Below are 63,208 nucleotides of genomic sequence, written 5' to 3'. Positions count from 1 at the left end.
TATGTTTGTGTTCAGGAAATGGTGCCTATAATTGTTGATGAAATTGTTCTTCAAAAGAATACGTCTTTTTTGCTTATTTTAAATTCTTTAATCATTATGAAACCTTAAACTATATTGAATTTGAATGGGTGTTCCTGCATGTTTTATCCCATGACTCCGTGAAAAGGTAGATGCATGACTGGTCCTTTTATCATATGCCTAACAGATACGTCACGCATCGATTGCTATGAATAAAGACCAAATTAGCAGGCGAAACAAACTTATTTTTTATAATATGGAGCTTTATTTGAGTTATGAGCTTTGTTACTTTATTTGTAAAATGAGATTAATTAAGGTCTTCCGCTCAGGCGGAAGACCTTTTACTAATTCTGATGGTTAAGATTATTCCCTATTATTCTTTTTTTTTTCACTAGACGCCAACTTTGAGACCTCGTAACTCGTTCATTTCTCAACGGATTTCGCTCAAATTTTCAGAGGTTATAGACGTTTATAAATTCTATCAGAATGCTGACTAAAGTTTCAAAAAGTCACTTCCGGTTTCGAGTTATTTCCCTTATAACGAATTTTTATAGGCTTTCGTTTCTAGACAAAGGCTCAGAGACGGCTAATACTGGAGCAAAAATTCTACTGATTTTAGATAATAGAAGAATTGAAGTTGTGCACATCGGTTTTTGTTTTTCGATTTCTCTATTCAAAATGGCGCTATATAGGGGTTAAAAATTAGAACGCTTAAAAGAACCAAAAATTACTCATGTTTTGCTTATCTTCTAAACTAAAAATATTTTGTTAAAATATATAGAACATAATTTGTGCAGAACTAGAAAGTCTTTCAAACGATATGTCGGAAAAAGGGCTGACCCCTAAATAAAGGGATCTAGAAGGGCCAAAAGTTTTTTTTACCAGATATCTTAAAAAGTATTGAGAATTTGTTATACATCAAAGAAGCAAAGTTGTTGAAAATGTCAAGCTTAATCTAATGTAGTCGTCAAAATACGTCCAACGTTGTCACTTCCTGTCAAACCGGAAGTAGTCGGAAAACGCGTATTTTTGCTGTTTTTGACAAGTTTTTGGGCAACATATGTCTCTGGGAGCTTAAAAATTAATTTTTCGTGCGTCGTCGACACTTCCAGTCAAACTGGAAGTAGCAAAAATGGCTTATTTTTGCATTAATTAACATAGCATTAGAGGATTCAAATAATTTTTGTTAAAAATGAAAGCTACTTCCGGTCAAACAGGACGAAAGACCTACTCGTTGCTTTGCAACGAGCTTTGCTCTAGTACTTCAATTTATTTCTTAGTTATTCCAATAATGTGTACTGTAGCTTGTTAATACATGTATTCAGAATTATGTTCCCCAAACGAAGTTGGGGAACATATTGTTTTTACTCTGTTTCTTATTATTATTATTAGGGTCTTCCATCTTCAGCGGAAGACCCTTCTATTATTCTTATGTTTCTTTTTCAATTTTCTTATTATTATTATTATTCTTTTTTTCTGCACAAATTTTGTGCCGACGATTCCTCAGAGATCTTTGGAACGATTTCTTTCAAATTTTCAGGGTTGGTGCAGAATTATCTGAAGTTAATTCCGGCTGAAGGATTTTTTCAAAATCACTTCCGGTCTAGAGTTATCGCCCTTTTCTTAAAATTCAGACGACCTCCGTGTCTGTGATAGAACTCAATAACGGCTTAAGCTAGAGCGTTGAAATTTTCAGTGATAATAGAGGACATGTTGCCATGTTGCACCTGGGTCAGGATATTTTCCGGAAGTGTCTAGTATGGAAGCTCGGTAGGAGTCAAAATTTAGGACACGAATCATGACTGATTTTTTAAGACATTTTGCATCATATCTTTTGAAGTATAATGATTTGTTAAAACATACTGAACAAAATTTGTGCAGAATGACAAGATCTTTAAAATGATATCAAGAAAAAAGTGCTGACTCATCACATTAGGGGCCAAAAGGGGCTTAAAGTCTTTTTTCGATAACTCTTTAACAGTCAATATTTTGTTATACATTACTGAAGCAAAAATGTTTATTTCAACAATCTACAACTATATATTGTGATTTATATGTCGTATAATACAGGATTAGGGGCCACAAGGGGCCAGAATACTAAATCTTTAACGTGTTATATCTCGAAAGTGAGAAATATTTTGACAAGTAATATTGAACAAAAGATGTTCAAAATCATGTTCTGAACAATATGCAACCTTTCATTTTTCGCTAAACGTCCCCGTTAGGGAGTTGAAGGGTTGGCCCCTAAATATTTCTTTTGCGAATAACTCGAAAACAAAAAAGAATCTCTAAATAGTTGTTGAACAAAAAGTGTTCAAAATCTTAAGAGCTCCAAGATGAAATCTAGAAAAAGGGGCTGGGCACTCAAATTAAGGGCTAAAAGGGATTTAAAGTCTTTTTTCGATAACTCTTTTACAGTCAATATTTTGTTATACATTACTGAAGCAAAAATGTTTAACTCAACAATCTACAACTGTATATCATGATTTTAATGTCGTATATTACATAATTAGGGGCCACAAGGGGCCAGAAGGCTAAATCTTTCACGCTTTATATCTCGAAAGTAAGAAATATTTTGACAAGTAATATTGAATAAAAGATGTTCAAAATCATGTTCTGAACAAATTGCAACCTTTCATTTTTCGCTAAACGTCCCCATTAGGGAGTTGAAGGGTTGGCCCCTAAATATTTCTTTTGCAAATAACTCGAAAACAAAAAAGAATCTCTAAATAGTTGTTGAACAAAAAGTGTTCAAAATGCTAAGAGCTTCAAGATGAAATTGAGAAAAAGGGGCTGGGCACTCAAATTAGGGGCCAAAAGGGGCTAAAATTCTTTTTTGATAACTCTTTAACAGTCAATATTTTGTTATACAATACTGAAGCAAAAATGTTCATTTCAACAATCTACAACTGTACATTATGATTTTAAAGTCCTACATCACGTAATTAGGGGCCACAAGGGGCCAGAAGGGTAAATCTTTCACGCTTTATATCTCAAAAGTGAGAAATAATTTGTTAAGTAATATTGAATAAAAGATGTTCAAAATCATGTTCTGATCAATCTGCAACCTTTCATTTTTCGCTTAACGTCCCCATTAGGGAGTTGAAGGGCTGGTCCCTTAATATTTCTTTTGCGAATAGCTCGAAAACGAAAAAGAATCTATGAATAGTTGTTCAACAAAAAGTGTTCATAATCCTGGTAGCTTTAAAATGATATGAAGAAAAAAGGGCTGATCCCTAATTTTAGGGGCTGTGAAGGGCCAAAAGTCGATTTTAGAAGTCGTTATTGTTCAATGTCTTTTTACAGATTATGGAAAATTATTATTTTAGAATGAAAATCTCAATCAAAATCTGATCTCATCTCATCAAGAATCGAACGGAAGACCCACTCGTTGCTCGCAACGAGATCGTATCTAGTTCTTATTATTTTTCTTCCTGGGAAAATTTTGTCCGCGAGTGATCTTGTAAACTACACATCCGACTTAGGTGAAACCTTTTTAGGGTAAGTAGGCATGTTATGTAGATTTGCGGAATCAAGGTCATTTTGCGTGCACGTGCTTGCAAGAGCGCGCACGTGCAAAACTTAAAATGACCAATATATAATGGATATAACCGTAACTTCTCTATTTTGTGACGAAATGTTTTGAAACTTATAATGTAAGGATATATTAGTAGTATGCACAAGATGACATGATCAAAATAGCAAGATCGCACGCGCATGCACGTGTGCTTCGCTCTGATTGGCTGAAACTAAAGTCTCAATATTTTTTTTGTTTTTTGATAAAATCATTTGAAATTTTGAACATAGTCATACATTAGGGAGATCTACAGCCTGTAATATAAGATTTTTCATGAAAGCATGTGCATGCACATGTGCTTGCAAGAGCTCGCACGTGCAACACGAGAAATGTCCAATATAATTGATACAGACGTAACTATTAAAATTATTGATGAAATGCTTTGAAACTCATTTTATAAGTATATATTAGAAGCATAGACAAAATGACATGGTCAAAAAAGTAAGATCTCACGCGCATGCACGTGCGCTTCTCTCTGATTGGCTGAAACTAAAGTCTCAATATCTTTCTTGTTTCTTGTCATAATCCTTTGAAATTTTGAACATAGACCTACATTATGAAGATCTACAGCATGATATATAAGAATTTTCATGAAAGCATGCGCATGCCCGCGTGCTGCAATCTGATTGGCTGAAATTTTAAATGGCTATATCTACTTTGTTTTTTGACGAAATGCTTTGAAATTTAAAACATTGTCATGCATTAGGATATCCTACAATATGATATAGAAAAAAATCATGAAATCACGCGCATGCACGTGTGCTGCAATCTGATTGGCTTAAACTTGAAATGGCTATAACTCCCTTGTTTTTCAACCAAACAGGATGGGATTTAGAATATAGATAGATGTAAGGGACTCCTACAAGAAGGTATGGTCATCATGCACGTGCACGCACGTGCGTGCATTTGGAACGAGTGAAATGAAAAATACACTTGAAAGGGTGATTTTTCATACTTTTGGACCGAATGCTTTAATATATTGTATATTAAAATATGTAGATAGTGTAGACAAGATGATATGATCATAACGCACATGCATTCACATGCGCACGGATGCAATGCTAAAATTTGAATATAATTGGTATCCTTCTGAGAAAACGTTGTTAAAGTCAAAATGCACAGAGTTTGTCTTCTTTAATGAAGCTTACAGGGAATATGGCACCAAAAAGGAGTTGGGGAGCGTTTGGGGAACATCTGTAACGGTCCCCGTTACAATTAGCACTAGTTATTCTTGTATTGTGATTTGTTTCTGTTCAGAAGAATTTATTTGCCATATATGCAATGACATATAATGTATCAAACGTCTTTATTACATTCTTGATTTTGTTTTTTTGGTATTAGAAGGTACTTGAAGGTTTCATACCCTTCTTCAGTAAAAATAAAGATGATCTTAATGTTAATCAGGACAAAATTTTACTGTTAACTCATTAATTATTCGAACATTATTGTTCAGCAGATCAAGTTCATTTGTTGTCAATGTTTTATCATTGATTATTGGTCTTTTCTCTTTCGAAAGTAATATGTTTGCTACAGGCCTGCAGCAGATCTAAAGAAAGAAAATTTTCTTGATTGCACATGATTGCCGCTAGCTGCAACCTTGCAACAAACATTGCAGCACTTGCTGAAAGGCTTGCAGCAAATTCGCAGGAATCCAACATATTCGCAGGAACATTTCAAGAAACACACGCAAATGAAATTTTCGCTGCAAGTTATAGCAGAAAACATATAATATAAAATCTTGTAAAATTACAATACTTGATAGCAGTACAGTCAAGTAATAGAAAAACGTCTTTCGTCAAATTAGCTGCAGAACTGTAGCTCTCCGAAAAAAATATATATTGATAGACCGGAGAGCTACAGTGCCACACAAAAACTGTACATTTATAGCGCACAAAAAAGTGCGCTGTTTCTCGATTTATATCTCCGTGTTCTTAAAACTGTCATCCCAAATTTTACATCGCCCGCGTGGCGCAGTGGTTAGAGCGTCTGCTCTAGAGTCGTGAAGTAAAGAGTCAATCCTTACGTCGCGGGTTCGAATTCCACTGTGGGACGTGGAGACCGTTCCTTCGCATGAGACCGTATAAACCGAGGTCCCGTGTCGCAGAGGGTGCTGGCACGAAAAAGATCCCTCCCCGCTAAATGGCCCTGAGTGCGGAGTATAGGACAAAATTTGCAGCTCTCCACCGGCAAGTGGTTGCGTCTCCATATGAGTGAAAAATTCTCGAGAGGGACGTTAAACAATATACAATCAATCAATCAATCAATCAAAATTTTACCAACCATGTGTTCCTAACATATTCTTTCAACGTTTCCTCAACAAAACATTCCTTATAATTGTTTCTAATAGCCCTCCTGAAACTGGAATTGAGATCATCTAAAATTTCGCCTATTTATACTGCCATTTTGGTTTGCAAGATAATTCGGTCCAACGCGCTTCGTACAGATGTAAACCACGTCGTTAATTGATAAAGGAGTAAGGATTTCATTGAAATCTAGCTTTTTGCGACTGAGGTAAGAATTTAAAAGAATTAATCCAGAACCAAGCTCATTTTTTTTGTGCGCAAAAAATATACATTCTTTTCAATGGTGTGGCACTGTAGCTCTCCGGTCTTTCAATGTATATTTTTTCGGAGAGCTACAGTTCTGCAGCTATCGTCAAATATGAAGCCATCAGCCTTAGCACGATGCAGCACAGGTAACCTAGAGGACTAGATTCACTGGTTTAATAATTACAAGGATGCTTAAATAAATATGATATCATCGCTAATTTTTAAACATAATCATTAAATTTAAAAGAAAATAATTTATTAAATACAATTTGTAAAGAATATGAATTTATCTAGTGGCATTGGATCTGCACAGGGACAAGGAATGTAGAGAATATCGCTAAAGCGATAAGCAAATTCGTGATTAACATCAAAAGTGCAAGGGCATAGACTACTTTGTTTAAGCTGAAATTTGGAATATTTATTGCTTATATAGTGTATATTTTGAAAAGTCCTGGGAGCTGATCCTGGTCTGCATAACATTATTTTTATTTATAACAGAATTTAAGCGAAGTGGAAATTTTTAGCTGTGTATGCCCTTGCACTATCCTCATTACCTACATTCAGCTTAACAATTCTTTTTTTATACATGAAGTCACGTGACAAACAGCTGATACGTGCGATATAACTGGTAATAACTACGACCCAGTCCTATCCATTATTGATAGCTATATTACATTTTCTACAAGTATATTCAGTTGCTTTGTTACAATTTTTTAAAAGAAGTAATACGTACTAAAACGATGCAGAGGTCACATTTTCCATATCGGTCCTTAACATAGCTGAGGCAGCAAATAAGTCAAATCAGCCAATTGCAATGAAATGCAAATTGTACTTGGGTCAACACAGAATTTGTTATTTTGAAATGTTTGAATAAGAGTTGTACATGTTTCAGTACAGTCTGTATTTTATTAGAAGTTTATATACTGTTTTGAATGTTTACTACAAAATTAATACAGAACTATGGATGTAGATGTACACTGGCATCTGGAATATCTAATTTGCAAAATCTACTTTTCTTTTATTTTAATGCGAAAAAAATATCTTAACATCATCTTAAGAGTAACTGCAAGGTGTATCATCTAGGTCAAATCTAAATCTAATTATTATGGATATCAGTCCTCACTTTAATATCACATTTGTATGCTTCTTAAATGTATAAAACGTCCCAAATCAATCATTATAATTATTTGTATACTCGATATGTTTTCAAATAAATTAGTATCTGTTATATGTTTTATTCAATTTTTAAATTATGTCTAAAGTTCTTAATTTTCAATAAATAGTGTATGCATAATGCATTAAAAGCTATAATACACCTTAATAAGGAAAAGTATGGAAACATTGTCTTGGAACATTAAGAGAGTCAATCAACTCTTCAGAAACTTGCATCATTTCAGACATGTGGTGGATTTTCTCTAAAATTAACAGATTAAGGTCAAGACAAAGGCTTTCTTTGAACCTGCTGCTTGTATACAGGAATGTGCCAAAATCATAAGAAAATTGTTTGCTGCAAGTAAGCAGCAATATTGCCACAATCTTGCTGCAATGTTTGCCGCAAGTTTGCATCAAGGTTTCCATATTTGTTAAATCGGACATGCAGTAAACTACATATACATTTGCATGGTAAAATGTTCGTTTCACACTTGTCGCAAACTTGCTGCAAACACCAAGGCTTTGTATAGACTGTCATGATTTTCTTTAGCGACACTGCTGCAAGTTTGTAGCAAATATTTGCAGGAGAATAATATATTTTTGGTAAGGGAATTATTTATTTTACATATTTTATCAGTGTTCGTGTTTGGGATCTTTTAACTTACCTTATGCATGTACTGACATGAAATAAAACAATCTTTTGTATTGAGTGCTTTGAAAAGAAATATATTGATGTTTATGTTTTCGTTTTTAGCTCACCTCGACGAAGTCGAGATGAGCTTATGCTATACCCCCGGCGTTGGCGTCGGCGTCGGCGTCCCAGGTTAAAGTTTTAGGAGCAAGTCCATTCCCAAGTAACTATAAGCCCTACCTAAACCAAACTTGCATGGATGATGCATCTAGGGATGTACACTACCAGACTTGCTTCGGATGCTGGATCTGACCTACATTTTCCAGATGAGTGACCAGGTTAAAGTTTTTGGAGCAGGTTAAAGTTTTAGGAGCAGGTCCATTCCCAAGGAATTATAAGCCCTACCCAGACCAAACTTGCATGGATGATGCATCTAGGGATGTACACTACAAGACTTGCTTCGGATGCTGGATCTGACCTACATTTTCCAGATGAGTGACCAGGTTAAAGTTTTTTGGGCAGGTTAAAGTTTTAGGAGCAGGTCCATTCTCAAGGAATTATAAGCCCTACCCAGACCAAACTTGCATGGATGATGCATCTAAGGATGTACACTACCAGACTTGCTTCGGATGCTGGATCTGACCTACATTTTCCAGATGAGTGACCAGGTTAAAGTTTTTGGAGCAGGTCCATTCCCAAGGAACTATAAGCCCTACTCGAACCAAACTTGCATGGATGATGCATCTAGGGATGTACACTACCAAACTTGCTTCGGATGCTGGATCTGACCTACATTTTCCAGATGAGTGACCAGGTTAAAGTTTTTGGAGCAGGTCCATTCCACAGGAACTATAAGCCCTATTTGGACCAAACTTGCATGGATGATGCCTCTAGGGATGTACACTACCAGACTTGCTTCGGATGCTGGATCTGACCTACATTTTCATTCCCAAGTAACTATAAGCCCTATTTGGACCAAACTTGCATGGATGATGCATCTAGGGATGGACATTACCAGACTAGCTTCGGATGCTGGATCTGACCTATATTTACATTCCCAAGTATCTATAAGCCCTAGCTAAACTAAACTTGCATGGGTGATGTATCTAGGGATGGACACTACCAGACTTGCTTCGGATGCTGGATCTGACCTACATTTTCATTCCCAAGTAACTATAAGCCCTAGCTTAACCAAACTTGAATGGATGATGCATCTAAGGATGGACACTATCAGACTTGCTTCGGATGCTGGATCTGACCTATATTTTCCATACAAGAGACTTGGTTAAAGTTTTGGGAACAGATCAATCCGAATGAACTTGAAGACCTTGATATATGCAGTATTAACAGTTATGAATATTTGTTTACACTATACATATACATATTTTTCACGCTACAGGCTTAGAAATGTGTATATGCCATGTAAGGGGTTAAACACAACTTGCAAGAATATTGTTGTTGGGATGAATACTAAATATTAAGAAAATATGATGTGAGATTTGCATTACTTAAACTGATGACATTCGTCGAGGTGAGCTTCGTAATCTTTGATTACCTATGTTTCAAACAGATACAGATTTTAATAACATGTCGGGCTCGTCGGTCACAGTAAAAATTTCTAAAGAAAGATATGAGTCCAGTACCTATAAGACAACCCCTGGTGGGAAAGGTCACCTATGTAAACCTGTTATTGTGGACATCAGAAAGACCCACTTTGGTGTCTTCAGTCACAAGCGACCATCAGCCTCCAAGGACGTTGATCTTCTTAAGCAGACGTTCCAAAACTTACTGGGGTTTCACCCAGACCCCTACGTCATTAATGATGAGTATTCCAAAAAGGAAACTGATCCTTTATACTCGGTAGAAAATCTGAAAAAAGAACTGAAAAACATTTAGTAAGAGTTTGGAGGCTTATGTGTCAAATATCTGTGGATTATGCGAAACGGCAGAGTTTTATGATTTTTAAAAAAAATTCTGATTTTATCTTGTTTTAGCCAGTAATGAAGAGATAACTAAGGATTCGGAGATGTTTGTGTGTGTTGTGCTGGCGTTTGGGGAGTCGGGGTATTTCTATTTACCCAATGATCCAATAGATTGCTTTAATCCACGAAGTCAAGAACCTCCAAAATTCTCCGTTAATGATCTGCTGCTGAGCTTTAAAGGAAACCAATGTCCACATCTGATCCTCAAACCAAAAGTGTTTTTGATACAGGTAATTATAATGCTCACCAATTTTTAAGCTCACTTCAAATAATTATAAATTTGTGGTGCCTAACTTGGCAATTGATGATGCATAAAGTGATATAAACCAGCTGTCAGAAATGCTTTGTATGCCAAATCTTGCTTCGAGGCCATAAAACTAAATTAAGCTCACATTTGATCTCAATCTCACTTTTACATAAAAAGTATATACAATGTAGTTGAAAGGTGAGACTGAGACCAAAAGTGAGTTCATCTAAGTTTTATGGTCCCGGCAGCTAAGTCATCATTTTGAAGGCAACTGAAGGGCAAAAGTTTTTGAATTTTTCACCTATACTGTATACGGAAGCACTCAAAAAGATCACTTGCTTAGTTTATATTTACCAAGCAAACACTAAGTTTGATAAATAAAATTTCCAAAATCTTTGATTTTTTTGTTTTAAATCTGCAGACATGTAACCCTAACCTTGTCCAAATAAATAAAGCACAGTTATCTATGGGCAGTGGACCATTGCCCCAAATACAGAGAACCCCGATAGAAGCGGACATTCTTATCTATCAATCAATTATCTCAGGTAAGACTTCTTATCTATCAATCAATTATCTCAGGTAAGACATTCTTATCTATCAATCAATTATCTCAGGTAAGACATTCTTATCTATCAATCAATTATCTCAGGTAAGACATTCTTATCTATCAATCAATTATCTCAGGTAAGACATTCTTATCTATCAATCAATTATCTCAGGTAAGACATTCTTATCTATCAATCGATTATCTCAGGTAAGACATTCTTATCTATCAATCAATTATCTCAGGTAAGGCATTCTTATCTATCAATCAATTATCTCAGGTAAGACATTCTTATCTATAAATCAATTATCTCAGGTAAGACATTCTTATCTATCAATCAATTATCTCAGGTAAGACATTCTTATTTATCAATCAATTATCTCAGGTAAGACATTCTTATCTATCAATTTTCTCAGGTAAGACATTCTTATCTATCAATCAATTTTCTCAGGTAAGACATTCTTATCCATCAATTAATTTTCTCAGGTAAGATTTATGTAGGAGGCGGGGGATTACTGCCCCCCCCCCCCCTCCTGATGAACGCCTTAGAAGCGGAGACTCGATTCGTATCTATCACTCCATTGTCGTAGCTAGTTTTAGAACATTATGAATATTTGTCTGAATATGTGACTTGACTATATCTTTTAAGAATTAAAGATTCAATGTTTACGGGTATAATTACATAAATTCTATAACTCCTTTAACTCCTTTACTTGACAGCAAATTTTCAAAATCCCTGTTTATCCTTCCAGTAAGTTTAAAGTTGATGGAAGAGCGAATGCAACGTTACAACGTCAGTTGTGTTTTTTTTATTTTGGCTAATGATGTATATTATACACTTCCATGTTTTACTTTTGTGACGTCAACATAAAATGTTTGTCCATGTTTTAGTGTTTTAATGCCGTAGATTACCACACAATTAAAAAAAATACATGCAAAATACACATGTTATGTAAACATCCTTATATATTTACATCCACTGAATATTTTCTCATTTATTTCTTAAGAAAATCCATTGCGTTAATCACTGCATGATCTACATAAGGCATTTCGCCTGTACAGATTTCTTGATCAGTGGCTGTTCCATCAATGAAACATATAAAGACGTTCACATCATTAATACAATACTGAATCGTTTTAAACCTACTTTAAATGATTATATTATGGGGAAGAAGGCCCTTTAGCTGACAAAATACCTGTCGTTCAATTTTTTTTTCATATTTTGTATATCTCTAATATAGTATGTCCCACATACCTTAAAAGCAAATAAATCAATAGGTTTTTAGATTTATTTCTGAGATATTGAGTGACAAATACTATACCCCACAGTGTCCAAGCGGAGTTTTGATTCTCAATGTTTCTGGGCCCATTAATCGATCCTAAATAGATTTTTTTTCAGCATAGATAAAAAATATCTCAGCGAACATGTGTCTTTTAAAATATTTCAGTGTATTAATAGGTTTAAAAATTCGAAAAAGCAATTTTCTTTTGTTACATCGCATCCGGATACGGAAAATTACGTACTTTTTAAAGAAAACTTAAACAAAAAAAATAATTTGCAAAAAGCCCTATCATTCAATATTTGCGTTTAAATAAAAGATCGCCATGTTATTGATTAGCTGTAAAATATCGATTTGTGAAGCTGAGCTCAATATTGCACAGGGCATAGTTAAACAAGACATGAGCTTGAGAAAAACGTGTCATGTATACATTTCTTGAGTACGGGAAAAACCTAACTATGACGTCACACATTGGCGAAATAAGCGAAATGAGACATGTCTACAAAATATTACCGTCAACAACCATGTAAATTTTTTTTTGTGTTCCCTTATTCATAAAATACAACATCATGTACACTGTACTGATCATGAGCCGTTATTAGCTCACCTGAGCCGAAGGCTCAAGTGAGCTTTTCTGATCACATTTTGTCCGTCGTCCGTCCGTCTGTCCGTCCGTAAACTTTTCACTTTTTTGACTTCTTATCAAGAACCACTGGGCTAATTTTGACTAAACTTGGTACAAAGCATCCTTGGGTAAAGGGAAATTTCAATTTCTAAATGAAGGGCCAAGTCCCTTCACAAGGGGAGATAAACAAGAAAAGACAACAACCACTGGTCACAAAAGCTAAAACTTACGTGGAAGCATACTGGGGTAGTGTATACGTAGATTTTAAACAGTTTAAATCATGACCCCCATGGGAATGGGCGGGGCCACAATGGGGAATCAAAGTTTTACATAGAAATATATAGGAACAATCTTTGAAAATCTTCTCAAGAGCCATGGGCCCAGAAAAGCTGAGACTTATGTGGAAGCATCCTGGGGTAGTCTAGATTTTAAATTGTTCAAATCATGATCCCCGGGGTAGGGCGGGGCCACAATGGGGAATCAAAGTTTTAAATAGAAATATATAGGAAAAATCTTTGAAAATCTTCTTTTCAAGAACTACTGGTCCAGAAAAGCTGAAACTTACTGTAAATCAATAAATTTTCACGACACCTTATTTTCGCGAGATAGTCATTGACTCTTGATTAGCGAGACAAAATTTTCACGAATTGTGGTTATTGTTCTATATAATCTTAAGGAATACTTTTATACGCGAGAATTTAATTTTGCGAGCACACTGTCTCGCGTAATTACGCGAAAATAAAGTTCTCGGGAATAATAAGTGGTTTACAGTATGTGGAAGCATTCTGGGGTGGTGTAGATTTTAAATTGTTCAAATCATGACCCCCGGGGTTGGGCGGGGCCACATTGGGGAATCAAAGTTTAACATAGAAAGATATAGAAAAAAGTCTTTGAAAATCTTCTCCTCAAGAACCACAGGGCCACATGAGCTGAAACTTATGCGGAAGTATCCTGGGGTAGTGTAGTTTCAAATTGTCTAAATGATGAGCAGCGGGGTAGGGGGGTCACAATATGTAATACTGTAAATCACTTTTTATTCGCGAGAACTTTATTTTCGCGTTATTACGCGAGACAGTGTGCTCGCGAAATTGTAATTCTCGCGTATAATAGTATTCCGTAAGATTATATAGAGCAATAACCAATATTCGCGAAAATTTTGTCTCCCTAATTAAGAGTGAATGACTATCTCGCGAAAATTAGGTTTCGCGAAAATTTAGTGATCTACAGTACAAGGGGGAAATCTAGTAATGAACAGAATGTTCAAAGCTTCTCAGGTGAGCGTTGTACCCATGGGCCTCTTGTTAAGATATTCTACTACCCGTGTCTACCGTGTATAATCTTACTGTACTAAGAGATCCACAATGACGTGAATGACTCGTTGGACGCTCAGTGTAGGGAAAGAGAAGAGTGGATCAATCTATTCCGTAATTTGATAATATTTGCAAGAAAGTTTAAATCTTTCTAGATATTCTTATACAAGATGATGAAATTAAACAGTTAAAAAATTATTTTATTATACTTTCATGTTAAATACTACAATCTGATTGGTTTAGACCCAGTTGACAATCCGTTCTATTACCCTCAGCTGTAGCAACACACGTGGCAACGGGTAACACAACGGTGATGTCACATGTGTGGAAATAATGCGCGTACGGTTCACCGTAGAATTCTCTAAACGTCAGTTGCGCGTTTGAAAGAACCGGATAAACTTGACCTCAATAAAAGCTTGTCTCCGATGTAGCTTACTTGAAAACAACGAACGACAGACGAAACATGCTTGCGACTAGTTGCGAGTGCAAGAAATAACGAACATTTAAATGAAAAAGGACTCTTACATTATCAGATTAACAATAAAGAGGTCAGTAAAACTTTTTCGAAGTAGCGGGGAGTTTGAAAGCTTTTGAAACGTGAGCGTAAAGACGATCGACGATTTTTTTTTGCTGACATCCTAAATCAAGAAGACATTCAGTATAATAAAATAAATGGTGCCTGTTTTGGAGGGTAACAGTTGAAATTGACAGCCCTCGGAAATCATTGTCAACCTCCGCTGACGCGTCGGTTGACAATGGTTTTCCTTCGGGTGCCAATTTCAACTATTACCCTCCAAAACAGGCACCATTTATATACAAGTACTGTGGTTTCAATCTTGTTTTGTACGTATTTTATCAGAGATTATGACGTTATTAAACTGAGTCATGTGACCATACATCCTTCGTTCCCTTAAACAGATACAAATATAAACAATCAAATGTCTTTCTTTGTTTGTTATTACAGGAATTAACGGTCGCAGCTACTGCAGAAAATAATTAAACAAATAAAATATAATTGTAATTTTTTACAGGAGAATATTCTGCTCATAAAGGAAATACTGATAGTAAGTCCGCCTGTCAGTTCGTGTACGCCCTCTTTAAGGAGGTCGAGGCTCTCACTGACGACAGGGAAGAGTTCGAACTGACCGATCTCATCCTCAATGTCAATAGGTCACTAGAGGACTTCATTGAAGAAGAGTATAATAAATCTAACGACGGAAACAAATCCTGGAATATCGGACCTCCTGAGGTCCCAGTGTGTATAGATCAGTTGACCAAGAAACTGGTGCTAAAGACACGATAAAATTTAACCTGGAATGACAAACTCCCAGAATTCCCTTTGTATATAGATTAACTGACCAAGAAATATGCATTTATGGCACAGTGAACAAAGACACATACTAAGAGATCTTTTGCTGTAGATTACATGTAATATGTTATTTTTGTTAAAAATATCTTTTGATTAAATATTAATATACTGTATTTAAACCTATAGCTATTTGAGATATTTTTATAGGATCTCTCATGATTTGAATTTGGATGTTTTTATCTAATGTGTTGTTTGGGTTTTCTTTTTCCCCGAGCCTTGGCGAGGAGATAAAATACACGAGTTGAATAAAAGTCATATCCAACTTCAATTAATATAAATTCTTTTTATTCCATGTTTAATACTTCACAACCAATGTTTTACACTGTTTTTATGTAGGACTTTATTTTACTTCATCAAGCTTACGCAAAACCATTTTGACAACACAACTGCACTTATACTGATGGATATCAGTACATGTACATATCCAATGAGTCATATCCAAAGGATAAAGTTATAAAGTGTATCCAATGTGCTTCATCCATTCATGCGAGATATTTAATCATTTATTGAGAAAAAATAATATGTTTAACGTATTGTCAATTAACAACTGTAATTTTCTTATAGGATATATCCTGGTGAACTTGAGATAGAAGATATCAGAGAGTCTGACACATCTGTTTCATACTTGGATATTTTACTTGAAAAGCCCTATGATAACTTTATCATGACTTAACTTTTCTATCGTCAACCTCCCTTACTTATACTGCATCACCTACATATGAACTTTATATATCTCGGTTGATTCGATGCACAAGAGCATGCTTTACGTATGAACAATTTCTAAAACGAGGTAGATCAATATTAACAAAAAAGTTGATGAATTTCAAACAAGAATATGATCAGTCTAGTTAAAAGTCATTTCGTAAGTTATATGGTCGATACAATGACCTTGTCAGCAAATACAATTTATCAATGATTCAAATGCTGACTGACGTTTTTCATACTTATTGTTAGGCCATTCTTTATACATTAAATTGACGGATTTTTCCGTTATTTTCCAATTATATCAAGGAGCACATGGCAGGTGTGACCGGTCAGCAGGGGATGCTTTCTCATCCATGACACCTGATCCCACTACTATGTTCTCGAGGTTCTTATTCTTGTTTGTTCCCCTCCTTTGTATTGTTTTTAGACTTATACAGGTCGGAGAGAATACTCGAAATCGGGTATTATCCGTGAAATCGCGTATAATACTCGATATAAGGGTATCGTTGAATCCGCGAAATCGGGTATTCCGTGCAACTTTCTATAAAAACTAAAGAATTAAGCAACGGCGCATTATGCCAGTAACTGTTACTTGTACATCAGTATCTTGTGGATTTATTTTTATTAAACCTAATTCATACGGTTGTCAAATAAGTTTAAAATCACACGACAAACACTGCTGGGGTAACAAAGAGGACACAATGGCGTTGTTATTTTTCAATATAATTTCTAAAACAAATAACTACACGTCGTTTGTCTTTATTTCCCATTAAAGTATTCCATATATTCAATTTTCTAATTTGTGCACTATTCACAAAACGTGAAATTTTAAAGAAATTAAACGACTAACGCCGTGTTATATTTTTACTGAAAAATGTATGGCGTCCCTTTCTCGTGAAATATAAATTATTCCTAAAAGTTAGAGAGTACAATATAGGCGAGTCATAATTGTATATCTCTGCCATAATAGAATACCAATTTTATTATAAAGAAGAAAATAAAATAAGATTAAATAAATACCCACGGGAAAACAGTTTGAAAATAGCTAATTGAAGGTGAGTAACCTTTTTTATGTCAATTTAGCTTGAAATTTTTATTCAAAGACATCGTAAATATTTTGGTTGTATTTTAATCGATACAAGATATGCTATTTTACCTTTATTCGATGCATTTTGTGTGAAAATTGAGAGTGAGAAGTCATAGGAACAGGATGTTCTTGTTTTTTTTTTGGGGGGGGGGTGTAAATAAAAGTCAATGTGTACATCTTTTCATGAGCTTATAATACATGTACATTGAATTTCTCAATATAGATCGAGGTACAGTCATATTGAAATATGAATTATATAGTCAAGTTTTCACATTTCTTATAGTTTTTACGTTTATGAACATGTTAATGAACAAACTGAATTAATGGAGTGTTCAATTGCCTTTGAAATCTTTGTCTCACTTTTTGGGAATATAATTCCTCATAGGACATTAAAATTTTATAAAAATCGTAGCCACTTCCTTTCTTTATTATACTATTTGAATTTGCTAAACAGGGTAAATTTTACCTCTTTACCTTCTATATTTTTAGCTCACCTGAGCCGAAGGCTCAAGTGAGCTTTTCTGATCACATTTTGTCCGTCGTCCGTCCGTCTGTCCGTCCGTCTGTCCGTCTGTCTGTCTGTCCGTCTGTAAACTTTTCACATTTTCGACTTCTTCTCAAGAACCACTGGGCCAATTTTGACCAAACTTGGTACAAAGCATCCTTGGGTGAAGGGAAATTTAAATTGTTAAAATGAAGGGACATACGCAAGGGGAGATAATCAAGAAAAGACAAAAATAGGGTTGGGTCATTAAAAAATCTTCTTCTCAAGAACCACTGGGCCAGTAAAGCTGAAACTTATGTGGAAGCATCCTGGGGTAGTGTAGATTCTAAATTGTTCAAATCATGACCCCCGGAGGAAGGGCGGGGCCACAATGGGGAATCAAAGTTTTATATAGAAGTATATAGGAAAAATCTTTGAAAAATCTTCTTCTCAAGAACCACTGGGCCATAAAAGCTGAAACTTATGTGGAAGCACCCTGGGGTAGTGTAGATACTAAATTGTTCAAATCATGACCCCCGGGGGAAGGGCGGGGCCACAATGGGGTATCAAAGTTTTACATAGAAATATATAGGAAAAATCTTTGAAAATCTTCTTCTCAAGAACCACTTGGCCAGAAAAGCTGAAACTTATGTGGAAGCATCCTGGTATAATGTAGATTCTAAATTGTTCAAATCATGACCCCCGGGGGAAGGGCGGGGCCCACAATGGGGTATCAAAGTTTTATATAGAAATATATAGGAAAAATCTTTGAAAATCTTCTTCTCAAGAACCACTGGGCCAGAAAAGCTGAAACTTATGTGGAAGCATCTTGGTATAATGTAGATTCTAAATTGTTCACATCATGACCCCCGGGGGAAGGGCGGGGCCACAATGGGGTATCAAAGTTTTACATAGAAATATATATTGGAAAAATCTTTGAAAATCTTCTTCTCAAGAACCACTGGGCCAGAAAAGGTGAAACTTATGTGGAAGCACCCTGGGGTAGTGTAAATTCTAAATTGTACAAATCATGACCCCCGGGGGAAGGGCGGGGCCACAATGGGGTATCAAAATTTTACATAGAAATATATAGGAAAAATCTTTGAAAATCTTCTTCTCAAGAACCACTCGGCCAGAAAAGCTGAAACTTATGTGGAAGCATCCTGGTATAATGTAGATTCTAAATTGTTCAAATCATGACCCCCGGGAGAAGGACGGGGCCACAATTTGGAATCAAAGTTTTATATAGAAATATATAGGAAAAATCTTTGAAAATCTTCTTCTCAAGAACCACTAGGCCAGAAAAGCTGAAACTTATGTGGAAGCATCCTGGTATAATGTAGATTCTAAATTGTTCACATCATGACCCCCGGGAGAAGGGCGGGGCCACAATGGGGAATCAAAGTTTTACATAGAAATATATATTGGAAAAATCGTTGAAAATCTTCTTCTCAAGAACCACTAGGCCAGAAAAGCTGAAACTTATGTGGAAGCATTCTGGTATAATGTAGATTCTAAATTGTTAAAATAATGACCCCTGGGGGAAGGGTGGGGCTACAATGGGGAATCAAAGTTTTTTTATAGAAATATATAGGAAAAATCTTTGAAAATCTTCTTCTCAAGAACCACTGGGCCAGTAAAGCTAAAACTTATGTGGAAGCACCCTGGGGTAGTGTAGATTCTAAATTGTTCAAATCATGACCCCCGGGGAAGGGCGGGGCCACAATGGGGTATCAAAGTTTTACATATAAATATATAGGAAAAATCTTCTTCTTAAGAACCACTGGGCCAGAAAAGCTGAAACTTATGTGGAAGCATCCTGGTATAATGTAGATTCTAAATTGTTCAAATAATGACCCCCGGGTGAAGGGCGGGGCCACAATTTGGAATCAAAGTTTTATATAGAAATATATAGGAAAAATCTTTGAAAATCTTCTTCTCAAGAACCACTGGGCCAGAAAAAGTGAAGCTTATATATATAGAAGCATTCTAGGGTAGTGTAAATTCTAAATTATAGGAATCGTGACCCCCGGGGGAAGGGCGGTGCCATTATAGGGAATCAAAGTTTTACATAGAAATATATAGGCAAAATCTTTGAAAATCTTCTTCTCAGGAACCACTGGGCCAAAAAAGCTGAAACATATGTGCCCATGGAAGGATCATGGGTTAGTGTAGATTTCAAAATGTCTAAATTATGATCAGTGGGGTAGGGTGGGGATGCATTATGTATAACAAGGGGGAAATCTGGTAAAGAACAGAATGGTCAAAGCTTCTCAGGTGAGCGATGTGGCCCATGGGCCTCTTGTTTTAAAAACGCTATCTTATACCTCATTATAATATGCTAATACAACGCACCATTTAATTGGCTCTAGACAATATGTCACAGTTTTCTTTTAGTTATTTTATCTATGATACGTATTACTCATGGCAATAACTTTTCCTTATACTCATTTATAATGCAAAAATGTGTTTAAAAAATAAACATGAATTCTAGTTATTTGTAGTCTTATATTGTGTTAGAAAATAACAGGTTGCTTTTTGTTTACCTACAATGTATACAATTTTTATTTGATGAATAAATCTTCCCTACGATTAAAAATATATGACTGAGTTTACCGACCGTGACATTCAAAGAGAGGTCTCTTGGACACATGTAGAACACAGTCGAGATTGTTTTGTCAGAGGTGGTCAAGAAGACTTTAGCCCCCCCCCCCTTTTTGAAGTCGCCAAGAAATGGTAAAATATTAATGACTTAGCGAAATTAAACGATCAACAGTTATGTTCTCTCATAAGCTGTATTCCTGAAACTATCACTGTCTCTGCTAAAATGAAGACATATTCTGCAAATATGTTTGAATGATAAATAAAAAAGAAAGGATTTTCAAAAAAAGCGAAAGAGGGTTCTGTTAGCCGAAATTTTAGACTTTTTTTATCATTATATTATTTATACATTCATAAATAAATTTGATTTTATGCACAAGTTGAAGATAATTAATCTTGACGCCCAAATTCTTACTTGGCTAGTGATACCTTTAAAAAACATGTGTATCTAGATGAAAGTTAACTCGGCAACATGCACCATCTCATTGTTTAAGTTATATTAGGTGATTACACCTCCTATACCCGATTTTGCAGATTCAACGATACCCTAATATCGAGTATTAGACGCGATTTCACGAATAATACCCGATTTCGAGTATTCTCTCCGACCTGTTATAAGCTTGAACACTGTTCCTTTTCTTCATATGATATTCTGTCGTGCAGAAGAAAGATTTAAATTTAGCCAGTAACAAGAAACACTCCTAATATTTTTCGAAGTTTATATCTCTCAGTCAAAATAAGTTTATATTACTAAAAATAAAATTGGAAATGAAATTACCATAGGTTCTTTCTTGAAATTGACATTCTTTATAACAATGATGTGAAGGAAAATTGGCAGGGCCAGATTCATAACTTAAACAAGATATGTCTGTGAAACACTATTGCCCCGTATGTCAATATAGAGAAGGTTAAGCTTTATTTTAAATGCAGATCAAACATGTTGGTACTTAAAGTAAGGCTTTTCCACAGGAAATGCAAATGTGAAATACAAAACACTAGCGCCACGTGTTTAAAGGTCATGACCACGGTTAACATTTTTAAAGGTAGAACAAACTCCGGGGTCAAACTGTTCCCCACGAAAACCGTCCCGGTCAAAGCGTTCCCAGATTTTGGTCAATGCGTACCATGATTTTGGTCAAAATGTCCCCAGATTTTGGTCAAAGCGCCCCCTGACATATTTTATAAACTACGTTTTCCTATCAAAATATGTCAGGGGGCGCTTTGACCAAAATCAGGGGGCGCTTTATAAACTACGTTTTCCTATAAAAATATGTCAGGGGACACTTTAACCAAAATCAGGGGGCGCATTGACCAAAATCAGGGGACGCTTTGACCAAAATCTTGGGGTGGTTTTGTAGTATCATATTTCTATAAAATATGTCAGGGGGCGCTTTGACATATTTTATAGAAAAACGAAGTTTCCAAACCGCCCCCAAATTTTGGTCAAAATGTCCCCTGATTTTGGTCAAAGCGCCCCCTGACATATTTTGGTCAAAGCGCCCCCTGACATATTTTGGTCAAAATGTCCCCTGATTTTGGTCAAAGCGCCCCCTGACATATTTTATTGAAAAACAAAGTTCTACCAACTTCTGACTGTCCACGCCTTCATCAAATCGGGCGCCGTCATGAAGCAGCTCCCGCTTGCCTTTATTCTTATGCCTGGGAAGCGGAAAAGGGATTATAGCGGGGTATATATTTTTCTCTCCATTTGATTAATTCATGTTATTATAGTATATATCACATGTTTATGTTCATAAACATCGTAAATATCATATATTTTCAGCAAACCAAAAAAAAATGTGTGAAATGCCATCATTAGCATGTCAATGAATTGCACTGATTTTTTAAAACTTATTTCAGGTCCTCTCTGTTCTTCTGGAACACCTGCCAAGGCAGCCCAAAGTAAACAGCGTTGTTGTTGACTTTGAGGCAGGCCTTTGGCAAGCCATTCGGGAGACCTTGCCAGACCTTGACATCCATGGTTGTGTCTTCCACTGGACACAGGCTGTCTGACGGAAAGCGGCATCCATCGGGCTTTCGGCAGCTTACAGGCACGACGACGGGACGCACGAGTTGATAAGGATGTGTCTTGGTCTGCCCTTCCTTCCTTCGGCACACATCAGGCAAGCTTTCCAAAAGCTTCGGGAGCAAGCCTCAACCCCCCTGCTTGAGGTATTGTTACGACTTTTATTTTTCATTTAAAAATAGTAATAAATACTTAAAATAGTAATAATAGTAAAAAGTAATAAATGATTTAATTAAATTGCATATTAATAAGTATTTCCTTTAAAAACATTAGGAGCTGATGGTGTACTTGGAGGAGACCTGGATCAACAATCCCCTGTGGCCCACCCACTCATGGTCAGTCTTCAGGCAGTCCATACGCACCAACAATGACGTTGAGGGTTGGCATCGGCGCCTCAACGACCAATCTCCAAATGGACAGCTGCCGTTCTATGTTCTGGTGCCACTTCTTCACCAAGAGGCTAACCTGCTACCCCTCCAGAGGAAATTGGTGTCCGAAGGAAAGCTGTGCCGTAGGCAGAGGAAGACAGGGCAACAGCAGCGAATCTTCCACCTCTGGGACCTGTACGAGGCCAGGGAAATTCGCTCCCTGCGGTTCCTAACCAAGTGTGGTAAGATTATAGACCCCATTGACAAACAGACATGACTGACCTTTTAAAGAGCCCTGGACATTGAGTATCAGATCTCTACGTACTGATGCGACATTGCGTGATGCATGGGGATCTGAAACTTTTCTGACTAGCTGACAGATGTTGTAAATACTTGTAAATACTAGTAGTAACTTAATATATTTATCCAACATACCTTTTATGTCTGAAATTAGTAAATGATTTATTTTTTCATTTGTGTCACAATGCTCTGAAAGATTTTTAATTCGTAATGTTTTAGTAACAAAAGAAATTCATGCATTTTTTTTTCGCAGATGGCATTCATTGTTCATTGAATTAACCATGCTTTTTCTTTCAGGAATTATTTTAATGTTTCTTTAAATCTGTCTTATTTGGAAAATACCCGCATAAAGCATTTATCCAACATGTCTTTAATTAGTATTTGAATTGCTTTTTCCAGTGCTTTGAAAAATATTTAATTCGTAATGTTTTGGTTAAATTTTAGTTTAATGCATTTCTTTGCCGATGACATTTATTGTTAGTTGTTTTATAAACCATGTTTTTCTTTCAGGATTTTTCATTTTCTCTCTCTTTTTTTTTCAATTTGTCATATTTGGAAAAAAATTATCTTACCTCTGTAATATTATGATTAACAACTGTTTTGGAAATTTATTATCATTTTCATTTGGAATAGTCCGTATAAAAACAATAGATACTATTTATCTTTTTTCAGTTTATTTGTTTCATTATACACTCTTTTTAATCATTATTTTTCTTATGTTTCATTATTTCATTTTTGTTCGAATAAAATTATTTGCATTGTGAAGTTTGTGCTTGTCAGAGATTCATCTTTGGGTTTAAATTATTTCATTTTTTCCCCTCAAAATTATAGCTCTTATTGAGAAGGCCTCCACGTGGCAAGAGATGGGCAACGATATCTTTTTTTTTAAAATTATTATTATTATTATCAATTTATTTTATGATACCGGCAATCATTCTCAGTTTTAAAAAAATATAATAAATATATTTATCCGTATTAAAATAAGAATCAAACAAAATATAAGAATCAAACAAAATATAAGAATTTAAACAAAAAACTTTTAGTAAGAACCGTTTTTGTACATGGATTTTGGAGTTCAAAAGTTATATTTATTTGAGTTTAAATTTTTTCTTCAAAATTATGGCTCTTTTTGAGAAGGCCTTCACGTGGCAAGAGCTGGGAAACGGTATCTGTATCATTTTTTTGGGGAGGGGATATATTAAATGATACTGGCGAACATTCTCAATGTTTCCCATAAAATCATTCCATAATTTTTAAAACTATAAATTAATGGTATATTAGGGAACGTTTTGCTCAAAAATAGGGGGCGCTTTGACCAAAATTTGGGGGGTGCTTTGACCAAAATTTTGGGACAATTTGGAAACTTTGTTTTTCTAAAAAAAAATATGTCAGGGGGCGCTTTGACCGAAATCAGAGGGCGCATTGACCAAAATTAGGAGGCGGTTTAGAAACTACGTTTTCCTATCAAAATATGTCAGGGGGCGCTTTGACCAAAATCAGGGGACGCTTTGACCAAAATCATGGGGCGCTTTGACCAAAATCAGGAGGCGCTTTAGAAACTACGTTTTCCTATCAAAATATGTCAGGGGGCGCTTTGACCAAAATCAGGGGACGCTTTGACCAATATCAGGAGGCGCTTTATAAACTACGTTTTCCTATCAAAATATATCAGGGGGCGCCTTAACCAAAATCAGGGGACGCTTTGACCAAAATCAGGGGGCGCTTTATAAACTACGCTTTCCTATAAAAATATGTCAGGGGCGCTTTGACCAAAATCAGGGGGCGCATTGACCAAAATCAGGGGACGCTTTGACCAAAATCAGGGGGCGATTTTGTAGTATCATATTTCTATAAAATATGTCAGGGGGCGCTTTGACCAAAATCGGGGGACATTTGGACCAAAATCATGGTTCGCTTTGATCAAAATCTGGAAACGCTTTGACCGGGGCGGTTTTCATGGGGAACGGTTTGACTGGATTTCATTTTAATTTTTGTTAATGAAATTGCACTTCCATGGCGTTCAACTTTTGTAGTGTGGAAATGCATGCTTTCTTTTCCCCGTCCGTTTTGTTACAGTTGGTTATATTGATAGAATCAAACCAAATACGAAGTCAGAACTAGGAGAGAACATAGACAATATAGGAAGTACTGACGGTAAGTCGGCCTGTCAGTTTGTGTACGCCCTCTATAAGGAGGTCACAGCTCTCACTGACCACAGGGAAGAGTTTGAACTGACCGATCTTATCCTCAATGTCAATAAGTCACTGGAGGACTTCATTAGGGAGGGGCATTTCAAATCTGAGGAGAGAAACAAACCCTGGAATATCGAACCTCCCGAGGTCCCGGTGTGTATAGATCAGCTGACCAAGAAACTGGTGCTAAAGACACAATAAAATAGAACCATGAATATCAAACCACCAGAGGTGCCTGTGTATATAGATCAGCTGACCAAGAAGTATGCATTTGAGGCATAATGAACAAATTTAAGACTTATTTGCAGAGATCTATTGCTGTAGATTACATGTAATATGTTATTTCTGTTAATAATATATATTTATATTTTTTTCTAATATTTGGAAACCTATTTGAGATAATTATATAGGATCTCCCATTATTTGTAGTTGGATATGTTTTTTATCCAATGTGTTGTTTGTGTTTTCTTTATCCCTGAGCCTTGGCAAGGAGATAAAAAACACACAAGTTGTTTTTAATACTTCACAACCAATGTTTTACACTGTTTTTATGTAGGACTTTATTTTACTTCATTAAGCTCATGCAAAACCATTTATCCAACGAGTTATGTGGGTTTTCTTCATCCCAGAGCCACAACAAATTGGATAAAAATAATATCCAACTTCAAGTCATGTGAAGTTCTCATTATCTCATGTTCAATACTTCACAACTGATGTTTTACACAGTTTTTCCATAGGACTCCATTTTATTTTACTTTATTATGCTAACGCATAACCATTGTGATGTTTGAGGGATATAAAAAAATATCAAATGAGGCAAATCCAAAAGATAAAGGGGTAAACATGGATTAAATTATAAATGTGTTTGACAGAAGGATAATACTAGAGAGTCTTTCTCATTACATGTAACATGTACTATAAAAATTTCCAAAAACAAAATTAATATTATCTTGATATTTTTACATAGTGTATCCAATGTGCCTTAATTATCCATTCATGCGAGATTTTCATTCTTTACTGGAAAAAAAATATTTTTTTTGAGAGAGAAAAAAAGTTTTAATTGAATGTTAATTAACATCAAATACTTGTAACTAAGTAATCCTTCATGAGGTTTTGACAGTTTCCTGCATCAAATAATGTTTGTTGTAAAGTTTTCAATTGGATTTTAAAGAAGTTAAATTTTATAAAATAACACATGCATTATTTAAAGTTTAATTTGTTGTTTGTAGAAACAACAATGATTGTAAATCTTTAAAATGACTAATATGTATACTTTTATATGTATTTTTACTACTCAAGTAATCATCTACTAACATATATATTATAAATTTGATGCAAAAAGGTTGTATGTAATCTTGTTTAGCGAATAGATAAATGAGATTGACATTAAACTTGATAAAAACCACTCTAGGGGTTTATGTAGTCTAAGGGCTGATACCCAAGTGATACTTTTCATCAAGACCAAATCAGATTTATTTTTAGGTCACCTGAGTCACTAAGGTTACCAATTGCTATTTGTTTTTTTCCATTGTCATCAGTTCTTACGTCGATAGGATATATCCTGGTGAGCTTGAGATAAGAGTTACCACAGAGTCTGACACATTTGTTTCATATTTGGATATTTTAGTTGAAAAGGACATTAATATATACATGTAAACCAAGTATTATGATTATGTGTTATGAGGGTTTCTAAATGACATATTATTAATCAACAATCTATTCTTATAGAATTGTTCTATTAATTTTCGGTCTTGTTTGACATCTGTAGTTGAAGATTAATTGTTTTCATTTGATGTTTTGAAAGGGCATTTTTGCACATGGTAGCATTATCTAATTCTTGAATCTCTTTCCTGTCTCACTATATCAATGTCAATTACTCATTCTTGTTATCAACTTTATGGTTAGATCTTAGGATTGTGTTCTTTGAATTTTTTATTGTTAGCTCTACTGAATTTCAGTGCTGTAAATTAATGTAATACGGATTCCCCTGTTCATGCAACTTTCTATCCTTAATTTATTTGGCTGGTCAGTACTAAAGTGGGCGTAGTTGTCAAAGATTAGATGTGATTGAGTTTGTAATTGAGTCAATCTAGGAAAATCCTATGTTAAATACAGTTTGTTCCAATCTAAGAAAATTATTTGTAAAATTCAGTTTCTTCCATGTACAAAATTCGTTCTAAATTATATTTGTGAAATTTATTTTTTTTGGACTTGCAACAAATTCTGAACTTTAAAACCGAATTATCAATTCACAGTAATATTACACAAGCTCTGTGATAATGGTCAACTTCCCTTATAATTACGCAGCAATATACCATCATCACCTGCATACGGAGTTTATATATCTCATTTGATTAGATATGCAAGAGCATGCTCTAAGTATGAACGATTTCTAAAACAATGTAAATTATTGACAAGCAAGTCGATAAAACGAGTTTCAGTTGTCTCGTTTAATGTCATCATTTCGTAAGTCAATACAATGACCTTCTCAGCAAATGCAATTTATCATTGGATCAAATTTTCACATGACTGACGTATTTCATACAAATTGTTAGTCCATTATTTATACACTGAATTGACGACGGATTTTTCCGTGATTTCCCGATCATGAAAATTAAGAAGCATATGGCGGGTGGGACTTGTCAGCAGTGGATGCTCTCTTCTCAATTGCACCTGATCCCAACTCTGTTGTGGAGGTCCTTGTTTGCTCTGCTCTTTTGTATTTTGTATTGATCTTGAATACTGTTTGTTATATCAATAATTGTTTCACTGTATGTCATCTTGTTTGATGAATTGATAAATGAGATTGACATTAAACATGTTATAAACCACTCTGGGGGTTTAGGCTGATACCTAAATGATAATTTTCATTAAGACCAATCATTTTATTTTGAGTTCACGTTATCCACCTAGGTCCTAGGTGATCTATTGCTAGTTGGGGTTTGTCCATTTTCTTCCGTCAGACACCCTTTGTAAAATTTTGACATTTTCACAGGTTCTTCAATGAGGATATTTTTGTGCAAGAATTGAAATTCATACAATATGTAGCAGTAATTTCAATCTGTTTTGGTTATATTTTTTGGTGTTGCTCTAAAATAATGGTAAATGGTAATATGCATGCGAGAATTTAGCAGATAGAGCAATCATAGCGTATATTTTTCATTCAAATCAAAATTACCAAACAATCTTAGTCTCTAAGAAAATGTCTAATTTTAGAAATATATATGAATCCTTCAATATGCCAATTTTTGACTCATGCTTCGGAAATCGTGTATAAATCGGATAGGCGATTAAAAAAGAAATGACAAAAGACTTTTATTGCAAAAACTCCATTCGAAAAAATTCAAAATTTCATCTTAAAAATCGTTTTAGGGGCCCATAATAAAGCTTCTAATTTAGCAGTTAAGAGTATAGTTTGATGTATTTCCCATTGAAGATATAAAGGTATTATTATTCATATCGATAGTATTACAGATTACAGAGAATTATTTCAATTCAAGATAACTCAAACCAGCTTGCTTTTAAAAAATGCATATTCAGGGGATGAAAAATTGCAGGAAATGAAAAATGTGGTTTTCGTCAAATAAAATAAACAAATATGAATAATAGAATTTAAATAGACATGAAAAAGCCTGCAGTCCACGCATCATAATCTCACAGAGTACAAAATATAGAAAATCTGAAAGTTGAATAAAATGACAAGAGTTATTTACTTATTTATATGCAAAGTTAAATGAAAAAAGGTCTTAATTAACTTGCCTTTATAATTTCATTTAGATGGACGTCAAAATAATGCCTTAAAAGTATTCTCAGCAAACTGCATTTTATTTAATCTGACCTTTTAAGGACATACGATAGGTACTTTACTGACTGATAATTTTCAAGACATTATTAATTTATCTAAGATTATAGTGCCATCAGATGTTCAAAGAAAAAAAATCCGCATGTATTACCAGGGGTTTAAGGACGATATCAAATTATATAAATTTTTGCATTATTAAAAATGATGAAACATAAATTCCAGTTTTTTTCAGCAAAATTTGTTTTAGAAGAGGTGTACAAATTTATATATAGACTTTAAAGTATTGCACACAAGTCCTTCATTTAGAGCCCAGGGAAGAGCCCAATGAAGTTAAAACTATTCGTTGGCCTTGCGTATGAATGAAGTCTTAACAGAATAATTTTTAAAGATCAGTTAATTATGAACAGGATAACAAACAACAGAATGCAAGCAAAAGTAATTATTTCAGGCAATATTATAAAAAGTTTTGCAAAGGCCAAATGTATCGAAAAGTATTATCTTTTGTGTAACTTCGTTCCGTACTTGCTGGGTACTAATCAAGGTTCAACTGTACGCTCAATTTTGCCAATTGTTGCGACTATTCTCATTACTTAAAGTATGTTTAGATTAAATTTATCATAATCACTGATAGACAAAAAATTAATGATTGTATTCTTTGCAAAATTAATTTTTTTAAAACAAATTTTCGTATGGAACTTATTAATTTTTTTTCTTGTTGTACTACGACAAGATTTTATTTATATTCATTAAAAATATTTTTATCACAAAATCTCGTGATTTCTTATCTATTGCCCCCTAACGTACCCACACCAAAGGGAGGGGACCACCCCTCCCGAACCTACCCCCACCCGGCGCTTCGCGCCTCACTGCACTGTCAAACTTCGGGAAACATTCATTTTTTTCTGATTATGTATATCATATAAATATACCTCTGACCTGAATATATGTATGCTGTAAATATTTTTCATTGTCCTCATGTACCGTGTATTTTAAATAGTTTTGAGTGAATAAATGAACTTGAACTCCTTTAATTTTTTTTATTTGTGCTAGCTGTGAAGGCAGGATTTTCCTACTTTCGTTTTTGCCATTATTTTCTACATAGAAACGCACTAAACAAAACAAAATCCACACCGGCTACCAATGAGGTAATTGAAATTTTAAGACATATTTTTGCGTGAAAGCCATAATTTCTCTTGCTTCTCATCGTTAACTTGTAAACTTATAGTTAAAGATATTTTAAATATCTGATGCCTTAGCTATGAATGTGTAATTATTGTTATGAATTATTTTAGTGAAACAACATTATTTGCTACACCAATTGTTTGTACTCTAGTTATGTTTTGCCTTCTTATCATTCTTATATTCAATTGTTTTCTGTATGGAGTGATATATCAAGGAAAGTCGGAATATTAGTTTGTATAATATTTATCAAGAATTAAATTATGAATAAATTTTATGTTTGTGTTCAGGAGAGAGTGCCAATAATTGTTGATAAAATTCTTCTTTTTTGCTTATTTATAAATACTTATTATGAAGGCTTGAGCTATTGAATTGTGATGGGGGTACTTGTATGTTTTACCCCATATCTCCGTGAAATAGTAGATGTCCGATGCAGTAACCATGCATGTCTAACAGATACGTCAAGCATCGGTTGCTTTGAATAAAGACCAATTAAAATATCAGGGGAAACATATTATTTATTCTAATAGGGAGCTTAATTTAAATATATTTGAATTCTTATCATTGTTACTTTATTTGTAAATATGTGTTTCACACCCTTTCTCAGTAAAAATATAGATGATCTTAATGTAAATCAGGACAACATTTCACTGGTAACAAGGGATGTAAACGAATATTCGAATATTCATTCGATGAGTTGATATTCGAATATGAATTCATGTGTACAAGCATTTAATTAAAAGAGAGGAAAACCTGGCAAGTTTTATTAGAAATTGAATCAAGTTTGTACAAAATTAAAAGACAGTCCTTTTGGATTATCATAAAGGTGCATGTGAAGAGTGTATCTATTAAAGTTATTTATTCATCTGATCAATTATTAGTGGTATAATAGTATACTTACAGTCAGCTTGTATTGTTGTAAGGATAAGGACACGGTTTACGGTTACATGTACATATCATTAAAAAATAAAAAAAAATCATTATCAGGAAATTAATTAGCAAAAAGTGATTGCTTTTAATTTTCCTCCGTTAGATAGTTGGTCTGCTTGGTTTGGATTTGTTGGAGTTATCAGTTTAGACTTTAGTAAGACGATAAATAAATTAAGAACATGTTAAAGAAACTTTTAAACTTTCAACCAAAAAAAAAATCATTACATTTTGAATGTACACACTCTTCGTGTATTCGATAATTTAAAAAAAACCATATAATTGCACATTTACCAAACTCTGTATAAGTTTTGTTCCAAAATAATGGCATTAAACCTATACTGCATGACAGGGGAGTCAAGATATATATTATATAATGCACGATTTATTTATTTTATCGAATATTCGAATACTCCTATCGAATATTCGAATATCAATTATTAACAATTTTGACATTCCTACTGTTAACCCATTAATTATACAAGGATCTACCTTAAAGAGACATTCATTGAATATTTTTGCATAATGACATTATGCACACGTTTTCCCACTTCACTTTTTGATAGAAGATTAAATATATGTATTTTGGGTTTCCCAAACAAAAAAAAAAAACCAAAAAAAACAAAAAAAAAAAAAAAAAAAAAAAAACAAAACAAAAAAAAAACAAAAAACAAAAAACAAAAAAAAAATTGAGTGGAACTCTTATCCACAACTCCTCTTATACCACTGAATGAGATTTAATGAGACTTTCACATAATGCCACTGTTCACCTCCTATTGTACTATTTGATCTGACATTGATTTCCGGTCTCTTATAGCAAAACATGGACTTTGCCACGATATCATATGGAAGGCAGGGGTTTTGATTTTGTGACATCAGTACTGTAGTTAATAAATAATTACCAAGCCAATCGAGATAATTAATTTTGTTGTCACATATTTAATCATTGTTTATTGGTCTCCTCCCTTACCAAACTGATATGTTTGCTGCAGACCTGCAACAAGTCTGATGCAAGCTCGCAGCAAACAAAATTTTTTCTCAGGAAGAAAGTTTTCTTGTTTGCACATGATTGCCGGTAGCTGTGACCTTGTGGCAAACATTGCAGCAATTGCTACAAGCTTGCAGCAAATTTACAGGAACCCAACATGTTTCCAGGAACATTGCAAGAAGAATATGGAGATAACGAACAGTATTCAATTTCAAAATCCATAAAACAATACAAAAGAGGAGCAGAGCAAACACGGACCTCCGAAACATCAGAGGTGGGATCAGAAGCCATTGAGGAGTGAGCATCCCCTGCTGACTGGTCACACCTGACGTGTGCTCCTTGTCATCATAAAAAAAAATAACGGAAAAATCTGTCGTTAATTCGGTGTATAAATAGTGGACTTACAATTAGTATGAAAAACGTCAGTCAGCATTTGACTCAATGATAAATTGTATTTGCTGACAAGGTCATTGTATCGACCATAGAATGTACGAAATGATGAATTTAAACGAGACTGCTGATATTCTTGTTTCATCAACTTACTTGTCAATAATTTACATCGTTTTAGAAATTGTTCATACGTAGAGCATGCTCCTGCGTATCGATTCAACTGAGATAATTGTACTCCGTTTGCAGCTGATGAAGGTATATTGCTGCATAAGTAAGGAAATTTGACGATAGAAAAGTTAAAGTCATCACGTTTATCATATAGCTTGGTTGTTAGATTACTTTTAACGTCTTTTTCAAATAAAATATTTAAGTATGAAACAGATGTGTCAAACTCTGTGGTATCTTTTATCTCAAGCTCATCAGAATATATCGTATCGACGTAGGAATGGAAATTACCATTGGTAATTGACAATACGTCGTCAGTATATCTAATTTTCTTCTTTTCACGCATAAGATTATGCACAAATTCTGCTTCATATGAATATAAAAATAGGTCTGCTAATAACGGAGCGCAATCGGTACCCATTGGAATTCCAATAGATTGTGGAATACCTGGTGTCCAAAAACCACATAGATATTGTCAGTCAGAAACTTAAGCATCTCTTTGAGGTCAACTTCAGATCTAGAGTACTAGTGTGTGCAATCAGAATGTGTAACAAAATAATTTTGGAAATGACCAATGACCAGATAAGTAAATTTACCAGTTCCATTTTTATTGAAAAAGCAGATATCAATGATATCAAAAAGCCTGGACTTTAATTTATCCAAAGGGAATGGTTGTGTATAAAGTTGAAAAGTCGTAAGTTTTTAAGCTGTTGGTTTTGGTAAAATCTTGTCGCTTCAAATTGTCCAAAGTTCTTTGGAATTTTTGAGTATCCACATTTGATTCACACCACTTCTTGAATATATTTTTGCACAGTACTCTTGAAGTTTTTCCTTCACAACTGTCAATATCTTAATGAGGAGTAACAAAAGAGGCTTGGTTGAACATTTACATACACGCAAATCTAATGTTCGCAGCAAGTTATAGCAGGAAACATTTAATAATTTCCCAGCTAACACAAAAACATTTTAAAAATGTTTTTAAAACATTTTCAAAATGTTGCGAAAACATTTCCAAAATATGTTTTAATCACGTAATTTTGTATGGTTTTTTAAACGTTTTTAAAACATTTTAGTGAAATATTTCAGCAAAATGTTGTCAGAACATTTTCTTAAAATGTTGCAAAAACATTTTCAAAAATGTTTTAATCACGTGAATTTGTATGGTTTTTAAAACGTTTTTAAAACATTTTAGTGAAATATTTCAGCAAATGTTTTCGGAACGTTTTCTTAAAATGTTACAAAAACATTTTTCAACAATGTTTTAATCACGTGATTAATTTTGTATGGTTTTTTAAATGTTTTTAAAACATTTCACAAAATATTTCAACAAATGTTATCATAACATTGTTTTTAAATGTAACAAAAACATTTTCAAAAAATGTTTTATTCACGTTTAAATTGTTTGGTTTTTAAAACGTTTTCAAAATATTAAAGTCGAGGTTACAAAAGTATTTTTCCTGAATTTTTACTTTTTCTCATTAAATAATGATATATTTATATTTAAAAAAATAAACACAAATTATATTTAATTTTTGACCTTTAATACAAACCCATATTCAATATGTTAATCACATTTAAATTCCATTTTCGGTACAAGTTTTGATTTATTTTCTTTCAAGTCACCGGGTTTTTATAGGTTGAAAACGGCGTCTAATCCATTCACTGAATTTTTAAAAAAGAACGGAATCACAGAAATCAAATGTTCACTGTATAGGTCGAACGGAGTGGCGGATCTATAAGACTTAGTCAGAATCACATACACTGAAAAAGCTGATAAGGAATCTGCCCCTCGGAAAGAATAGCACAATCTGTAAAGATATGGAAGATTGTGTTTGTATCAGCGTTCTACATCTAATGTATCTAAAGATGATCAATGAAAATATTTTAAAAAATTATATCAAATTTAAGTTATTTCCTCATTTGCATTGAAAACATAGGTAATCAAAGATTACGAAGCTCACCTCGACGAATGTTATCAGTTTAAGTAATGCAAATCCTACATCATATTTTCTTAATATTAAGTATTCATCCCAACAACAATATTCTTGCAAGTTATGCTTAACCCTCTACATGGTATATACACATTTCTATCCATGTAGTGTGAAAAACATGTATTGTGTAAACAAATATTCATAACTGTCAAAACTGCAGATATCAAAGACTTCAAGTTCATTCGGATTGATCTGTTCCCAAAACTTTAACCTGGGCTCTTGTATGGAAAATATAGGTCGGATCCAGCATCCCAAGCAAGTCTAATAGTGTCCATCCTAAGATGCATCATCCATGCAAGTTTGGATCAGGTAGGGCTTATAGTTACTTGGGAATGAAAATGTAGGTCAGATCCAGCATCCGAAGCAAGCCTGGTAGTGTCCATCCTAAGATACATCATCCATGCAAGTTTGGTCTAGCTAGGGCTTTCAGTTACTTGGGAATGAAAAATGTAGGTCAGATCCAGCATCCAAAGCAAGTCTGGTAGTGTCCATCCCTAGATACATCATCCATGCAAGTTTGCTTCAGGTAGGGCTCATAGTTACTTGGGAATGAAAATGTAGGTCAAATCCAGCATCCGAAGCAAGTCTGTTAGTGTCCATCCCTAGATGCATCATCCATGCAAGTTTGGTTCAGGTAGGGCTTATAGTTACTTGGAAATGAAAATGTAGGTCTGATCCAGCATCCGAAGCAAGTCTGCATCATCCATGCAAGTTTGGTTCAGGTAGGGCTTATAGTTACTTGGGAATGAAAATGTAGGTCAGATCCAGCATCCGAAGCAAGTCTGGTAGTGTCCATCCCTAGATGCATCATCCATGCAAGTTTGGTCCAAATAGGGCTTATAGTTCCTGTGGAATAGACCTACTCCAAAAACTTTAACCTGGTCACTCATCTAGACAATGTAGGTCAGATTCAGCATCCGAAGCAAGTCTGGTATTGTACATCCCTAGATGCATCATCCATGCAAGTTTGGTTCAGGTAGGACTTATAATTCCTTGGGAATGGACCTGCTCTAAAAACTTTAACCTGCTCCAAAAATTTTAACCTGGTCACTCATCTAGAAAATGTAGGTCAGATCCAGCATCCCAAGCAAGTCTGGTAGTGTACATCCCTAGATGCAACATCCATGCAAGTTTGGATCAGATAGGGCTTATAGTTACTTGGGAATGGACTTGCTCCTAAAACTTTAGCCTGGGACGCCGACGCCGACACCGACGCCAACGCCGGGGGTATAGCATAAGCTCATCTCGATTTCGTCGAGGTGAGCTAAAAAGCAGAGAAATAATTACTATGACAATATTATTGAAGAGTAATAATATTTACGTACAACTTTGCCTTCACCAAAGGCGGGTCTTTTGAATGTGGGAATATTTGAAAATACGGATGATGCAACCAACACCATGCTGTAAAGAAATTTCATTTTTAAATCAACATATTGTTTGATGATTAACATTTCACAAAGACATCGAATACTTGAATCAAGGATATAATTGTGTTGCCTTAAGAATGAAATATTCAAATCAAATATGTATATAACCTTAACGCTTTATCATTGCTACTGACATACATTTGTACAAAGTTATTGATCATGCACTAGTAGTATAAAGGTCGTTTTTAAATGATCTTTTAAACCCTATGATAAAGGAATAATTCTTACCATTCAAAGTTAATAAATCCCGAGGTTATTATTGTGGTTTATATGGTGCGAAGTCTTCTCATTCAAATCGGTACGGAGTAAGCGCGCACATCTTGTTTACCAGAATTCACTTTACTCTGTAACGCGCTACCCAGCAGGAGAATTGCATAATAGGTTATCATGACACTGAAACTGGCCAGTGTGCCAATCCCTATCTAATGCCTCAGAGTAAAATTCTGGGAGTGGATCACAGATTTGATGAAGAACATTTTTTAAAAAAAGACATTTAAGAGTTTTATTTAATGCTCATGATTATATATATTTAATTATATTTTAATCTTTTTGTTTGCCTATCCTTTCATTGATTGATTTTTTGATTTGTTTAATCAAAGGACTTTATAAAAATTATGTATATTTAATCAATAAGCCAAAACTAGAAATCATTATAAAATACCGGAAAAAATCTTTCAATTAAAAAATTTCTACAATTCCTCATTTAAACACTATTCTTTCTATATATTCTTTTTTTTCTTCATAAACTAAATTTAGGAAAATCGCAATCATACATTAATTGAATGTTTTAAGAACATTTTGAAAATAACAGCAGTAATGAAAAATAAAGTCTTTCAAAAAAAAAAAAAAAACACATTAAATTGAACATGTTGAATGTTCTAAGATCATTCTCAAAACATACTCTTAAAGTTACTAAATGAATTGAATTGTGCCACAATTACATAAATGTTTCAGAAACATTTTGGAAATGTTTCCAAAAAATGTTACAAAACTATAATTAAAATGTTTCAATTGTAGTGAAAATAATTATTTTAGGTAATGTTTTATATAAACATTTTCACTGCTTATGCCGAAAAATACCCGGTATTGAATGTTTTTAACTAACAGCGATATTAAGAATGTTTTGAAAATATTTTTAAAATGTTCCTTACAAATGTTTTAGAAACGTATATGCATTGTTTCCGATTTACACAATAAGAATGTTTCATTTCATGTTTTAAGAACGTTTTTAAAACGTTTTATAAGATCTTTTATATTTGGAAACTATAAATACCCTTAAATGAATTAAGAATGTTTCAAAAACATTTTGACAACGTTCCTTCCAAATGTTTCAGAAACGTATTTATGCAATGTTTCAGATTTATGGAAAAGGAATGTTTGATTTCATGTTTTTAGAACGTTTTTAAAACGTAATATAAAAATCTTTGATATTTGAAAGCTAAACATACCTTTTGAAACATTTTAAAAAAAATATTTTAGAAAAATGTTCCAAAAGGATTTAATCATAAGCTTCATGAAAACATTTTAAAAATGTTTTTAAAATGTTTTAATGAGAAGAGGAAATGTTTTAAAAACATTTTTAAAATGTTTAGTCTGAAATGTTTCGAAAAAACCTTTTTACAACACCAATAAAATGTTTTGAAAATGTTTTGTGCTACCTGGGTTTAACGTCTTCAGGAAGTTTGCAAGAGCAGTATATAAGTCAAATCAGCCAACGGAATGCAGATTGTACTAGGGTTAACAAAGAATTCGCCATTTTTAAATGTTTATATTGCTGTTGTTTATGCTTCAGTATTTTGTTAGGAATAAATTGATACTTTTTTGAATGATTAAATACAAATGCAGAACTAAGGATGTAGATGTACTTTTGTACTTTGGCATCCGTAATATCTAATTGGTAAGATCTGATTTTGTTTTATTTTAACACGAAAAAAACCCATTTATTAAAATCATGTTTCAGGAACTGGTGTAACATCTAGGTCAAATATATCTATTTATTATAAACATCAGTCCTCAGTTTTAAAATCACATTTGAATGCTTCTAAAATGCATAAAAGGTCCCAAATCAATTATTATAATTATTTGTATACCCATTATGTTTTCAAATAAATTAGTATCTGTTATTTTATTCAATTTTTAAATTAAGTGTAAAGTTCTTAATTGTCTGTACATAATTTATAAGAAAAAAAAACACAAACTATAATACACTTTAGTTAGGTAAAGTGTAGAGAAATTTTAGAACATAAAGAGAGCCAACACTTCAGAAACCTGCATCATTTCAGAAACATGCTGTGGATTTTCTCTAAAATTAACATATTTAGGTCAGGAGCAATGTTTGCCACAAGCATACAGCGATGTTTGCCGCAAGCTTGCACCAAGGTTTCCATGTATGGAAAATCCAGTGTTTGCTGCAGACATGCAAATTCCAAAGCTTTGTATAGACTGTCATGCTTGTCTTTAACTACAGCAATCTTGGAGCAATGTCTGATGCAAGTTTTTTTAGCAAGTATTTGCAGGAAGGCAATATTTTTGGTAGGGAAATTATTTTACTGCACATATTTTATCATTGTTCTTTGGCCACTTTGACAAATTATTGGGATCTTTTTCATGTAACTGACCCTGTGCATGGACTGATATGAAATAAAAATTCTTTTGAACTGAGTGCTTTTAAAAGGAATGTATTGATACCTGGTATTTATTTATTTATTTATTTTTAACAGATTTTTTATAAAATGTCGGGTTCGTCGATCTTAGTAAAAATTTCTAAAGAAAGATACGAGTCCAGCACCTACAAAACAACCCCTGGTGGGAAAGGTCACATCTGTAAACCTGTTATAGTGAACATCAGAAAGACTCACTTTCCCTTGTCCAGTCATAAACGACCCTCAGCCTCCAGGGACGTTGACCTACTTACGAAGACGTTCAAAAAATTACCGGGGTTTCACCCAGTCCCCTACGTCTTAAGTGATAAGAATTCTAAGAAGGAACATGATCCTTTATACTCGGTAGAAAACCTGAAGAAGGAACTGAAAAACATTGGTAAGAGTTTGGGGATTTGTGTATCAGAATATCGGTGTACATGTACTTGTTTTGGAAATAAAATATAATTTTCATAGTTTCATTTGGGTATGACATGAAGTCGGTCACGTGATCTAATTCTATAACGCCCGAATATATTTATATTTTACGTTTTTAGTCGTGTTACTTAAGGAATAAATTTAATAGCTACCCATTTTATACGGTATAAACTGGGTTTGGGCAGTTTACGCTTTATAAACCGCGAAGCGTCATGTGACGTCACAATCGGAACTTTCCAAATGGCTCGTGCAGTTTGCTTTTCATACTCAAAAAAGTCTGATCATGTGACCAACTGCATATCATTAAAAATTGAATTGCAATTTTATTAGCATTGTTATAGAAGGAAAGACATCAGTAAATGTAAATATTGTATTTTGAGTATGCTGTTTTGAATTTCTTTTACTTTTAACATGCTCAACAATGCAGATCTACATGTTATTATTCTTTTTTCCAATTTTTTGACATTATCAGTTTTACGATTTTTTTTATTTTATCTTGTTTTAGCCAGTAATGAAGAGATAACTAAGGATTCTGAGATCTTTGTGTGTGTTGTGCTGGCGTTTGGGGAGTCAGGGTATTTCTATTTACCCAATGATCCAATAGATGACCGGAAAAGAAGTGATCAACCTCCAAAATTCTCCGTGAATGATCTGCTGCTGAGCTTCAAAGGAAACCACTGTCCACATCTGATCCTCAAACCAAAAGTTTTCCTGATACAGGTAAATATATAATGCTGACTAATTTTAAGCTCACTTCAACGAGGTTGGGGGATCTTATGTAATACACGTAACCCCGTCTTTGGTGTCGGCATAAGCGTCCAAGATTAAAGTTTCTTATTAAGTATTTCTATGTCCTATATAAATCCTAGAAGATGCTTTTGAGTATGTCTCATTGCACCAGTAAAGTTTCAGATGCTTCAATTTCAACAAAGGAATGACCAGGTTTATCTTTTAGCGCAGATTGAAGTTCTTGGAGCAGGTCCCATTTTCAAGTACTTATAAGCCCGATGTTGACCAAACTTGCAATGATGACACAATGCAAATATCGAACTTGCTTTGGATGCTGGATCTGGTGTAGATTTTCTGAATAGGGAACAAGTTTAAAGTTTTTGAAACAGATTCATTTTAGAATATTTACATTTACAAATATTTTCCTGAAGATTGCTTATAAAGACTTAAAACCAGGCATTTTTTTCATGAAATACTGTGGACGAGGACGAAAATAGCTATTGTGAGATCATAGTACTGTATTTAACATCAAAACTATAGTGCATACTATTTTGCTTCAAAAGGATCGTTGAATGATATAAATTAGTAGCTAGGCTACCCGAACCCAAACAATGTAAATATAAGATAAGAATTCCGTTTTTGAGGTTTCATGAGATATATGGACAACAATTTCACGCTTCATGAAATAAGCCGGAGTGAAGCGTCCTAGTTCATGGTGAATCCCTCAAAATTATTTATTTCTTGAGAAACTGTAAGAGTTGCCTCTGATACTTGAATTGTTTTCCATTATTTAGTTGAGTAACTAGGTTAAAGTTTTCGTGCAGGTCCATTACCAAGAAACTATAATACTTATCTGAACCAAACTTGCTTGGATGATGCATCAAGGTACGTAGACTCTGAAACTTGCTTCAGATACTGAATTTCAATGAATTTTCTGGTTGAGTGACTAAGTTTGAAAATTTTGGATTAGTTCATCCCAAATTAACTCTCTTCTGAATCACCTTCCCTTTCCAGCATGAATCCTTTAAATTATTTATGATTTTGGGATTCCTACGTGTGTACATCTGAGCATCAGACATAATTGGAAACAATCACAAAATTACCATCTTATTTTATTCACTCAAATTGAGTATAATGCAGCTTTTTAAGAGTTTTTTATTTGGCAGTTTTTAGTTTAACTAGCTGTCATGGTAATTGTCACGATGGAGCAGATTTCACCTAGTAAAGAATCTGACCTATAATGAGCAAGAGCCATCTTATGCATAAAATGACCCTGTACTTATATCAATTAATTAACTATCACTCTCTTTCCGATTTCATATATCAAAATAAAGTAGACACTTGGTGCTTTCATTTTCTAAAATAAAATTTCGTTTTGAGAATCCAGATATTGCAAAACAGGTTTGCGAAATTGCAATGTTCTTGAAATTTGCAGAAACCATGTGCATTTGACTACCTTCAGCAAAGAATTAAAATAATAATTAGGACAGCCTACGATCCGAAAATTAAAACATGTTTTTTTTATCTTCAGAAACCGAGCTTTCATAATGTATTTGCATATTTTGGATCAGAGTTTGTGCTCTATATATGGAAAAAATGCTTCAACGTCATTTTCAAAGGAATTAACAGGATATGAGGAAAATGACGCATTTTATGACGTCATAATGCATTGACTAGATGGAACATTACTTCACAATTAATAGATACGTGCTCACCAATACTCCAAGTGATAAATACTGCATTTACAACCTAAACTTAGCGGTTTTGATTTTTTTTTAGAAATTCTCAGGGCCAAATAAGGCCCAAAGTGGTTCTTGCTATTTATAAATGAGCAACCATTTTTTGAGCTTAAGGAGAACATCCTTTCCCAAATAACTATAAGTCTTTTGTGCCTAACATTGATTTACACTGTCAGAAATGATTTGTACGACGGTTGTCCGCTAAGTTCGCGGAGAACATTAGTGCTTACTGACAAACATTGATAAAATTAATGAAACTTATATTTTCATTAAATTAATGTTTCATTTTATACACATGCAAATTTTTAACAAAAACAAAGCACAAATAGTTATATTTTTATTAGATACAAAAAAAGACCCACACTCATACTTGGAGCACTAAAACGAAAATCCCTGACGTTACCCGACGTCAAAAGCTATATACATGTAACTTTTATCAACACAGTCACCTTTTTACTCAATGCGTTTTTTATGTCGCTTTAAGCAGTCATGAAAAATGTGTAAAAACTGCATAGATTTCATTTGTAGAATAATATTTAACACTTTCTGTCTCAGATCCTGCAAATCACCAAACGTTTGTCCGCGTAAAAACGACTTAAACAAAGGAAATACTGCAAAGTCACGTTACGAAATTCATTTTTACAGCATTGCAATGTTGCTAGGAGTGATGGTTTTCCTTCATAGAGCGCAAATTTGTTCAGGAACAATATTGACATATTTCATTGATATTATCATTCTACACATTATATCAAAATATTGATCCTGAAAACACATGCGCTCTGTGTTTTTTACTCAAAATATCGACGAAATATGTACATTTTTCTGTAAAATTCATAAAAAAACTGAAATTTACGTCATGTTTGTGACGTCATTACGTACATATGACGTCATTACTTATGAAAATATTCAGTGCTTTGAAGTCAGCATATACTCCCCTGTTTAAGAACTAAATTAAATTTATCTCCATCAAAGTTTGATTTTGGGGGCAAATATTGGTTATTACCGATAAAGTTCTTTCCGCGGAATTTTACAAAATACAAATAAATTTTTAAAGTGATAAAAACTTTTTAATTAAAATTTTGCGGTGGTCCGGGTCATCATCCCAAGTCTAATAATGAAGACATTATTGTAATTATATACTGTAAACCAACTTTTATTTGCGTTCGAGAATTTTTCGCGAAGTTTGCGAGAGCCTCGTCATCGCGAATATTTCTCACCGCGAACCGATTCTTAAAGTGTATGTTGTTATTAACAGCAGATCCAAGAGGGCTTTGATCGCGAAAATTAATCTTCGCGAACTAGTTAATCGCAAAATATAGTCTTCGCGAATAAAAGTTGATTTACGGTATTTAAAATTGAATATAATTTTACATTTTGTAAATCACATTTAGTAGAGGATTACAAATATGATAATAATGAACATCAATGACACCATTTTTATTTAAATTATAGCTTGTCCATGACTTACGGACAACCCTCATATGCGAAATTATGCTCTTGGGACATAAAACTAAATTAAACCCACTTTTGATCCCAGTCTCACTTTTACAATTAGGATATAGTCGAAAGGTGGGACTGAGATTAAAGTGAGTTCATTTTAGTTTTAAGGCCCCGGAAGCTGATTCAATATTTTGAGAGAGGCTGTAGGGTCAGAAATTTTTGCATCTACTGTAAGAAAGTAAACAAAAAGAATACTTGTTTAATTTATATTAATAGCAAGCAGTTATGTGGTTTGAAAGTTTACTTTACTTAAAAATATTTTTGGGATAATAAAACTTCATTATTTTTGATTTTCTTTATGTTAAATCTGCAGACATGTAACCCTAACCTTGACCAGATAAATAAAGCCAATTTTGCTGCGGTCGGAGGACTGCTGCCCCAAATACAGAGGTCCCCCATAGAAGCAGACATACTTATCTATCAATCAACTGTGTCAGGTAAGATTTAGGGAGGAGACGGGGGGGGGGACCCCTTTACTGGTATATAGAAAGAGACATACGTATCTATCAATCCATTGTCTTAGATAGAATTGGTGCATTATGAAAATTTGTTTCCATACACGGTTGCGGTTATGATACTATAGCTTTAGAAAAATAAAGATTCTGTGCTTATTCTGATATAAATTTTATAACTCCTTTACTTGACTGCAAATTTTATTTCAAAATCCCTGTATTGCATCCTTCCAGGAAGTTACAATTGATGGAAGAGCGAATGCAAAAGCTTCTGTGATGGTTGATTTTGGATAATGATCGACTACATTAATATAACACATCCACGATATTCTCCTTTTGTGACGTCAACAGAAAATGCATGTTTAAAACTTTGACCCTTTGTTCATTTAATAGTGTTTTGAATGCCATAGAATTCCACCCACTCCACATGCAAAATACACATATAATGTAAATATTCTTCTATAAATAAACAAATGAAAAATAATTGTAATTTTGCAGGTGGTTATACTGATAGAATAAAAAAAAAAACGAAGTCGAGACTAGGAAAGAACATTGACCATAAAAGAAAAAAGTCGGCCTGTCAGTTTGTGTACGCCCTCTATAAGGAGGTCACGGCTCTCACTGACCACAGGGAAGAGTTTGAACTGACCGACCTCATCCTCAACGTCAATAAGTCACTAGAGGACTTCATTGAGAAGGAGCATTACAAATCTGATAAAAGAAACATATCCTGGAATATAGAACCACCAAAGATGCCTGTTTGTATAGATCAACTGACCAAGAAACTGGTGCTAAAGACACAAAGATGGAATTCTACTCAGAGACCTATACATTGTTGTATACTATGATATTTTTGTTAATAATATATTTTAATTATAATATATGGATACCTATTTGAGATAATTATATAGGATCTCCCATGTTTGTAGTTGGATATGATTTTTATCTAATGATTTAAGTGGGTTTTCTTTATCCCAGAGCCTTGGCTGTATCCCAGAGGGATTAAAAACACAATGCATTTGATAAAAAGCAAATCCAACTTCAAATCATGGGATATTTTTTTATCTCATGTTCAATGCTTCACAAAATATGTTTTACACAGTTTTTCTATAGAACTCCCATTTTATTATACTTCATTATGCTAACACATAGCCATTGTGATGTTTGAGGGATATCAATAAAATATCAAATGAGGCGCATCCAAAAGATAAAGGGGTAAACATGGATTAAATTATAAATGTGTTTGAAAGAAGGATAATACTAGAGTCTTTCTCTTAACATGTAACATGTACAATAAAAATTTCAGGAAACAAAAATTTAACTTGATATTGTTACATAGTGTATCCAATGTGTCTTGTCCATACATGCAAGATTTTCATTCTTTTTTGAAAAAAATTAGTTTGAGAGAGAGAGAAAGTTTCAATTGAACATGTTGAATGTTAACATCAAATACTTGTAACTAAGTAATCTTTTCATGAGGTTTTTCACAGTTTCATGCATTAAATAATGCTTGTTTTAAAATTTTCACATGGATTTTAAAGAAGTTGTTAAATTTGAAATGACACATGCATCATTTAAAGTCTAATTTGATATATGTAGAAACAACAATTATATATCTTTAAAATGACTAATATGTACACTTTTATATGTATTTTTACTATTCAAGTAATCATCTACTAACATATTGTAAATTTTATGCAAAAAAATTGTATGTAATCTTGTTTGGCGAATAGATAAAAGAAAATGAAATTAAACTTGTTATTAACGACTCTGGGGGTTTATGTAGTCCAAGGGCTGATACCCTAGTATTACTTTCCATCAAGACCAAATCAGATGTTATTTTTAGGTCACCTGATTCACTCGGGTGACCTATTACTATTTGGTTTTTGTCCATTGTTATCAGTTCTTATGTACAATTTATCTTGGTGAGCTTAAGATATAAGTTACCACAGAGTCTGACACATCTGCTTCTACTTCGATATTTTAGTTGAAAAGGATGTTAATCTAAAAACCAAGCTCTATGATAAACGTGATGACTTTAACTTTACTTTCGTCATCTTCCCTTACTTATGCAGCAATATCACCTGCATACGGAGTTTATTATATATCTCATTTGATTAGATATGCAAGAGCATGCTCTACATATGAACAATTTCTTAAACGAGGTAAATTATTGAAAAACAAGTTGATGAAAAAAGAATTTCAGCTGTCTCGTTTAATGCCATCATTTTGTAAGTCAATACAATGTCCTTGTCAGCAAATACAATTTATCTTTGAGTCAAATGCTCACATGACTGACGGTTTTCATACCAATTGTTAGTCCATTATTTATGGACTGAATAGACGACGGATTTTTTCGTGATTTTACGATCATGATAACTAAAGCGCACACGGTGGGTGTGACGGGTCGGCAGGGGATGCTCTCTTCTTAATTGCACCAGATCTCACCTCTGTTTTGGAGGTCCTTGTTTGCTCTGCTCCTTTGTATTTTTTATTTGATCTTGAATACTGTTTGTTAGCTCCATAATTGTTTCATTGTTTGGCGAATAGATAACTGAGATTGACGATAAACAGGTTATAAACCACTCTAGGGGTTTATGTAGTCTAAGGGCTGATGCCTAAGTGATACTTTCCATCAAGACCAGTCATCTTATTTTGAGTTCACGTTATCCACTTAGGTGATCTATTGCTAGTTGGGGTTTGTCCATTTTCATCCGTCATGCATCCTTTGTAAAATTTTGACATTTTCACAGGTTCTTCAATGAGGATATTTTTGTGCGATAATTGAAATTCATACAGTATGTAGCAGTAAATTTATGCATTCTGTGTAAAACAAAAGCGCGAGTTCAAATACATTTAAGGCATTTCATGGGCAAGTGGTGTATATTCCATGTAAGCTGAAAGTGGTCATTGGTGTTGCAATATCTCAGGTAAGACATTCTTATCTATCAATAGATTTTCTCAGGTAAGACTTATGGAGGAGGCGGGGGATTACTGCCCCCCCCCCCACACACACACACTGAGGAACACCTTAGAAGCGGACATTCGATTCGTATCTATCACTCCATTATCGTAGCTAGTTTTAGCGCATTATAAATATTTGTCTGAATATGTGACTTGACTATATCTTTTAAAAATTAAAGATTCAATGTTTACGAGGATCTTTAGTGTTTATGAGTATCTTTACATAAATTCTATAACTCCTTTACTTGACAGCAAATTTTCAAAATCCCTGTTTTATCCTTCCAGTAAGTTAAAGTTGATGGAAGAGCAAATGCAATGTTACAACGTCAGTTGAATGTTAGTGTGGTTTTTTTTTATTTTGGCTAATGATGTACATTATACACTTCCATGTTTTACTTTTGTGACGTCAACATAAAATGCTTGCTTTAACCTTTGTCCATGTTTTAGTGTTTTAATGCCGTAGATTACCACACACTTAAAAAAATACATGCAAAATACACATGTAATGTAAACATCCTTTTGTATTTACATCCAATGAATATTTTCTCCTTTATTTCTTAAGAAAACCCATATTGTGTTAATCACTGTCTACATGAACTACAGTCGGCATTTCGCCTGTACATATTTCTTGATCAGTGGCTGTTCCATCAATGAAACGTATATCATAAATACAATAATGAATCGTTTTAAACCTACTTTAAATGATTATTTAAGGGGAAGAAGAACCTTTAGCTGAAAAAAATACCTGTCGTTCATTTTTTTTCATATTTTGTATATGTCTAATTTAGTATGTCCCACATACATTAAAGCAGATATATCAGTAGGTTTCTAGACTTATTTTTGATATATTGAGTGACAAATACTATACCCCACAGTGTCCAAGTGGAGTTTTGATTCTCAATGTTTCTGGGCCCATTAATCGATCCTAAATGGATTTTTTTTTCAGCATAGATAAAAAATATCTCAGCGAACATGTGTCTTTTAAAATATTTCAGTGTATTAATAGGTTTACAAATTCGAAAAAGCAATATTCTTTTGTCACATCGCATATGGATAGGGAAAATTACGTACTTTTTATAGAAAACTTAAACAACAAAAAAATTAATTTGCAAAAATTCCTATCATTCAATATTTCAAAACTTTTAATAAAAGATCGTCATGTTATTGATTAGCTGTAAAATATCGATTGGTGAAGCTGAGTTCAATATTGCACAGGGCATAGTTAAACAAGACATGAGCTTGAGAAAAACGTGTCATGTTTACATTTCTTGAGCACGGGAAAACCTAACTATGATGTCACACATTGGCGAAACATGTCTACAAAATATTACCGTCAACAACCATGTAAATTTTTTTTGGTGTTCCCTTATTCACAAAATACAACATCATGTACACTGTACTGATCATGAGCCGTTTTTAGCTAACCTGAGCCGAAGGCTCAAGTGAGCTTTTCTGATCACATTTTGTCCGTCGTCCGTCCGTCCGTCCGTCTGTCCGTCCGTAAACTTTTCACATTTTTGACTTCTTCTCAAGAACCACTGGGCCAATTTTGACCAAACTTGGTACATTGTTACAACGCGAAATGTAATATCAACGCGAAATGTAATAAACCTGGATTATTACATTTTGCGTTATTACATTTTGCGTCGAAATCAACGCAGAATGTAATAACGCAAAATGTAACATTACATTTTGGAAAATTATAACATTTCGTGTTATTACATTTTGCGTCGAGGTCAACGCAGAATGTTATAACGCAAAATGTAATAATACGATTTTTGGATTATAACATTTTGCGTTGTTACATTTTGCGTTGTTACATTTTGCGTCGAGATTAAGCAAAATGCAGGAACGCAAAATGTAATAACACAATTTTTTGGTCGACCAGATTGAGTACAATTTTCAATAGTGTAGTGGCCGATGAAAATAAAATAAAACGAAAGAAAATAATAGATCAATTTCTTACAATTGATAATTTTTTTTTAATATATTGATTTAATTAGTTACATGTATTCTAAATCAGTTTAATAAATGCATTCATATAAAATGTGTTGCAAATTAGAAACGTTTGGGCAAGGTAGTTTGGGGTATTAACCTGTGTGCTTTTGCTTTTTTATAGACAATATGCAATGAATTAAAAAAAAAATATTCATTTGTACTAGCAGGTGTAAATGTATAGCGGTAAGAGGTTTATTGACAAAAATGATACCACACTGTTCCATGCAAATCTCCAGCATTGCAGACAAGCAAAAACAAAACTCTCTCTCTCTCTCTTTCCATCCATCCTATAATAAAACGGATTGTTTCTGCATACAACAATAAACAAACGAAGTAAACACCCCGCCCTATCCCTGCCCCTCCGATCCTCGCTTGACACACACATACACTTCTATTCATTTGTTAACCAATGTATACGTGCCGAAAATGCATATAAAAAATATACCTGCGCTATGCTTTACTGTTTAGATGTTATAAATTTATATTGTATACAATAAGATGTATGTCTTATGTAATAAAGTGAATTGAATTGAATATCAAAAGCTTTTAATGAACCTATGGTCAATCTTTGTTAATTAAATATGTTTTATTGGTTAGAAATTTAATAAGCCTATCAAAAATATGCCAATCAAAGTTAAATCAATTCTTTATAATTAAGTACAGTGTATTTAATATAACTAAAATCAGAGTCAGAAAAACGATACTTTTTAATGTATTAATGTTCGGAAAAAGGCCTAACGTTGATCTCATTGTTTTAGTTCAAAATATTTTTACAGCGCGTTTTCCATGTTGGTTACATGTATATATTTGAATCAATTTTATGATCTTTTTTTGTTCAACGCAATCAAAAATATTAATTATATTTTGTTATATTACATATTGTTTTATTACATTTTGCATTGTCTTCAGTGTAAAAAATAAAATAACGCAAACTGTAACAACGAAAAAGCACGTTATTACATTTTGCGCTGATCTCGCCGCAAAATGTAATAAAGAAAAATGTAATAATCTCAAAATTGTGTTGTTACATTTTGCGTTATTACGTTTTGCGTTGATTTTGACGTCTTTCTTTGTTTGTTATTACAGGAATTAACGGTCGCAGGTATTGCAAAAAAAAAAAAATTACGCTTACGCGGGTTATGTTTTTTTCTGCAACAGCTGCTTCTGTTAATTTAGGGAATGACTATCTTCTCATTTGGTATTTGCGACCGTAAATGCTGATTTAATGGTCGCAAACTGAGTTTAACCGGCGACGCGTAAGCGGAGCCAGTAAAACGGATGTTTGCAACCGTTGAATCAGCATTAACGATCGCAAATACCAAATTAGAAGATCAATTATTCCCATTATAATGCAATCCATATATTTTGTTTGTTTTTTACGTCTTATTTTGCTGAGTTTTGTTATAAAAAATACGTAACTGAGCATTGTGTCTTTGCGTTGCTCTATTATGACGTCACAATCAGCTTTCACTCACGTTAATTTTCGTTTTACTGCTTCAAACATCATGGCATTTAGGGAATAACTATCTTCTAATTTGGTATTTGCGACCTATATTGCTGATTTACGGTCACAAACCGAGTTTTACCGGCGACGCGTAAGCGGAGCCGGAAAAACGGATGTTTGTGACCGTTTAATCAGCATTAACGGTCGCAAATACCAAATTAGAAGATTAGTTATTCCCATTCTAATGCAATCCATGCATTTTGTTTGTTGTTTACATGAAATACGTCACTGAGCATTATGTTTTTGCGTCGCTCTATTATGACGTCACGATGAAAAGCTTTCTGCCTCGTTAATGCTCGTTTTACTGCTTCAAACATCAGTGCTTTAGCCAATCAAAACGTGTTTTACAAAACAATTGCATTAGAATAGCCAATCAAAAGGTGTTCTACAAAATAATTGCATTAGAATCCAGGTAATAACAAACAAAGAAAGCATTTTATAGATTAATATAATATATTTTTTACAGGAGAATATTCTGCTCATAAAGGAAATACTGATAGTAAGCCCGCCTGTCAGTTCGTGTACGCCCTCTTTAAGGAGGTCACAGCTCTCACTGACGACAGGGAAGAGTTCGAACTGACTGATCTCATCCTCAATGTCAATAGGTCACTAGAGGACTTCATTGAAAAAGAGTATAATAAATCTAACGACGGAAACAAATCCTGGAATATCGGACCTCCTGAGGTCCCAGTGTGTATAGATCAGTTGACCAAGAAACTTGTGCTAAAGATACGATAAAATTTAACCTGGAATGACAAACTCCCAGAATTCCCTCTGTATATAGATTAACTGACCAAGAAATATGCATTTAAGGCACAGTGAACAAAGACTTATACTCAGAGATCTTTTGCTGTAGATTACATGTAATATGTTATTTTTGTTAAAAATATATTTTGATTAAATATTTTATTTAAAGTTAAACCTATAGCTATTTGAAACATTTTTATAGGATCTCTCATGATTTGAATTTGGATGTTTTTATCTGATGTGTTGTTTGGGTTTTCTTTATCCCCGAGCCTTGGCGAGAAGATAAAACACACGAGTTGAATAAAAGTCATATCCAACTTCAATTAATGGAAAATTCTTTTTATTCCATATTTAATACTTCACAACCAATATTTTACACGGTTTTTATGCAGGAATTTATTTTACTTCATGAAGCTTACGCAAAACCATTGTGACTTCACAACTACACTTTACTGATGGATATAAAAAAAATGCATATCCAATGAGTCATATCCAAAGGATCAAGTTATTAAGTGTATCCAATATGCCTCATCTATTCATGCGAGATATTAAATCATTTAATGAGAAAAAATAAATGAGAAAAAATAATTTGTTTAACGTATTGTCAATTAACAACCGTACGGTAATTTTCATGTCGATACGATGTATCCTGGTGAACTTGAGATAGAAGGTATCACAGAGTCTTACATATCTGTTTCATACTTGGATATTTTACTTGAAAAGCTCTATGATAACTTTATGATGACTTTAACTTTTCTATCGTCAACTTCCCTTACTTATGCTTCATCACCTGCATATGAACTAAATATATCTCAGCTGATTCGATGCGCAAGAGCATGATCTACGTATGAACAATTTCCAAAACGAGGTAAATTAATATTGACAAACAAGTTGATGAATTTCATACAAGAATATCAGCAGTCTCGTTTAAAGTCATCATTTCGTAAGTTATATGGTCGATACAATGACCTTGTCAGCAAATACAATTTATCATTAAGTCAAATGCTGACTGACGTTTTTCATACTTATTGTAAGTCCATTCTTTATACATTAAAATTGATGGATTTCCCGTTATTTTCCGGTTTTGACAAGGAGCACACGGCGGGTGTGTGCAGGGGTCAGCAGGGGATGCTCACTCCTCCATGACACCTGATTCCACCTCTATGTTCTCGAGGTTCTTATTCTTGTTTGCTCCCCTTCTTTGTATTGTTTTTAGACTTATAAGCTTGAACATTGTTCCTTTTCTCGATATATTTCAGAGACCTTTTCAAATCTAAAGATATTTTGATCGAGCAAAAAAGAGATTCAATTTAGCCAGTAACAAAAGACACTCCTGATATTTTTCGAAGTTTTTATCTCTCAGTCAAAATAAGTTTATAATACTAAAAATGAAATTGGAAATGAAATTATCATACCGGGTAGGTACTTTCTTGAAATTGACTTTATTTATAATAATGGTGTGAAGGAAAATTGGCAGGGCAAGATTCATAACTTAAACAAGTGAAACACTGATACCCCAGTATGTCAATATAGAGAAGGTTAAGCTTTATTTTAAATGCAGATCAAATATGTTAGTATCTAAAGTAAGGCTTTTATACAAGAAAATACAATTGCGAAATATAAAACTCTAGCGCCACATGTACAAAGGTTAAGACGGTTAACATTTTTTAAGGTAGAACAAACTCCGGGGTCAAGGTCAAAGGTTCAAAGTTGTTGATTTCTAAAGAAAGGCCTTGTCTCAAAGATTACTTCCTTTCACAGTTCAAAAGTTTTGGCCAAGGATAAAGTTTGTAAAAAGTAGGTCAAACTCTAAGGTTAAGATCAAAGGGTCACAGCTGTTGATATCCAATGAAAGGTCTTCTACCAAGGATTACATATGTGAAGTATATGAAAGCTCTAGCCCTTACTGCTAAAAAGTTATGGCCAATGTTAAAGTTTTTTGTTAGCATAGAAATCTCAAAGGTCAAGGTCAAAAAGTGTAAAAATTGTTGATTTCAAGTGAAAGGTCTTGCCACAAAAAATTGGTATTTGAAATATGAAATTCCTAGTATCTACTGTTTAAAAATTATGGCAAAGTCAAAGTTAGGATTTTTTGTTTAAAAATTGATCAATCTCCAAGGTCTAGATCAAATGGTCAAGGTTCTTAATATCAAATGAAAGGTCTTTTCACAATGTGTGAAGTATGAAAGCCCTAGTTCTAATTAGTCAAAAAGTATGGTTAAATACGTATTTTAAACGTGGATCAAACTTCAGGGTCAAAAATTCAAATTTGGTTCTGAACAAGGAAGGCCTGGCCACAAGGAGAACACATGTGAAATATGAAAGTCATAGCTCCAATAAAACAAAAGTTATGGGCACGTTTAAAGTTTTTGCGGACAAACAGACAGACTGAGGGGCAGCTGGACAGCTGGACAGACGGACGGACGCGACAAAATTCTACACCCCTCGAAAATTCGTTTATGGGGACATAAAAAAGTTGCTTCACAATACACATGTATTACTGATACCATATTTAGCCGATGTTTGAAGATTTCTCTATGTAATTAATTTAAATATGTAATTTGAGTCAATTTCATAACACTGAAAAGTCCAAATGGTAAAAATATATTGGTTTACATATAAATAAGAAAGGACTATGAATTATAAATCTGAAGAGTCGTCTGCGTGGCGCAGTGGTAAGAGCATGCGATCTAGAATCTCGAAGTTAGGAGTTTAACATTACGTCAAGGATTCTAATTCCACTGTGGGACGAGGTGACCCTTCGGATGAGACCGTATAAACCGAATTCCCGTGTCGCAGTAGATGCCCACAGAAAAAGATCCCTTCCTGCTGCGTGGTCGCGAGTGTCAAGTTTTTGATAAAAAAATTACAGCTCTCCACTGGCAAGAGGTGTCGTCTAATTTCAATAAACAACAATCAAACAAATCGAAAACTTCTAATAAATGATCTGTAGGTTCTTGATAAACGAAATTGAAAATGTCTGCACACCAATCATTGTCACATTAAATGTAAATTTTACGTCTTTGTGAAAAGACCTTTATTAATTGTAAATAAATGTTTTCAATCGACCCATGAAAATGTCTGACTTTGAAAAATCTTAACCTTTAACCATTTGATTTTTGTTTCTTGTATTGTTGATAGTAAACTCTTAAAACCTTTAATATCTCAATGTTTAAATTAGATTTTGGACTTTGGTCTAGAATTTATTTTAAATAAATAGAAAAAAAAATGTATGAATATATTGTATGATTCAGAGATACTATAAACGTTTTTCATTTGGCTGTGTATTCTTTTTAGCACTTTTGGCGGAAAGGAGCTTTTGCTAATTCAAGTACAACGCTAAATGTCTTGCACATATATAAACAAATAAGAACATTGAGAAATGCGCTTAATCAAATCTACGCCAACTCGTTCAAAAATCAATACCCGCCAAAAATCGCAAACGCAAAATATAATACATTTACAGTACTAGTATTTCTTCAGCCAAGTCTGACACCAGATGATAAGAATGTTCCAACTAAAAATGAACAAAATAAACAGTGATAGAGCAATAAGTATCAACGAAACTAAAATATCCTTATAACGGTTCCAAATGCTGGAATAAGGCTCTACAGATTGATAAAATGTAATTATAATGTAATGTAAATGTAATTGTAAGATAGAACCATTTTTAATAACATAATGTACACAATAATGTTTATTGAATCTTGAAAATTCATATTTCATCCCGTAACAAATAACGCTGCGTCGTGCAGTTCCTAACCATGCGTTATTAGTGAGAGCTGATAAATGTTCATATATGATACAGTAAACAACTACAATATAAAAGAAAATAATATGAATGTGAACAAATGGTTCTTTGGAGAACATTATTAAAATCACACTCTCTGTCTTTCTCTTGTTTTTTCTCTCTCTCTCTCTCTCTATCTCTCTCTCTCTCTCTCCGTCTCTTCCTGTCTCCCCCTCTCCCACTTCTGCCTTCTCCTTCCCTTCTCCCTTTCGCCCATTCCCTCTTTTTTTTCTTTCTATTTCCCTCTATTATTCTGCCTCAAGGGTTATTAAAATATTTTAATACTTCTAATGAAAATCCCAATATTTTTCCTGGATTGTCACGGATATTTTGAACGGACACTTTTAGGTCACGTGCAGCGATCTTTAACATAGTATAGGTTTTCTGAAAGTCCTCATTGGTGTATATCTTGCCACCATTCACCTGATTCATTTTTTCCACAACATCGAGCAGTTTTGAAATTTGCTGCTCATTTTCTTCCCCTTTTGCCTTGTTATTAATTCCCACGTACCGGTGTTCACATTTGTGAAGCCAGTAGTGCAAGCGCTTGTCTCCCTTTAGCATTGTTTTCTCCAAACCTTCCTCTATTTGATCAATATGAGTAAAGACAATTACAACAAATTTCCATAGATCCTCCCCAAACATCTCTGTGATCTTGTTTAGAGACTTTTCGTTGTCATCTGAGAAGCTTGTAGCTTTTTGCACGACTAAGATAGCGTGAAATCCAGGAGCGGCTTCGATCAAACATTTCTCATATTGTTTCTGTATCATTTTTGTGTCATCAATTGTGGACAAACCAGGTGTGTCAAAGCATACCAGATATCTTTCCTTTCTTTTACATTTTATTTGAGATGCCTTTTGTGTCACAGATTCCAGTGAGTTATTAGATACTTGAACTTCTTTTCCGACAATTGAGTTGGTTAGGGCGCTTTTGCCTACACCTCTAAGACCAGCTATCAGCATTCGACAGTTATCCTCATCGTCTATCATGAAAAACAAATATAAGGCTACATTTCAATGGAGAAATGATACAAATTATTTCTATCTTCCTCTATCAGGGCATATTTAAATCGAATGAACATAAAATTTAAAATTTTTTTCTTTTTTATCTTTATCAAAAAAAAAAAAAAAAATAATAATAATAATTTTAAAAAATCTAGGGATCGTTTCTAGTATATAAAGAACTGCATTATTAAACGTTATCATTTACTAAGGTTACATGTAAGTATTGTTATATGTAAGTATATGACCGCGGGGATGAAGAACTGCATAAGAGAGGAATTGCCCTAATGATCAGCCAGCAGGTAAGGGAATCATCCATGGAATGGATACTAGCGAAAATTAACTCTGCGAGTTAATTTCCTGCTGTACAGTACCCATCAGCGTGAGATTAATACTGTATACAGGGTTATTTCCACCCCGTGTTATATTCGCCCTTTCACATCTTAAAACAAGTTTGCCCCATTTTAAATTCACCCAAAAAGATTTTTGTTTAAGATATTATACAGTTTACCTTGAATTTGCCCCCGTCAGGCAAGGACGTTAGGGGCGAAAATTTCCGTGTATTCAGTAGTAGCACGATTCTTTATATAATACAGGAGAACATATCCGCCACATTGTGAAAGGAAGAGGTGGAGAAAGATCAATTCTACCAGAAGCTACAAACGACCTTGGATGGATGCACCAAAAAGACATCATTTGATGGGGGAACTTAACGTCAAGGTAGGAAGTGACAATAAAGGGTATGAAAGAAATATGGGTATCCATGGACTAGGAACACAAACGAGAATGGAGAAAGACTGTGAATTTTGTCAGACCAACGGGCTTGTAATCACAGGAACATTGTGTGTCTGCTACTGGAACAACGAAAAAACCAGATTGACAACCTTCTCATCAGTGGAGATCATCTGTTCTTGAAGGCCCAGAGTGGAGCGGATGCCAGTTGCAACCACTACCTTGGGAAGACCCGAATAAGTCTATGCCTCGGAACACACAAGTATAAGTACAAGCAGCAGAAGGATTTTCTCTGATTTTAGCAGAGGAAGTACTTGGCTTCAGGAAAGGCAAGCATTGCATCAGCAAAAACACCTGGAAGTTGATAGACGAAGGAAAATACATCAAGACAAAAATAGAGAGCACAAGACAAGATCAGAAAGAATCAAGACTAAATTGAAGGAAAATTACAGAGACAAATCCAAAAAGACCAAGAAGAGTGTGAGAGAGGACAATAGGAGATTGAAGGCAGAAAAAGCTGAGCACAGGGAGCAGCATAGAGAGGCAGAAAGAACTGTACAACATAGAAAAACAGCTGACAATAAAGATCAATACATAAACAGCAGCGGTGAAGAGCAAAGAAGGAGAGCTGCTGAAAAATATAGCGAGGCTTGCCAGATGGAGGAAATATTTTGAGGAAGCGCTTAACAGGGACACTCCAAAGTCACCACCACAAATAAACAGGAGGAGGGAGAAGTGCTGGACATCTCATTTAATCCACCCCACACACAGAAAAATAAGGGCTACACTGAGGACATTTCGGAAGGGGAAAGTCCCTGGAACAGATCAAATAACATCAGAAATGTTAAAGACAGACCAGAATTATACAAGCCAGAAACTCAAGCACACCTTTAACCCCATAGCGAAGGATGAGAAGGTGCCCAAAGTATGGACCAAATGACTCACCTGCAAAATTCCCAAGGGTAGCAACTTACAGGACTACAGCAACTCCATCCCTTGATAAAAACAAACACTTAGGAAAAAGCATGCAGGGTTCCGGAGCGGGAGAGGGACCGTGAATGAAATCTACTTCCCAAGGAACATCCAGGATCAAGCAAAGGAGTGGATTCCTACCCCGTAAATTCATTTTGTGGACTTTGAGAAAGCTTTCAACTATAATCACAGAGACAGCCTTTGCGTCATCATGACGAAATTTGGAATACCCAAAAACTGATTACGTTGGTCAAAGCCCTATAACACGATTTTGAGTATCCTTTGATTGATGACAATGAAACCACAACCCTTTTCCTGTGATGACTAGTGTCAAACAAGGATGCTGTAAGTCAGGTTTCTTGTTCCTCCTAGTGATAGACTGGGTGATGCAACAGGCTGTTAGAGAAAAGATAACATGAAATTGATGGGACCTCACCACTATGATTGAAGACCTTCACTTTGCGGACGACATTGCCCTACTTTCATCAGCAATTAACCGTCTTCAGTCCAAGTCAACAAATTTTGAAGAAGTCCAAACAAAAGTAGTTGAAATGAAGCTGAATGCCAAAAAGTGCAAAGTGATGGAGATAAACAACGAGAGTGAAGCCGGTCTGAAAGTCGGAAACAGTGAAACTGACGAGGTGGACAAGTTCACTGTCACTAAGGATGTTGGAGGTATTGCGTACATCAGGAAGAGGATAGCACTGGCCGCTGCATCCCTTAAGTTCTAGCCAACATCTGGATCACAGACATCAGTAGAAAGATAAAAGTCTCACTCTTCAAGAGCCTGGTCCTCTCTGTATTTTTATTCAGATGTAAGACTTGGAAGTTTACCAATTGAAAAGAAAAGAAATTGACATCTCTCAGACCAAGTGCCTCAGAGGAATTCTCGAGGTCAAATGGCAGCAGCATATCCTTAACAAGACAGTTCTGGAGATGACAGATGCAGAAAGCTTCCTTTGCTAGGTGAGGAGGAATATATATACATAAAGCACTAAATTAAACCAACAACACTGTATATCCTAAATGTCGGATCTACCAAGTAGATACAAGGTCACGGATGGAAATTTATATAAAGCACTTAATATATGACCAACGAAACGAACAATAAAAATTGTCAAATTTTCGGGATGCCCTGTCCCTTCCCTAGGACAAAGAAAAAAGTTAAAAAGTCATGAGAACAAAGGAAAAAAAAGAGAAACAAAAACAACTAGCACTACTACTAAACTACTAAACACTATATATTTACTTAGTTACATGATTTGGAAATTTTTAAGAACACTATTAAAGAAAGAATCCGGACCGCTATGAAATGCGTCCGGTCTATCGGGTATACTCGGGTGAAGTGCGATTTACATAATTGAACGAATTAATTATGCTAATTAATTACGACAATCAGTAAATCGTACATTGTTTCATTTTCTCAAAATGGCGTAACTATACTTGATTTTTTTTTATTCATATAAATAAGTATACTTGATAAAGAATAATCAAAGAAAAATAATATAGAAGGGGCATTATAACATATGAATTATGATCTATTATAAATTTTAATTTGAAATGTTTTAGGACTAATAATCGGTAAAAAATAATTAATAAACAAAGGCGTAAGGAATACATATTTATGTGGGTTGTTCTAGAGTTGGTAACGCAAATTAACTGTAGAGTTTACACTAAATTGAGAAATTAATATTGTTTGGTATCATCAGGAATCTGGTCTAGTTTACGTTCATTCTGGTGAAGTCATTCAGTTTGTTAATACCATTGGGGCGGAATGACTTCAATCTGTGCATCCAGAACTTTTCTTTGCTTTTTCTCTGAGCGTCTGTCCATCTTGGGTTATGGTCAATCACCACTACTGTCATGTCCTTCTATTTGTGACCGTCAAGGTTGAAATGTTCCCCAACGGGTTCAGTGAGTTTTTTGGTCCTAATGGTCGAACGGTGGTTGTTGACTCTCCTGCGGAGATCTCCTGTTTCACCAATATACTGTTTGGAACAACCTTTGTAACTGATGAGATAAATGCAGTTGTCAGTATGACAGGACAAATTTCCTAGTATTGTGTAGCTGCGGCCTGTAACAGGGCTGTTAAAATCATCTGTGTCAGTGCTGTGCTTACAAAGAAGACATCTTCTGTCAGAGCAAGTTTTAAAGCCCCCGTTATGTAATGGGTTGTCCAGTCTGGTTCTTACTACCATGTCCTTTAGGTTCCTAGGGCGTCTGTATGCAGCCAATGGGGGTTCCTGAAAGACCTCTGCCATTCGTTTGTTTGAATGGAGAATTGGTAGGTTCTTTTGAAGGATACCGCTTAGGTTCTTATGGACGGGATGGAATATGGTAACCAGAGGGACCCTGCCGCTATTGTCTTTCTCCTTGTAACGTAATAGGTTTTGCCTGTCATGTCCCGCCACCTCATCAATACCTGTTTGTACGTTGCGGGCATTGTAGCCTCTTTTGCATAGGTGGGACTCAAGAAGACCACTTCGCTCCTGAAATAAGCCAGGGGACGAACAGATGCGTCGAATTCTGGTGGCTAGACCCTTAGGCACTCCCTTAAATGTGTGTGGGGGATGACAGCTAGTGGGTATAAGATACAAGTGGGAGTCTGTGGGTTTGGTGTGGAGACTGAATTCGATTTCACCATCAATCAGGGTAGATGTGGTATCTAGAAATACGTTTTTCGAATTAGATACGTCTACTGTAAATTTGAACGACTGATGAAAGGTGTTTGGCAAAAGTAATGAATGCCTCGAGACTCTCCCGACATTCCACCCACTTCATCTCTATATCGTCAATGAAACGCAACCAGCTATGGGGCCTAAATGGTGCTTGAAGTAACATGTTGCATTCCAGTCTGCCCATGAAGACATTGGCATAAGACGGTGCCATTTTCGTACCCATAGCAGTGCCATTAACCTGTAGATAATGTTCTCCATTAAACATGAAGATGTTGAACTTGAGAACGTGTTCAAGGAGCTTGGCAAGGGACTCGGTAGAAGGAATTTGTATGGACCTACTATCCCAGACTTCTCTACAGGCTTCGATACCCTCATCGTGCGGAAAATTGGTGACTCACGTCCATAGTCACGAGGAGGGTATGATCTGGTAGGCCAGTAGAGGGCGTCTTGTTAATGTAGTCCGTGGTGTCCTTGAGATAGGATGGCAAATTCTCTACGTGTGGATGGAGATGGAAATCATTGAATTCAGAAATTTTCTCCGTGGGGTGTCCAACTGCGCAGACTATGGGGCGACCTGGCATGCCTTCTTTGTGTATTTTAGGAAGCAGATAGAATTGTCCTGGTCTACAGTCAATAGGATTTAAGGTCTCATAGACTTTGATACCAATCTCATTTTTTAAAAACATATCGTCAACAGTTTTGGTAATGGCGGTGGAGAATTCTTTAGTAGGGTCAGAGTCCAGTTTCTTATAGAAACGTTCGTCTGAGAGTTGTCTTTGGGCCGCCACCATGTAAGTCTCTTTATCCAGTAAAAACTGTAGAGCCTTTATCTGCTTTCTTGATTACAATGTCATCCCGATTTTTTAATGATTGTAAGGCAGATCTCTCTTCCTTACTCAAATTGTCGGGAATCTTGTCTGGCATTGAAAGGAGCTTCTCTATGTCTGACTCAACGGCGTCAATATACGACTCAAGCGCGCCACACTTGCCCTGTGCAGGTTCCCAGTCACTCTTGGGTCTATAGAGTTTGTGTTCCTCTAGATCGTTTAAATCTGGCTTGGAAGAGTCGTATGAATTTTCGTCGGAGTCTTTTCTAGAGAAGTACGTGCTCCTTCAAACGATGTCTCCGGAAGAATGCTCGGGTGTCCTCTCTGACTTGTTTTTCGTCGACCTCTTGTGGCATGGGGCAGAAATTCAGCCCCTTGGAAAGAAGTGAGGTCTCCAATTCGGAGAGAGGAGCACTGGATTTATCGAGCACTGGGCAGACGTCAGGAGTTTGTATGGGTCCGTCCCTCGCGATTGTCTTCATGCGTTTGAAGCGTCTCGAGCGGGGTTTACGTGTTTTGTTAACTCTGACCTCTGACCAGTTGTTCCTTGACTGTGGAACACTGTCGCGGAGAAATTTCTCTCTTTGAGTCTTGTTGACTTTATTTGTTAGGGCCATATTATAGGTGTCTATAATATTATGGGCTTCATCAAGATCGGTCTTGGACATGATATCGTTGAGGGATGATTCTAAGGACTCGATCTCACTCTTCAATTGTCCAAACTTGTGGATATCCTAAGAAAGACAGAGTGACATCAATTGTTCAGAAAATCTCTGTAATAACGTCCCAGCGTTCCTGAAAGCGTTTGGAGATTGGCCCTATGTTAGGTGTAACATTTATCTGAAAGCCTTTCGGTATAATGTTACACTCTAAGTAGGTGTGTAAATTGGAGACCCGGTGATCAGTTTTTATTGATTTTTGGGGTTCTCAAGTAAACTAGACCCGATTCCTGATGATACCAAACAAGATTAATCTCTCAATTTAGTGTAAACTCTACAGTTAATTTGCGTTACCAACTCTAGAACAACCCACATAATTATGTATTCCTTACGCTTTTGTTAATTAATTATTTTTTACCGATAATTAGTCCTAAAACATTTCAAATTAAAATTTATAATAGATCATAATTCATATGTTATAATGCCCCTTCTATATTATTTTTCTTTGATTATTCTTTATCAAGTATAGTTACGCCATTTTGAGAAAATGAAACAATGTACGATTTACTGATTGTCGTAATAATTAGCATAATTAATTCGTTCAATTATGTAAATCGCACTTCACCCGAGTATACCCGATAGACCGGACGCATTTCAAAGCGGTCCGGATTTCTTTCTTAATATTTCCTATTCAACATGTAATTATGTAAATATCTAGTGTTTAGTAGTTTAGTAGTAGTGCTAGTTCTTTTTGTTTCTCTTTTTCCTTTGTTTTTATGACTTTTTAACTTTTTTCTTTGTCCTGAGGAAGGGACAGGGCGTCCCGAAAATTTGACAATTTTTATTGTTCGTGTCGTTGGTCATTTTAGTGCTTTATATATATATATATATATATATATATATATATATATATATATATATATATATATATGATTGATTGATTGATCATTTGCTGAGAAAGGACCCAACAAATTGCTGAGGAGGAGGAAGCGAGACCGTCCCAAGACAACATAAAGGCGGATGGAGGAGGTGGAGCGAAATATTGCACTGAGACTTAATTTGATATAAACATTGAGACAGCAATTTCCTTCAAAGCTGTCGTTTGTTTCTTAAGAAATCTTTAAAGAAGTAGAACAAAAATGACTCTTTAAAATGCACGAAGATGAATTCCACAGTGTCAAGCATATACACTGGGAATTATCTAGTGGTGAAAAAGGATGCAAGAGTGTGTAAAACTTTCTTATACCATCGAGGAGAAAAATGGAACATCTTGCAATTGTGATCACGATTCAAAGGAAAAAACAAGTGACCTTTAACATGTTTTACTTCAAGTATATGAATCGTCGTAAAAAAATAAATAGTATATAGTCATTTAAATGATACAAGTGACCTTTAACATGTTTTATTGTATTGTTCTTTCATATAATCTGGTGTTTTCATCATGCTGTCAGTTAAGTTAATGGTGTATAATGTGTACGCTAAACACAACTAGAAATAAATTTTCATTTACACACCATCTAAAACATTGATCTGTATATTCGCGGTGTCGCTTGAAGGCATCTGCTGTTGGTCTGCATTTTCTAGAGGAAAAAAAGATAAAATATGAGCCAAACTTCAAGACATATTTTGAACTAGAATAATGTCTGATTTAGAAATTGATATGATTTGTGATTTAAAACAAGCACTGATTTTGATTCCTAGATATGAAGGCCTAACAATGTATTTAAAAAAAAATATCCACTTTCCTCAATGTTTCATATCGAAATTCACAAAAGGTAAGCCAGTATATTTTATATACAAGATGAACCTGATACTTGTACCGAACCTCATCTCTGCATACTTCGTAAATTTAAATATATTTTATAACTTCACGTTTAACCGTTTATGCATGACAAAAAGCTCATGGCAAGTGCGACCGGTCA

The 63,208-nt window shown here is 34.5% G+C and overlaps 3 protein-coding genes, 1 long non-coding RNA gene and 1 pseudogene across 4 annotated transcripts; 4 read left to right on the top strand and 1 right to left on the bottom strand.

Moving 5' to 3' along the window:
• Positions 1-9,491: 9,491 nt before the first annotated feature.
• LOC134259296 (uncharacterized) lies at positions 9,492-26,078 on the top strand. Its single transcript, XM_062741896.1, has 8 exons — positions 9,492-9,822; positions 9,926-10,139; positions 10,578-10,701; positions 14,947-15,215; positions 22,022-22,168; positions 22,461-22,797; positions 23,993-24,003; positions 24,889-26,078. The coding sequence occupies exons 1-8, from the start codon at positions 9,515-9,517 to the stop codon at positions 25,246-25,248; spliced, it is 1,770 nt and encodes a 589-aa protein (XP_062597880.1). The 5' UTR covers positions 9,492-9,514; the 3' UTR covers positions 25,249-26,078.
• On the top strand, positions 21,787-22,849 carry LOC134259301 (uncharacterized; annotated as a pseudogene).
• Positions 26,079-34,430: 8,352 nt separating the features above from the next.
• Positions 34,431-35,490, top strand: LOC134259293 (uncharacterized). The gene is made up of 2 exons (XR_009990317.1): positions 34,431-34,798; positions 34,907-35,490. It is a non-coding gene; the product is annotated as an uncharacterized LOC134259293 (long non-coding RNA).
• A 3,139-nt stretch (positions 35,491-38,629) lies between these two features.
• Positions 38,630-45,319, top strand: LOC134259300 (caspase-3-like). Its single transcript, XM_062741900.1, has 4 exons — positions 38,630-38,955; positions 39,499-39,713; positions 43,275-43,398; positions 43,912-45,319. Exons 1-4 carry the CDS (start codon positions 38,649-38,651, stop codon positions 44,259-44,261), a joined length of 996 nt encoding a protein of 331 aa, XP_062597884.1. The 5' UTR covers positions 38,630-38,648; the 3' UTR covers positions 44,262-45,319.
• A 9,312-nt stretch (positions 45,320-54,631) lies between these two features.
• Positions 54,632-55,406, bottom strand: LOC134259295 (GTPase IMAP family member 9-like). The gene has a single exon (XM_062741895.1). The coding sequence runs from the start codon at positions 55,404-55,406 to the stop codon at positions 54,675-54,677; it is 732 nt and encodes a 243-aa protein (XP_062597879.1). The 3' UTR covers positions 54,632-54,674.
• Positions 55,407-63,208: the final 7,802 nt, after the last annotated feature.

The sequence above is a fragment of the Saccostrea cucullata genome, unplaced genomic scaffold (assembly GCF_032062105.1).
Source record: "Saccostrea cucullata isolate Sc308-1 unplaced genomic scaffold, CSIRO_AGI_Scuc_v1 ctg1519, whole genome shotgun sequence".
Taxonomy (NCBI): domain Eukaryota; kingdom Metazoa; phylum Mollusca; class Bivalvia; order Ostreida; family Ostreidae; genus Saccostrea; species Saccostrea cuccullata.
This window is presented reverse-complemented; position numbering and strand designations above follow the sequence as displayed.

What these genes read in the sequence shown, in the direction of transcription:
- LOC134259296 (XM_062741896.1), top strand. Translation starts at nt 9,515, where the DNA reads ATGTCGGGCTCGTCGGTCACAGTAAAAATTTCTAAAGAAAGATATGAG. An exon ending in AAAGAACTGAAAAACATTTA is followed by an intron (nt 9,823 to 9,925) that starts GTAAGAGTTTGG and finishes TGTTTTAGCCAG; the next exon opens with TAATGAAGAGATAACTAAGG. An exon ending in TCTTCCACTGGACACAGGCT is followed by an intron (nt 22,169 to 22,460) that starts GTCTGACGGAAA and finishes TAAAAACATTAG; the next exon opens with GAGCTGATGGTGTACTTGGA.
- LOC134259300 (XM_062741900.1), top strand. Translation starts at nt 38,649, where the DNA reads ATGTCGGGTTCGTCGATCTTAGTAAAAATTTCTAAAGAAAGATACGAG. An exon ending in GAAGGAACTGAAAAACATTG is followed by an intron (nt 38,956 to 39,498) that starts GTAAGAGTTTGG and finishes ATCTTGTTTTAG; the next exon opens with CCAGTAATGAAGAGATAACT. An exon ending in CTATCAATCAACTGTGTCAG is followed by an intron (nt 43,399 to 43,911) that starts GTAAGATTTAGG and finishes GTAATTTTGCAG; the next exon opens with GTGGTTATACTGATAGAATA.
- LOC134259295 (XM_062741895.1), bottom strand. Translation starts at nt 55,406, where the DNA reads ATGATAGACGATGAGGATAACTGTCGAATGCTGATAGCTGGTCTTAGA.